The sequence below is a fragment of the Ictidomys tridecemlineatus genome, chromosome X, assembly GCF_052094955.1.
Source record: "Ictidomys tridecemlineatus isolate mIctTri1 chromosome X, mIctTri1.hap1, whole genome shotgun sequence".
Taxonomy (NCBI): Eukaryota; Metazoa; Chordata; class Mammalia; order Rodentia; family Sciuridae; genus Ictidomys; species Ictidomys tridecemlineatus.
Window position 1 is genome coordinate 85,936,700 of NC_135493.1, and position 60,948 is coordinate 85,997,647.

Sequence of the window (60,948 nt, forward strand, 5' to 3'; positions counted from 1 at the left end):
GCCCGCAGTGGGGACAGGGCACCCCCCGACAGTCCTCCCACCACCCCCTCCTCCTCCTCCATCAGAATGTCCTCCAGCCCCAGGTGGAAGGGGTCTCCCAGGTCCCCCAGGTGGTCACTGGGAAAGTGCAGGTCCAGAAGAGCATCTGAAGGTGGTGCTGGGGGCTGCTGATGGGGAGCATTCTGGGCAGGTCCCCCTGCTACATGAAATGCTGCTGTGCCTGGCCTGCCCTCCTCCTCAATGTCCAGCTGCTCTGGCTTGAGGCTGTCAGAGGCTGAAGTTGTGGTTAGGGAGAGCAGCCCTGGGGTGGGAGGCACTGGCAAACCATGGATCTGGGCCTGCAGTTCTAGCTCCTGTAAAAAGTAGGGGATGGGTACAGAAAAAGATGGGGTTCTGAGTCTCCCAGAGGCAGAGGAGGGTATTGGTTAAAAATCCAGACTGCCTGAGTTCCAATTCAACCTCTGCTACTGGATAGTTTCAAAACTTTAGGCAAGTGGCTTAAAGTCTGAGCCTCAGAGTCCCAGTCTATAAAAGGGTTATAATAATGGTCCCCATCATCTCATATGACTGTTGTAAGGATTAATGAGTTAATGGATATAAAACTTGTTACAGTGTGTAGCACAAGATAAATACCATGTATTTTAGCTAATAGTCATAAATGTTATTAATGTTAGCTAACATTAATTAGTATTCTTATTAATGTTTTGATTATTATATCATCATCATCATCATCTTATGAATCAGGAAACCTGGAGAATCCCCCAAATATGCCAAGATGGGAAACCAGGTCTGTTCTTGCTCTGCCTCTGCCTGCAGGATCCTCCACTCCCACCCGGTCACCCCTGCCACCATCTCTTCCTTCTAGACCTGAATTCGAAGCTGCAGGCTGCGGTTGGCTTGCTCCAGGGACCGCTGTCGACTTTCCAGATCTTTGGAGCGCTGTTGCTCCTTCTGCAACTTGCGGATATAATCCACAGAGGCCTTCAGGATGGTGCCCTTGTTCCAGCGCATCTCTCTATGGGGCCCAAGGCGGAAGAAAAATGGAAAGGCTGAATATGGAGTCTCTCAAGAGGTGAGGGGGGATCATACCAGGTAAATGGAACACCCTACCAGATGCCCAGAACTTGAGGCAAGGCTACTCAAGGGTATGAAAACTCCCTGTCTAGAAAGGGTTTACACACCATACCCTGGAAGACCTGTGTGACCTGACCCCATCTGGATCCTTTGCCATATATGGCCCTCTTAATTTGTTGCACTACAGCCACAATGGCTTCTCATTGCTTGTAGAACATGGAAAACCATCCACATCTCAGGGCTTCTGCCCACCTGTGCCCTCTGCCTAGAATATTCTTCATCTAAACACCTACATGGCTACCTACCTAGCCTGCTTATGCTTTTTATTTCTTGTGTGCTGGGGATGGAATACAAGGCCTTGACCATGTGAGGTAAGCACTCTACCACTGAGCTATACCCCAGGCCCCCATCTTTAGGCTCTTAATTCAAATATTTCCTTATTAGCTGAAGTCTGTCCTGAGTTGAGGCCCACCTGTTCCACCCTTCTCACCCCAAAATATCACCTTCTCCACCCCAAACTCTCACCTTTCTCAATGCACCAACACTTTCCCACCTTCCTTCTGTTTTTTGCGAGTGTGTGTATGTGTGTGTGGGGGGTGCTAGGGATTGAACCTGGGGCCTTGCACATGCTAGGGTGTAGCTCTACCACTGGGCTACACTACTACTCTTTTCATATTTTATTTTGAATCAGGGTCTCACTAAGTTGCTTAGGGCCTTGCTAAGTTGCTAAGGCTGGCCTCAAACTTGCAATCCAACTGCCTCAGCCTTCTGAGTAGCTAGAATTATAGGAGTGTGCCACTCTGCCTAGCTCCTTTCTGTTCTGTTTTTCCCCTGACACTGATCAAAATGTGAACCTCTCAGATTTTACTAATTCATCTTGTTTACTGTCTGTCTGCCCCAACTAAAACTTGAGTTCTATGAGGTCAAGGATCTCTGTCTCTCTTTTTCCCTCTGGTATCCTCAGGGCCTACCACAGTACCTGATACAAAATAGAGGCTTAATAAATAAATCTTGAATAGAATAAATAAAGGAAGTACTAAGTGAATAGAACACTAGGTGCAATATATTCTGTAGGGAGCAGACAGGACATATAAACCATACCATCACACACTTAATATTTTAGATGGGCACACAGTGAGAGTCTGCAACCCTGCTCAGGCTGAGAAAAGACCAGAAGAGAACTGGCGCTTGGGCAAGACTTCATGGAGGGCCAATCAAAGAACAAATTCTTTAGCATGGGGCACCCCCCACCTCCCACTGGCCTGGGATCCCCAGCCCAGACTCACGGGTCATTGGACTTGGGAATGAGGGTGCCCAACTCCTTGATCCTATCGTTAATGTTGAATCGCCTGCGACGCTCAACTTTGGAGGCAGGGAGAGAGAAAGAAAAGGTGAAAGAGTCATCAATGGGTAAAAGAGGGAAGAGAAAATGGGATGCTGGAAAGCTGGTATAGGGAGGGGGCTCCCCATGGAGAGAGGGCCAGAACTCAGAGCAAAGCAGGAATGTGTAGCGCATGGGCAAGCGTGCACACTCAGGCTTACTCAGGTTGTGATTGTCTTTCTTCTGGCGTTCCTTCAACAGGGCCTTTGCCTCGGTTTCTGGAAGAGAGCAGGGGTGGTAAAGGCCTCTGGACACAGAAAGAAGGAGCACATGCAGATACAGAGGTAGGGGTTGGTGGGCTGGGGACCAGGGAAGTGACTCTTTAAAGAGATGGGGTCAGACTGTGTTGCCCATGATATGAACTCCTGGGCTCAAGCAACCCTCCTGCCTCAGTTTCTTGAGTAGCTGGGACTATAGGTACAGGCCACCAAACTCAGCTTGAAGTGAATTGTTTTAAAAAGTGACTCTTCTTTATTATTTTTATGAGGACATGATGACAAGCCAGTTGTTATACCCAAGATGAGAAGAAGTGAGGTGAAAGCAGGACCATGGATCATATAAAGAAAATGCAAAAACAGCCCATTTCATTCTTGCTTGCTTGTTTTTTATTCCCCCTTTTTGGTACTGGGAACTGAACCCAGGGCTTCATGAATACCAAACAGACACCCTACTACTGAGCTACACCCCAAGACCTGGCAGGCATGGAGCTCAGCCCAAGGTACAAGGTGGGGGTATGAAGTCAAGATTCTGGTACTTACCAGAGATCTCCCGTTTGATGTTAGGCAGCTCAGCTGGACAGGAGTTGCTGACAGTGATGGCTGGCGTGGCCACACCCTGATTACTGTACACGTCAAGCAGATTCCCTGACACAGGCAGCTGAGGGCAGCGAGAACACAGACACAGTGGTTGGGAATAGGCCCCAGGCTCAGCCTCTCCTCAGAACCAAGCTCCTGACTGGCCCCACACATCCCAAAGACAGGGCCCTCTAATGCAAGGACTGGTTGTCCCAGGAACCCTTCCTTCTTCAAGGAAATTTCACATGGCAACCCAATGTGGGGGGACAGAGCAAAGTGGACCTCTTGTGCTTTGCTGAGTGACTAGAGCCTGCCTAGTATGCCTATCACCCCTACCAGGTCCCTCAAATCTTTTAGGGGATCTCCCAAAGCCCTCTCCCAAACCGCAGTGCTGGCCCTGAGAAGAAATGCTGGAAAACCACCATTCTCAGGTCTTTCTCAGCTCTGATGTGACATTCCAGTCTGATAGCTCCTCCCAGCACAACATTCCAATCCAACATTCTTGGAACACTCCAACCCAATCTCCTCAGACCTTGGTAAATTGTCATGGTAACATTCCACCCAAAATCTGGCCTTCTGGAGCATTCCAACCTAATCTTCAGTCTTTCACTTTGATCAAGTCATTCCACCTTAAATACCACACCATGTACCAAGGTCCTAACTCTAGGAAAATGACTCTAGGGACATTTTCCCACACATTCTGCTCTCAACTACTCAACAACTACCACTGCTTTTAGATCAGCCTAATGTTTTTCTTTCCTCTACACTCTCCTGGATCTACTCCAGTGCAACAAACCAGTATAAAAGTACACCCAAGTCCCACCTCTTGATGAATTGTCATGTTTTGACACTTCCTTATCTGTCTGATATAAGATCCCAATCCCTGTGTCAAAATCAATGAAAACTTCTGGACTGGGGATGTGGCTCAGTGGTAGAATGCTTGCCTAGTGTGTGAGAGGCCCTAAGTTCAATCCCCAGGACCACACAAATTAAAAAAGAAAAAGTTCTAATAAACTGGTACCAATTTTTTGTAGTACTGGGAATAGAACCCAGGTCTTCACACATGCTAGGCAAACACTCTACTGCTGGGCTATACCCCCAGATCCAAACTGGTACTATTTTTATACATTCTTTTTGGGGGAGAGTACTAGGAATTAAACTCAGAGGCACTTTACCCCTGAGCTACATCTATAGCCTGTTTTATTCTTTTATTTTGAGATAGGGTATTGTGAAGTTGCTGAGGCTGGCCTCAAACTTGCAATCCACCTGCCTTAGCCTCTCGAGTTGCTAGGATTATAGGTGTGTGGTACCATGTCTGGACTACAAATGCTTCTATCCTTTTGATAAGTGGGAACAAAGTCAAATCATAGCTATTTATGTATATTGCAAAGCAAGCTATGAGATCCTTATAATGTACTAGTGTCAGAATGTTATAACAGTACATCCCTTATTCCAGAAAGTTTTACTCATTCTCTACTAGGGCCTCGCCTCTTGGCCCAGTACACTACAAGATACCACTTGTTACAACCCACACCAAATTTTGAGCCTTTGGGCATGTTCCAGTCAATACATGGTCTGGGGATGCCCCAAACATCTGACTCCCTTGGGATATTCAAATTGCTATATGATTCTTATCTCTTGGTACTTCTATAGGAAAGCCCAAGTGCTTTGGTATGCCTTAATATCTCCATAAACTCCCTTCAAAGTCTATAAGGGCCTCCGCTTCACATAGTCCAATACAAGGCCCAAGGGCAATACTATGCCATATTCTCATCATAGGGCCTCCCTCTCTACCTTAGTACAATCAATGGCAAGGGTCTCATATATACACAGCCAACAAATTAGGGTGTATTCTTAGTGATAAAAGGATGCCCTAATTTTCAGACCAATCAATCACCCGTCTCAAGGCCTCACCGTGCTGGGGAGCTGCAGCCCTGCGGTGCCTCCGGGCAGGTAGCTGAGCATCTCATCATTGTAACTGGACTCCAGGCTGATGATCTCATCAATGACATCATCAATCTGGGGGTAAAAGTAAATATTGTACAGGGTTAGAAGGATTGGAAGGGAAAGCTGGGGGTACAGTTTAGTGGTACAGCACTTGCCTAGCATGTATAAGGAAGGCCCTAGGTTCCATCCCCAGCACCACAAGAAAAATTGGAAGAAGGGCATGAGAGAGTTGTCTACAGCCTTTTACCTCCTTCTCTGAGCTGGACCCGATGGTGAGCAGTGCCATGGGGCTGTTGGGAGCGCTGCCTGTGGGACCAGTGGTGTGAGCAGCCTCAGGGGCAGGCAGCGGCTGGGCACTGGTGGGCCCTGGTGGTGGGGTGAGGGCCTGGGAAGCCAGCTTGGGCCCAAGTGTAGTGGACAGGTACTGTTTCACCTGCTGCCGGCGTGCCTGCTGCAGGTGGTAGCGCGTTGGGTTCTCCAGGTGGGTCTGTACCTATGAGATAAGAAGGACGGGGCAGGGAGGGGACAAGGTGGAACAGTATCAGAGGGGTGATTCTGAGCCCCAGCCTAATCTTCCTGACTCCTCTGTTCCTAGGTTTAGGTATGCAAACTGGGTCCAGAATCTGAAAACCCATAAAAAACATTGATGAATCTTGCCAGGCGCAGTGGCGCACACCTGTATTCCCAGCTACTTGGGAGACAGATGAGAGAGGATCATAAGTTAGAGGCCAGCTTGGGCAACCTGGCGAGACCCTACCTCAAAATAAAGAATAAATAGGGGTGGGAGTATAGCTCAGTGATAGAGCATATCTGGGTTCAATCCCCAGTACTGGAAAAAAATATTGGTGAATCTGACCAAAGACCTAATCCCTTGCTCAAAAATCCTTCATAGTCCCTAAGATCCACCCACAGCTGACCAGAACTCTCAGTTTCTAGATCACCTTGTCACTGTTCCCAAGACTCCCCTAGAATCTCTGACACCATCTAACAACTCCCCTGGAGTCTCTAACACCACCTAACATCTGGAAACTACACATGGTTTTCCAAAACACCCTAATCACCAAAGAATTACACACACACACACACACACACACACACACACACACACACACACTCACTCACTCATGAGAAGCTCATCCTACAAAGCCAGTGCCCACCTGGGGCTTGGATGATCATCCGTGGTCCACCAAGATATCCTTGTAGCCCCTAAGAACTACTCACAAGTCCACAAAAATACCTCAGAAACCCTAAACACATAGGACATTAGCACAAACCATTTAAACACTACCAGGGACCTTCTTTACAGACCCTAGAACCTCATCCAAAAAGACACTAGGACCCCAGGCCACCCCTAGCTCTTAGGACCACTTATTTGACACCTGGAGTAACTCTCAGGGTCTCTAGACCTCACCTTACCTTGAGCACCTCCCTGGGCACCTGAGCAGGGGGTGGACGGCCCAACGTGTGGCCCCCAGCAGAGACTCCAACCACAGAGATGGCAGGAGAGGCAGGTGCAGGACTGGGGAAGGAAGCAGCTGCAGCCTGTTCGCGACGCTCACGCCTCTCCTGCTCCTGTGCCTGGGCTCGCATGAGTTGTTGCCGCAGCAAGACCCGGGATGAAGAAGATGACGACATGGCAGGGGTCCTGGAGCCCCCTGCAGAAGACGATGTAGAGAGTGTAGCTGGGGTGGTTGGTGTGGCCTGCAGTGATATTGGGAGGCTGTGGAATGGGAAATATGGGGCCATACGTAAGCTAAAAGTCTCTTCCCGTGTCTAAGGGTCATAGTGTGCTGGAATAGACAGACACAGGAGCCAGGCAGATTCTTTGCCTTCGGAGGCTACAATGTGGAGGGCAAAACAAAGGAACCAGGCCTGTTTGCAGCCCTCAGGGGTCAGAGTGGAATCAGACTCCGTGTCAGCATTCAGAGTTCAGACTAGTGGGGGAATTTTTTTAGCCCTCACTCCTAATAGTTAAGCCTAGGTTTGAGCCAGTTCATATCGTACATGGAGATGCCATTGCTAGGCTCTGCAAGAGGGGCGTATCCCATTTAAAGGTCGAGTGGAAGCAGAATTCAGATTGCAGCAATGGACAAGGTATGCAAAGGACTCCTAAATCCAATTTGGGGCTGCAGATGCTCTTGGAGCTCCTGGACATGGGCATCAGGATAAAAGGGCAGTCTCGGGCACCCCCTTCCTTCCCTGTTAGGGCCTCTGGTCCCAGGAGCTAGTCAGTCTTGAAAATCTCAGAGATTTCACAATCCTCTCTTCCTGCCCCTCTTCCAGGTCCCCTCCCCTCTCTTAGAGCTCAGGCCGATGACTCAGCACATTTAGACTACCAGGCTAGGGGAAAGAAGAGAGTAGTAGGGGTTCCTCCAGAGATTAGGGTGGGTGGGCTTGTAACGTGTGGGCGGGGCTATGGTCATGACTCCGCCCACCTAGGGCGGGAATTTACGCAGGACATTCCCTTCCACTGGGTGCTCCAGGCCTGCAAGAATATTTGTGTATCCATGGGTAGGTAGGTATAGTTAAGGAAGGCAGGGGAGTTCTGATCAGAGATAACATAGTTTGCCCACCTGTTTCCCTGTGTGACATGCTCTTTTAGGGCCCTGATTTTACTATCTAGAAAATACAGGCTGCTGAGAGAATGAGTTGGGCTAGCACTGAGGGACTCTTGCCCTGTAGGGAGGGGAGGCTGAGGAACTGGGGTGGGGGGTATCAGGTAGGCCAGTCATACCTGGAGCGTAGGGGTAAGGGTTGGCTTTTGAGCTCGTAGAAGCTGTCAGGATCAAGGATGTTTTCTAATTCAATGTCAGCAACAATCCCAGATTCCGGAAGCAAAGAGTTCAGGCTGAGGGTGGGAAGGAGGGAGGGGGGTGGTCAGTGATTATAGGGAAAACTCATTCCTTTGCTTTTTTCTGAGACAAAGAGGGAGGGAGCCCTCAAGCATACTTGGCCACCTTGCTGGGTTACCTCCACCGAGAATCCCTTCATCTGTTCCCCATCCCCTTTCCTCTCCTAACTCTTTATTTCTGAGTTATCCATGGTCCCTTAAGAGCCAGAATAATGAATGCCTGAATCCCAACCCCTTCACTCTAACAATCACATGTAGCAGCAACCAGAGTTTGAGAAAAACAGAATTTAGGAATTACAATTCACTTCAAAGCATTCCTGACTTTAAATTCAGAGTTCTCCCAGACACACCCCTATCCCCTACTGTTCTGACAGTTGAATGTTAGCCTATGTTTGGATCTACACAAACACACACACACCTAGGGGCATCCCTCAGCATAACTGTCCAATGTAACACTAACTGCATGCATCACAAAGACAACTGGAGACCATTCACTTTATCTAAGAGCTACCCCTTTGCAAGTGAGTTTTCCCCAGCCCCAGCCAGAGTTTACGAGACATTAATACACACCCAAATATAAAAGTGGAAACATGAAAGGCTCCCTCACTCCAACAATTTGGATTTACAAGAGAGAGAATTTGGGTGGATGATCTGCTTTATATGAGCATTCATTTCTTAGCTGGAGGAACCTACCCAGTTCTCTCCTGTTTTTCTGGGGATAGATCAAGACACAGACACAGACACACACACACACACACACACACACACACACACACACACACACATCTCCAGTATCAAGATCCACTGGCACACAAAACAAGAAGCCATGCACACCCCTCCCTTCAAACTGTGCCCACTTCTGTGATGATCCAGGTTACTATAAGGAATTAGAAGATGGTAAACCCAGAAAGGTTCCTGCTCAGCCCTCCATGCTGGGTACAAGAACCCTAGTGCCCAGGGAACACTTACACACATGTGGATGAATATGCATCCTTGAATTTAGTCAAAGATTTAAAATCCTGAGACTGAGGGTGACTTCACTTGATAAGAATCCTCTCCCCTCCCCAAGGATCTGTCTTCCTTCCACTCCTCACTTTCAGATGGGGCCCTAAAACCACCCAGGAAGTAGGGAAGAGGAAGCTAGGGGAGCCGCTGAGGTCAGCACAATCCCAGGCAGAAAGGAGGCAAAGCCCCCTCCCATGCTCACACACCCATTGCACAGAAGTTGAAAGAGATGGGGTGCTGGGGTGGGCAGGGAGAGATGGAGCTCCAAAAAGGGTTGATGAGAGTGGGAATGAGAAGAAGCCAGAGAAGAGAACCTACCCATGCCGGGATGGTGCAATCAGTACTCACTCCAGCTCTAGGGACAGATTCAAGATTACCCCCCCCCCCAGCCCGAGACAGACTGGGAGGGCCAGATGAAAAGAAGAGGGAGTGTGTGGGTAGTGAGTGGGCAGGGCTGGTTGAAAGGCGTGAGTGGCAGCAGGAACAAGACCCTCCTCTGGGTTCCCAAATAAGGTCTGAGGCCTGCCGGGAGCTTCCTACTCTACCGGGTGATCTCCCATTCAAGCCTCTGCAGGGTGTGGGATCTGACTGGGTGGGCAAGGGTAACAGGATTATTCTGGACAAGTCTTGGTGAATGTTACTTCTCTTGCTCACTCACATACACACACAAGATTGGTATCACACCGTATAATTGAAATACCCTCCAGTCTCTCCAGATTCAAGTTATTCCCAAACACATCAACCAATCACTGGGAGTCACTAAGGTCCCAAAACAGCACCTCTGCACCCCATGATCTTTCTTTCACAGAGAGAAAGGCTCCAGGATTTCCTTAAAATCAGTATATCCTCAATCAGTGTACCTGACAATTCCTTTCATGCCCAACTCAAGGACCCCACATTCAGACTCTAATTAGTCCCCCAAGTTCTGATACCTCAGACTAGTTTCTGGATACTACAGAATCTGCCATTCTAGACCCAGTCAAGGGCCCCCCAAATCTGACCCTGCCCCCCTTAATGCACTCTCACGACTCCTTTAAGCCTCAGTCCAAGCAGGCCACCACAAGATTCCTTAGGTGCCCCCCCAAGATCGGCGCCCCAACGTCCTCCAAGCCTAGGCCAAGGGCCTACAATCCCAGTCAGGGGTCCCAATGCTCTCAGATGAGGGCCCCCCCCCGGACACCCCAGTTAGCACTCCCGGCCCCAGGCAGCCCCGCACCTGAGCAGCTGGGCGGAATCGGCCGGCCTGCGCTCCTCCAACAGCACGAACACGGCTCGAGGGCCCTCCTTGTTGGCCTCTACGCCGTCCCGAGCTGGCTCGGCCGCATGAGACATGACGCCCGGCCCCGGGCAAGCCCTGCCAGGCCGGTCGGGCCTCGGCCCGGTCCCCCTAACAAAATAAGAGTCCCCCTCCCCCCGCTCGCCACCGCCTCCTCCTCCGCTAAGCCATGGAGCTAGCTCTGCGCGGGCGGGCGGCGACGGAGAGATGGGATGGGCCGTGAGTCATCCCCCGCCCTGAACGGACCGACACCCCCCCCACACCTAACCCCGGACGACCGCCCTCCTCCCCCTCGTCCTCTTCCCCCTCCTCCCTGAACTGGGGAAACTCCACAGGAAGTGACCACACTGGGGATGGACAGCTCATATAGCCACACCCCTTAGTGAAGCATCCAATCGTTGAGATGAGACTCCAGGGGCCCGCCCTAAGACACGCCTTTGAGGCGGACTGAACCTTGAGTTCGACCCGCCCTCATTCAGGGAGGGGGCACCTAGACCACGCCCTCAGTGACGGAGGCAAATAGGCGAGGGGTGATTTGGTTGAGTCACGCCTCCATGTTTGCATCGGTGTCTGAGCCACGCCTCCCCTTCTCAAATTATCCCTCCGCAAGATAATATTAAGCCGCTCCTCGGCTTTTCTGCGTCTGCGCACCAATGACCAGTCGGCTAGCCGAGGGTCTCCAGGCCAAGCATTTAGCTTCAGGAACCGCGCCCTCTCCCGGTTCACGTTTGCAATATCTGCGTCCTATACCGCGCTACAACCTCGATTTCACCGTGCCTTCTCAGCCAAAGCCTTAATAACTACGAGGCAGAAGCAGCTACACTTCCTGGAGGTGTTGGCCAGAAACCCTGCCCTTTCAGTACCCACAGCCCAGTCCCTCATCTGTCATGTTCTCTGTTATCTAAAGTAGTTATTGTACTATGGTCGTTGTTCTACAGAATAGATGCTTAATGAATCCTTGATGAATCCTTGACCAGTGACTTGTAGAATCATAGGGAGCCAGGTTTGAATATGGTAGGGGACTTCCCTTCTTGGAGCCTTCGCTTTCCAGACCTGTCAAATGGAATCAAAATACCTGTCTGAGCCAGGCGCGGTGGTGCACGTCTGTGGCTCTGGAAGCTGAGGCAGGAGCATCACAAGTCCAAAGCCAGCCTGGGCAGTCTAACGATACCCTCAGCACTTAGAAAGACCCAGCCTGAAAATAAGAAATAAAAAGATCTGGGGATGTACTTCAGTGGTAAAATTGCCTCTGGGTTCAGTCGTCAGTTAAAAAAGCAAAGAAAAATGAAAAAGAAAAAAACTATATTTTGAAACAGGGTCTTGCTAAGTGTCCCAGGCTGGCCTCAAACTTCATTTTTCCTGCCTCAGACTCTCAGTTGGAGAGTTCTTGCTTAGCATGTAAAATGCCCTGGGTTCAATCTTCAGGACCTCAGAAAAAATCAAAATTGGGCTGGGAGTGTGGCTCACCCCAACTCTAAGCCCAGCTCTGAAAACATAGACCTCACAAAAAAACCCAAAAGATTTTTATGGTGCCCTACATATGCAAGAATGGATAATTTTATGATAGAAGAAAAAAGAGGAGGACATCATCTTAAGAGATTAAAATATTACAGCTGGGGGCTGGGGTTGTAGCTCAGTGGTAGAGCACTTGCCTCGCATTCATGAGGCACTGGGTTTGATCCTCAGCACCACATAAAATAAATAAATAAAATAAAGATAATCTGTACACCTACAAACTAAAAAAAAATTTAAAAAATATTACAGCTGGCAGAATAGCACATGCCGTAATCATAGTGGCTCAAGAGGCTGAGGCAGGATGATCACAGTTCAGCAATTTAGGGAGACCCTAAGCAACTCAGTGAAACCCTGTCTCTAAATAGAGTACATAAAAAGGGCTGGGGGATGTGGCTCAGTGGGTAAGCGCCACTGCGTTCAATCCCCGTACCAATATATATATATATATATATATATATATATATATATATATATATATATGTGTGTGTGTGTGTGTGTGTGTGCGCGCGCACACACACAAGTAAATTACAAAGCCCTAGTCTTTAAAATGTGGCTGGGATCCCGACACTATGATGCATGCCTATAATCCTAGTGACTTGGGAGGCTGAGGCAGGAGGATCACAAGTTAGAGGCCTGCCTCTGCAATTCAGCAAGGCCCTAAGCAATTTAGTGAGATCCCTGTCTCAAAATTAAAAAAAAAAATTAAAAAGGGCTGTGTATGTCACTAGTGGTGAAGCACCCTTGGTTCAATCATGAGTACCATAAATAAATAAATAAACAAACAAACAAACAGCTAGCACTGTGGATGTTGCTCCTGAGTTCAATCCTGAGAGTACCCCTGAGTTCAATCCTCAGTACCAGAAAATGACATCGAAAATGGTGACTTGGGTCCTGATTAGTAAATGGTATTTCTTCCCCATCCACTCCCCTCCCCCTTCTCCTTTTCCTCCTCTTCCTTCTTTCCTCCTCTTCCTCCTCCTCCTCTCCTCCTCCTCCTCCTCCTCCTCCTCCTCCTCCTCCTCCTCCTCCTCCTCCTCCTTCTTCTCCTTCTCCTTCTCCTTCTTCTTCTTCTTCTTCGCAGTACCAGGGTTAGAACCCAAGGTCTTGCACATGATAGGTGAACACTGAGTTACATCCCTAACCCTTTTATTGATATAGTTTTCAGTTGTCAGTGGACCTTTATATTTATTTATTTACTTATATGTGGCACTGAGAATCCAACCCAGTGCCTTACACCTGCTAGGCAATCACTGTACTACTGAGCTACAACCCCAACTAACCCTTTTTATTATTTGGGGGGGGGTGGCTACTAGTGATTGAACCCAGAGGTGCTTTATCCCTGAGCTACATCCCCAGCCCATTTTATTAAACCCAGAGGTGCTTTATCACTGAGCTACATCCCCAGCCCTTTTTATTGTTTTTTAAATTCAATGTCTCACTAAGTTGCAATTGAAGGACTTTGGAGGAATGGGGCGGTTAGGAGACAATTTGAGTATGTTAGTAGGAGTTAGTGGAGGGTGGATCATTAATACAATTATGAGGTTAGAAGATGATTTGAGGGGCTGGGGATGTGGCTCAAGCGGTAGTGCGCTCGCCTGGCATGCGTTCGGCCCAGGTTCAATCCTCAGCACCACATACCAACAAAGATGTTGTGTTCGCTGAGAACTAAAAAATAAATATTAAAAAATTTTTTTTTTCTCTCTCTCTCTCTCTTAAAAAAAGAAGATGATTTGAGATGCTATCTTGTTTTCTTTGGGGAAAAAGGATGGTTTAGGGGTCTATCAGAAGATAGTGGGTGTTTAGGGACAGAGTTGCAAGGTAGTTAAAGAGTAGAGCTGTTAATTGCCATAGAATGGTGTGGTAGACTAAATAATGTCCCTTCCAAAGATATCCACATCCTAATCCCTGGAACCTCTGAATGTTACTTGAATGGAAAAGGACTTTGTAGATATGATTAAGATAAGGATATTTTTTTAGTGCTGGGGATGGAACTTAGGGCCTCACACATGCCTGCCAAGCTCTCTAAGCACTCTATCATTGAGCTATATCCCCAGCCTTTTTTTTTTTTTTTTGGTACCGCATATTGAACCTGGGGCCCCGTATATGTTTTATTTTGAGAGAGGGTCTTGTTAAATTGCTTAGGGCCTTGCTAAGTTGCTGAGGCTGGCTTTGAACTTGTAATTCTCCTGCTTCAGCCTCCTGAGTCACTGGGATTATAGGTGAGTGCCACCACATCAGCACAGATGTTTTATTTTATTTTGTTTTGAGACAAGGTTTTGCTATATTTCCTAGGCTGGTCTTGAACTTGTGAGCCTCCTGCCTCAACCTCCTGAGTGGCTGGGATTATAGGTGTGCACCATAGTGCACAGGTGCATTTTTTTTGCTTTTTTTTTGACAGGTTCTCACTATTTTCCCCAGGCTGGCCTCTGACTCAAGCAATCCTCCTGCATGAGCCTCCTGAGTAGCTGGAATTGCAAGCATGTACCACCATGCTCAGCTTCTAAATTAAGGATATCAAGGGCTGGGAATGTGGCTCAGGCGGTAGCGCGCTCGCCTGGCATGCGTGCTGCCCGGGTTCGATCCTCAGCACTACATACCAACAAAGATGTTGTGTCCGCCAATAACTAAAAAATAAATATTACCAACAAAGATGTTGTGTCCGCCAATAACTAAAAAAAAAAATACTAAAAATTCTCTCTCCCTCTCTCACTCTCTCTTTAAAAAAAAGGAAAAAAAGGATATCAAAATGGGTATAAATTCTAATTGCAATCACAAGTGTTCTTTTTTTAAATTTATTTTTTAGTTTTTGGTGGACACAACATCTTTATTTTATTTTTATGTGGTGCTGAGGATTGAACCTAGCGCCCCACACATGCCAGGCGAGCGCATTACCGCTTGAGCCATATCCCCAGCCCCACAAGTGTTCTATAGAAGGTAGGAAGAAACAGATTTTACTGATAGAAAATAAAGCAATGTGACCATCAAGGCAGATTATGGTTATGTGGCCACAAGCCAAGGAATGCTAGCAGCTACCAGAAACTGCAAGAGGCAAAAAACAGATTGTCCCCTAGGACCTCTAGAGAGAGTACATCTCTGGTGACACCTTAATTGTAGTCCTAGTTAAACTGATTTGGAACTTTCCCAGAACTGTAAAAGAATAAACTTCTCTTGTTTAAAGCCACCAAGTTTGTGGTAATTAGCTATAGCAGAACCATTGGAAAGTATTTGGGTACAACTAAAGCCATTGAAGGGATGTGAGGTCAATGGAGGGTGGTTTGGAGTTTAGTTGGGAGGCTGTGGCAAGGTAAATTGTGGATGTTTACAGGTAGCATTGGGGGCCATGGGAGGGCAGTTTAGGGTGTGGTTGGGAATTCTTGGAGGGTGATTTAAGTGTTATGGTTGGGAAAAACTGGAAGATAAAGTTCTATAGATATAGTTCCATGTATTTTTTTTTTTTTTTTGGTGCCAGGGATTAAACCTAGAATGCTTAACCACTCTGCCACATCCCTAGTTATTTTCATTTACTTCCTTATTTATTTATTTATTTAGTTTTGGTACCAAGGATTGAAACCAGGGGCGCTTTACTACTGAGCTACATCCCCAGCCCTTTTTAGTTTTCATTTGGGGACAGGGTCTTGCTGAGTTGCTTAGGGCCTCTCTAAGTTGCTGAGGTTGGCCCCAAACTTGTGATCCTCCTGACTCAGCCTCCTGATCCTCTGGGATTACAGATGTTCACCACTGCACCTGGGCCCAAACTACTGTTTAATGACTTTCATACCCAACCTTATCTTAAATCATGTGAAACTGCTGGGTGTGATAGTGCAGGCCTGTAATCCCAATGATTTAAGGGGCTGAGGCAGGAGGATCGCAAGATTGAAGCCAGCCTCAGCAATTTAGTGAGATCCTGTTTCAAAATAAAAAAATAAAAAGAGCTGAAGAATGTGGCTCAGTGGCAAAGTATCCCTGGATTCAATCCCTGGTACAAAACAAGTGGTTTTGGGGTACAGTTCTGGGACCAAGGAAATGTACTTAGGAGAAACAGAGTTGGGGGCTGTTGGAAGGCAAATTTTGGCAATGAGGCTTATAATTATTGGACAGTAGTTTGGGGTTAGGGTTGGGTATCATTGAAAAGATACTTTTGGGATACACTTGGCAGTTTGTGTGTGTGTGGGGGAGGTTACTGGGGATTCGGATCCATGGATGCTATCACTGAGCTACATTCCTATCCATTATTTTTGGCGGTGTAGGTATTGAATTCAGGGCCTTGTGCATGCAAGGCAAACATTACCAACTGAGCTATATCCCAACCCCTCCATTTTTCATTTTGAGATAGTCTCATTAAGGTTGCCAAGGCTGGCCTTGAACTTGTGATCCTGCTGCCTCAGTTTCACAAGTAGCTAGAATTACAAGCATGTGCCACCACACCCAGTGAGGTTTTTTTCCCCTAAGAGCAAGGGTCTCACTATGTTGTCCAAACTAGCCCCTGAGTCCCTGTGTTCAAGCTATCCTCCTATCTCAGCCTTCTGAATAGCTGGGACTACAGGCTTGTGGTACTACTCTGCTTTCTCAGGAGTTGATATAGGGCAGTTTGAGGGTATAGTAGAAGCTGTTAAAAGGGTTTTGGGGTCTAAAAATAAGGCCGTGGGAGGGTAGTTTAGTGATGATTGAGGATCAGTGGAGTGGTTTAGGGATGAGTGGGTTATTGTCTGGGAGCCTGTGTGTGTGTGTGTGTGTGTGTGTGTGTGTGTGGTGCTGGGGATTGAACCCAGGGCCTTAGTGCATGTGAGGCAAGTACTCTACCAACTGAGCTCTATCCCCAGCCCTTGGGAGGAGCCTATTTTGAAGTCTGGATTTCAGGAGCTATTGTAAATTGTAGTTAGGGAACAGTTGAAAGATGATTGGATAAGCCAGGTGTGGTGGTGCATGCTTGTAATCCCAGTGATTTAGAAGGCTGAGGAAGGAGGATCACAAGTTTGAGGCCAGCCTGGGCAAATTAGTGAGACCCTGTCTCAAGGAAACAAAACAAAACAAAAAAGTGTTGGGGATGTAGCTCAGAGGTAAAGCACCCCTGGGTTCAATTCTAAATACCTCAAATAAAAATACAAAGGAGATAAAATGTCATTGGATATTCAACTATTCAGAAATAAAATGAGCAAACTCCTGATACATGATGCATGTTATGACATAGATAAACCTCAAAAAACTTATGCTGACCATGCACAGTGGCACATACCTGTAATCCTACCTACTCTGTAGGCTGAGGTAGAAGGATTACAAGTTTAAGGTTAGTCGCAGCAAATTAGTGGAAACCCTGGCTAAAATTAAAATACAAATGGTTCTGGATGTAGCTTAGGGGTAGAACACTTGCCTAGCATGCACAAGGCCTTGGGATCAATGCCCACTAGTGCCAAAACAAAGTTATGCTAAGTGAAAGATGCCAAGTCAAAAAAAATCCTCATGTTGCATTCATATGAAATGTCCAGCACAGGATGTATAGAGACAGAAAGTAGATTAGTAGTTGCCTAGATCATGGGAATATTAATGGGGATACATTGTATTCACACAAAGAATCTTATTGAGATAATATAGATGCTATAAAACTGGGTTATGGTGATTGGTGCATATCTTGGTAAACTTTCTAAAATCGTTGAGAACTTTTAAAAGTGAATGACATTTATGGATTGTTAAGTATATCTCAATTAAATGTTTTTAAGAATGATCATTGGGCTAGGCGTGGTAGTGCACACCTGTAATCCCAGAGGGTCAGGAGGCTGAGATTGGAGGATCGGGAGTTCAAAGCCAGCCACAGCAATTTGGTGAAGCTCTAAGCAACTCAGTGAAACATTGTCTCTAAATAAAATACGAAAGAGGGCTGGGGAAGTAGCTCAGTGGTTGAGTGCCCCTGAGTTTAATCCCTGGTGCCCCCACCCCCCAAAAAAGAATGATCATTGAAAAATGCTTTGTAATTTGGTTCCCTAATGTAGTATTTGGTGTGCAAATGGAGTCATTGGAGGGTTTGAGGGACACGTTTTGGGTCACTGGAGTATGATTTGGGGGATCCCTATAGCAAGATGGTTGTTGGTTATTGGGAGGAATAGTTGAGGACTGTTGAAGAGTGGTTTGGTGATGCAGTCTGAGTCACTGGACTGTGGTTTAAAAGTGCAGAGTGTGTTAATGGTGATCTGAAGTGCAGCTAGAAAACCACACAAAGTGTATTTGGGAGTATTTGGGATATTGGTAGGGGCTATTGGAAGGTAATTTTGTGGAAAAAGGAAGGGAGGTCAATTGAATGTATTTTGTTGGGGAGTATGTATGGAGCTTGGTTTGGAGGTAGAACATGGGATGTTTGGAATTGATTTGAAGTGCAGGTGAGGCCCATGTCAAGTGTAATTGGCAATGTTTGGGGTGGTGATGGGGGCTCTTGGAAAGCACTTTGGGGATTGATAGAGTAATGTGGAGAGCACATGGACAGCAATCTGGGGTCAAATTAGGGTGTTTTGGATACATAGTAGAGGGTGATTCAGAAGTAATGTTTGGGGCTGGGAATGTAGCTCAGTGGTAGTTTGCATCCCAGAGGCCCTGGGTTCCATTCACAGCACTGCAAAAAAAAGAAAAAAGAAAAAATGCTGTTTGGAAGCTAGTAATTTCCGGGCTGATTGCAGTTCGTTTGGGGGGGAACAACTTGCAGGTACTGGAGGGTAGTTTATTGGTACAGTTTGAGTATCCACGGAAAGGTGGATTGGAGGTACTGCTTGAGATCAACAGAAGTAGCTTGCAGATACAATTTAGAGAACTGTGGAAGGTGGTTTGAAAGTTGAAATTAAGAGGTAAATAGAGTGATTGGGGAATTGGGTCCCTTGGGAGGGATCTATGAGTAATTTTTTGATTGCAATTTTGATATCCATGGAGGGTAATTTAGAGTTATACCTTGGAGTCAACATACTGTGCTTTGGATACAGCTCAAAGGTCCTTAGAGTGGTTTATTGGTGCAGTTTGGGTGTTCATGAAGGGTGGAATGGAGAGACTGCTTGGGATTAATATTACTTTGGGGATATAATTTGGTGGATGATGAAGGGTGGTTTTGGGGTGAATTTGGGGAAAGGCACAGAAGGTCGATGGGGAGTTTAGAGGTGTATTGATGGCTTACAGAAAGCAGTTTGGGGTACTGCTTGGGGATCTGTGAAAGGAGACTAGTGGTGAGGGGCGCCAGTCTGCTTACTGAAGGGGCGTGGCCTGGGCAGGGGCGGGCACGGCTGCCCTCGAGAAAGCGTGTGCGCACGCGCTCCCAGTTTGTTCGCTCCTGGCGCTCCCAGGGCAGGAAAATCGAAGACCCGAGCTGGCGCCTGCGCACTTCGTCTCCGCCGCTGCTGTGGTCTCGCGCCCCACTCCCCAGTTTTCCCCAGGCTCGCGCTCAGCGGCGGAGGTGGCGGTGCTGTCGGGAGCGGATGCACCGAGTTAAAGGTGGGGGTTGGGGGTCCATAGCCTGCAGAGGGGCAGCACACCTTTCCCATCCTCGGGGCGCCCCCCATCTTGCCCCCACGGCTAACGGTCGCGGGGCCGAATGCGGCCCACCAGAAGGGCGCGGAAGGGGTGTAGGCGCGTGTCCAGGGACTAGCAGGGCTCAGCGAGGGAGGGGCGCGCCCACTATCCCTGCTGGCCTACACCGACCCCGCCTACACCGTGGTGCAAGGACCCTAGGTGAGTAACAACCCCCTCTAGGGGAAGAAGGGAGGGGACAGGGTGGGGTGATGGCCTGGAAACGCAGACAAGAATATACCTGCGTGTACACTCACGACCTCTGACCTTATGATATCACCCCTGACCCCTGTCTGACCTCTTTTTTCAACCCCGGACCCCTGCCAACCTTGGTCTTAAAACCTTCAGTCAGATCCTTGACCTAATCATATTCTGGCTTGCTGTGATCCTTAACCCTTGCTTTGTCCCCCCTTAATTCAGTGTCACCCCCAAACCCATGCAGATCTGATCCTAGGTCCTTGTCTGACCATGTCCTATATCTCATCTTGCCCTGTCTTGATGCCCAGCTGACCCTAGTTCATGTCTGGTTGCTTGGATCTGTGTGTTCCCAAAACGCTTATCAGGTGTCTGAAACTCTTCCATTTGTGATCTGTCTTCCTAACCCCAATCTGATCCAGTTCTATCCTGATTCCTGGCCCCTTATTTCTGTACTTTCTCCCCACCCTGTACTATCCCTCTGGTCTGTTTCCCACCTCCTGATCTCCCTCTTGGCTCACCACTTTTAAATATCCCCCTATGTCTCCTACCTGTCCCTGTCCCCAACCCTTTCCTGTTTTTCCCTCTTTTTTTTTTTTTTTGGTCCCATCTCTACCTCTTTCCTATCCTCATTCTGTCCTGGTCTTTTCCTGTTCCTGATCTCCCTCATGAACCTGCCCTTTTTTCCTCTCCCTTGACAGGCTTAACCCATCCCAGTCATGTCTTCTTGGATGCTGTTCTACACTGACTTTTACCCTGCCTTGCTGTTTTGTCTTCTTGTACTTTTTCTCTTGTCCTGAACCTCACTCCATCCTCTGGCCAATGTCCTGCCTCATTCCCTGTCCTGCCTCTTTTTTTAAGCAGTACTGGGGATTGAACCCAGTGGTGCTCTACCACTGAACTACATCCTCCAGCCCTTAATTTTTTATATATATATCTTTATTTTGTTTATTTAGTTTTTGTGGTGCTGGGGATCGAACTCAGTGCCTCACACATGCTAGGCAAGTGCTCTACCACTGAGCCACAACCCTAGCCCTCCAGCCCTTAATTTTGAAACAGGATCTTACTAAGTTGCCCAGGCTGTCCTTGAACTTGTGATCCTCCTGTCTCTGTCTACTGAGTTGCTGGGCCATTGTGCCTGGCCCGGTTCTGCTTAGTGATCTCTATCTTGTATCCCCTGTACTCCTTCCTTTCCTGTTCTTTTATCCTATTCCCAATCTAAGACTACTATTCTACCCCTTACCATGCCCTTCCATCCTATTCAGGTCTTCCTCCTTTCTAACATCCACTTCCCCTCCCTTCTGAGTCCAGTACATTATACCCTGCCCCCGAACTTGAAGGTTCCATTGTTCCCAGGGTTTTTAAAGTATACTCCAAATGCTGAGAAGCAAGCAGTACTGTGAGCTCTGTGTGGTTGATAGGATTTTTGTATGTGATCTCTCCCTTCCTCATTTCTCTCCAGTGATCTCGAATAGAGCTTGCATTTCTCTTCCTGCAGGAGGGCATGGAAATCTTCCTATGTCCCCTGCCCTCCCTAAGTGTGAAAAACACCCTAAATTATTCAGTGACTCTCTGGGAGTCAAGAGGTGCAGGTCAGGTTTCCAGCCTTGCTATGTCCAGGGCTGTCACTAGTTGGGGGGAGGCAGGGAGATTGAGAACATATGTGGGGTAGGGGCCTAGAGTATTTATGAATCTTCTAGGTCACATTACCCTCCTTTCCTGTTTTTTTTGGAGGGGGTACCAGAGATTGAACTCAGGGGCACCCAACCTCTGAGGCACATCCTCAGCCCTCTTTTGTATTTTATTTAGAGACAGGGTCTTACTGAGTTGTTTAGTGCCTCGCTTTTGCTGAGGCTGGCTTTGAACTCGTGATCATCTTGTCTCAGCCTCCTGAGCTATTGGGATTACAGGCATGTGCTACTACATCTGGCCCCTTCCCTGTTCTTGATCCTGAGTGTGTAATCCCTGCTTTTCTGGCTGGAGAAAAGTCTATTGTAGGTCAGAGGCTTGGTGGGGGTGGGTTGGAGGTTGGGGTTTATACACTTCTCTCCTGCCGGTAAACAATAAAAATTTGGGTGCTAAGTCCATCCCACCTCTGTGGGACCAGTGTGTGTGTGTGTGTGTGTGTGTGTGTGTGTGTGTGCATGCTTTGGGGGTAGGGGGAATGCAGGCTGTCACTGGATGTTAGAATCAGGCCCATCTAAGTGGGTGTGGTTGTACACACCTATAGTCCCAACTATTCAGGAGGCTGAGGCAGGAGAATCACTTGAGCCAAGGAGTTTGTAGCCAGCCTGGGCAACACAGCATGATAGTCTCAAAAAAAGTATTTTTAGTTGTTCCAAAGGAAATGAAATATTTAGGTCTATACTTAAAAAAATTTACAGAATCTGTTTGCTTGAAAATTATGAAGTGGTAAGACAATAAGCTAAGAAAGGCTTTAAAAGAGTCAATAGATTGGATCCCTCAACATAGAAAAGCTATCAATTTACAGGTTTAATAATTTTTTTTTGATACCAGGGATTGAACTCAGGGGCACTCGAACACTAAGCCACATCCCCAGCCCTATTTTTGTAATTATAATTTAGAGACAGGGTCTCACTGAGTTGCTTAGCACCTTGTGGTTGCTGAAGCTGGTTTTGAACTTGCAATCCTCCTGTCTCAGCCTCCCAAGATGCTGGGATTATAGGCGTGCACCACTGCACCCGGTTTACAGGTTTAATAAATTTTTGTGAAAGTCCTTAAAAAAAAAAAAACAGAAAAAGAATCAGGCCATCCAGTAGTAATAATTACAACAATAACGTGAGATTCCTTTGCTATATGAATATTCTTGATTTTAAGGATGGATAGGGTGAATAGTGAGATGGTAATGTGTTATTCACTTATTCCTGCATTTCTTATAGAGTAGTGAATTTTAAGAAAGTGTGAGAGAGAGAGAGAGTGAGAGAGAGAGAGAGAATTTTTTAATACTTATTTTTTAGTTCTCGGCGGACACAACATCTTTGTTTGTATGTGGTGCTGAGGATCGAACCCAGGCCGCACGCATGCCAGGCGAGCGTGCTACCACTTGAGCCACACCCCCAGCCCTAGAGTAGTGAATTTGAATGTTGAATATCAGACCAATCTTATTTATTCAAAACGTTTCTCCAAATCTGTCAATAACAACTAATTGTTCTTCACTGTCCCCATCTATTTAGTGTCTGAGTTCTGAGTCAGGAAGATTTCTTGGAGTTCAGACAGTGAAACCTATCTGAAGGTGCTTTGTGTTCCCATCTTACGTAGTGAGAAGTGAAAGTTCAGATAATCAGGGATAATGACTCCAACTCAAAAGGTATTCAGGAAGGGCATGGTGGCACATGCCTGTAGTCCCAATAGCTTGGGAGGCTGAGGCAAGAGGATCACAAGTTCAAAGTCAGCCTCAACAATTTAGTGAGGTCCTCTGCAACTTAGCAAGAGCCTACCTCAAAATAAAATATAAAAAAGGGCTAGGGATATGGCTCAGTGGTTAAGTGCCCCTTAAGTGGGTTCAATCCCCAGTATAAAAAAAAAAAAAATCCAGGGGCTGAGGATATGGGTTTGTGGTAGATTATTTGCCTAGCATGCACAAGACACTGGGTTCTGTCCCCAGCACAGATTAAAAAAAAATTCAATTCCTATATTTGATAGTGAGAGTTCCAACAATTTATTTGAATGTATTTGGTTTCTGCATTTTTTCTTTGGTACCTGGGATTGAACCTAGGGGTGTTCTACCATTGAATTATACCCCCAGCTCTTTTTTATTTTGAAACAGGATCTTGCTAAATTGCCCAGAGTGGCCTTGAATTCCTCAGCCTGGAATTATAGGTGTGCCTCATGGCGTCCTTGTTTCCTGCATTTTTAATTTTTAATGTTGAGTTGAGGGAGAGGTTGGAGATTAGGGAAAACAGCTCTGTTTCAAAAATGTCTGGTTTGGCAAGTAGGGAGGGCTTGGAGGCTGAGGGGTAGTAGCTCTCTTTGAAATGCATCTGAATATATTTATATCCTGATTTTGGATAGTGAGAGTTCAGACAGCTTATCAGAGGGAAAATAGGTCTGTTTCAAATTTATCCAGTGAAGTTGAGAGACACTGGCTGCATCTCAAAAAACAAAACAACAACAACAAAAAACCCCACAACCCAGTCCAGATATATCTGTTTGATTCCTGAGTTCTTTGGGGAGGAATACTTGTGATTATGACAGCCATCATAACTGATTTTTTAATAGTCTATTAACTGATTTAATGCTCACAACAGCTCTGTGTTCACTACATACTGTTCTCATCATCCCCATTTAACAAATGAGAACATTGAGGCACAGAGACATTAAGTGAATTGTCTAAGCCGGCATACAACAGTAAATGACAGAGCAGGGTCAAATCCCACACCTACAACTTATTAGCTGTGTAGTATCCATGGGAGACTCAGGACCCACTGAAGTAGGGCTGAGAGTTTGGGCCATCTTCCAGGCTGTTAAAAATCATCAGAGTGGGGCTGGGGTTGTGGCTCATGGTAGAGTGCTTGCCTAGCATGTGTGAGGCACTGGGTTCGATTCTCAGCACCACACATAAGTAAATGAATAAAATAAAGGTCCATTGATATCTAAAAAAATTTTTTAAAAATCATCAGAGCAATGATATGTGTGGGTGACTCTGCCCTACTTGTCTGCATGGCCAAGGAGGTCCAGCTACCTGCTCTTCTCCACTTCCCTGCACCCCAACCCATCAATGGATGAGTTTATTATTGTTATTACCAGTCATTAATGATGTGATGAGTTTCCTTGCACTTTGAAATACCTTCCAGAGTTCCTTTGGCCTTTATTATCTTTATAATCACCTTTTACCCATTTTATAGATGAGGGAACCTGAGCCTTGAGATTCAATCTGCATTGCCAGCCTCAGTCTCTTGTCCCTGTTGGCTCTGATTTTATATACATCTCACTTCCTACCATCCTAACGTTCTTGGTGGCCCGCAAGAGGTGGCAGAGGCCATGGCCAAGAAAACACTCCCCACTAACACCCAGCTAGTTAGTTGCCCACCTTTCTGTTGTCCGCCTCCACCAGCTCTGGGCAGAGAAGAAGGAAAGAAGGGGGAGGTAATGAAAGGGGCCTTTGTGTGCCACACCGGAAATCTCACACCCAGGAAGAAAGGTGGGCAGGGATGGCAGGAGGCCTTAATAGCATGTGACAAAGGGAACTCTCTTGCTTGGCACACCTGCCAAAATAGGGAGAGAGCATTCCTGACACTCTGCTCTTTCATGTTGTAGCAGGGCTGCTTCAGGGGCCTGGGTTAGGTTTGGGCCTTGAGGTCACAGAGCAGACGGTCCCATACGGAGCACAGGATGTGTGGTGTGCGCTGGGACAGGCCCAGAGCCCATGTGGTGTTGTCCTTACATTGTAGGGACTTGGAACCCTCAATTTCCTTGTCTGGCATGAAGCCTGACTCCTGTCCAGAAATGGCAAAGGGAAGAAATGAAGGAGACCCAGCAAGGATGTGAAGAAGCCTGAACCTCCTTCCTACTCCTCCTCCTTCAGGAGCAACCTCTGCCTGCCTTCAGCCCCCAACCCAGACCCAAGATTCTGATTCTACTTGCTTTTTTTGGCGGGGGAGGTGAATACTAGGGATTTAATCCAGGGGTGATTTACCACTGAGCTATATCCCTGGCCATTTTTTGTTAAATATTTTTTAAAAATATATTTTTAGTAGTAGATAAACACAATACCTTTATTTTATTTATTCTTATGTGGTGCTGAGGATCAAACCCTGTGCCTCGCATGTGCTAGGTAAGCACACTACCACTGAGCCACAACCCCAGCCCCGTCCCAGCGGTTTTTTCTTTTTTTATTTTGAGACAAGGTCTCACTAAGTTTCTGAGGCTGACCTTGAATTTATAATTCTCCTGTCTGAGCCTCCTGCACTGCTGGGATTACAGGCAAAGGTCCCCTCCCCCACTCCACCTGCTCTTGTGGGTAGTGATCTATATCAGGTCTCTTCACCTCTCTGAGCTTCAGCTTCCACATAAGTACAATGGCTCTGAGAAGGTAGGCATATAACATTCTTCCATGTTTGTAGGACATAAATTATTGTGGTTGGTTTACTAGGATTACTTCTTCTGGACCTGTGGAAGGCTGTAGGGTCTTGAGATCTGGCCTCTTAGAAAGGTTCACTTCCTCTGTCCCCAACTTGGAAATTTATCCCAATGAATTACTCCAAGGACTTCTCCCACCCCACCTTGCCCTAGGAGGAAGGGCAGGGGCCTTGGGAATGTGATACATACTCCTAAGAGACACAAATTTGGTATAACACCTGAGCCTCCAGTCTGCTTTACAGTTCCCCAGTCCTCTGGTCCCCCAACCCCAAGGCGTACCGTCAGCAGGCAAGCTCTGGTCCTCTGGAAATCTGGGCAGCATGAGAGGCAGTGTGCATTCCAAGACTCTTAGCTCTTCTTTCCCAGGTCTCTACTTAAGTATCTGAGGTGAGGGGGGGTATTCCAAATTCTCTTCTTGGCCATGCAGGACACTGTGAAGGGACTAGGCCCTGAGGCTGCCCTCCAGGGATAGCCCTAGCCCTCATGGTAGACAGGCAAGGGTTAAAAGGTGTGGGCCGGCCCAGTTCCTGGCCAGGTAGGCTGGGCCATTACCTAGTGGGAGGCAGCCAAGGCATCCGCCACTGTTGCTCACTGCCACTGCCAGCCGAACCAGGGCCCGATTGAGACAACTATTTTTTTTTCTGAGGTACCCGAAGCTACCCCACAGCACTCTCTGACATTGGTGAGCACCTGGGAGTAGTGGGCCCAGGGGTGGGGGGGATGAGAGCATTAGGAAGCGGAGTATGGTGTACTAAAGTTCCCTTCAGAAGAGAGCCAGGTCTGTGGGAGAGGTACACCAACAATGTGGGGTGGGGCTGGGGGGGGTTCAGCACAGAAGGAGGGCCTGAGAATCACAAAATGTCCTACTTCCTTTCCTGGAACAAAGTAATTTAGGGCCGGAAATGGACGAAATGGACAGGGGAAGGATGGGGGAGAAGACACATGAGTTCCCCTTCTCCCCTCCTCTTACTTCCTCTCTTCCTTTCCTCCCTGCCAGAGTAGCTTCTGTCCTTCTGCAACCCAAGGCCAATGCTTCTGAGAAGCCAGACTGAGCTGTTTGAAAAACCATTGTCTAGACACCTGCCTACCCACTCCCTGTTTGTTCACCTAGAGTGGAGAAAGCTGGCACAGGGGGACTCAGGGGGCAATTCAGACTTTGAGAATGTTCCAGGGGTGTCTGTGTGTGGAAATGGGGGGTCTTGGTGACAGTGTTGGGGTGCCACCCCGGTGAGGTGTCTTGGTTGTAAACAGTCATTACAGCCAGGAATTTCTCGGCTGTGGTGTCAGAAGGGCAGACCTGAAAAACCTGCTGGGCCCGCCTCTGGGTGTGGGGGGTGCCTTCTTGCAGCTCTCTTGCTGCAGCCCATCCCTGTGACAGGATGTCAGAACAGGGTCATGGGGTCATCAGTGGAGGTCCCAGGGGCCCGTGTGGGGACACGCTGGGGAAGAGATTGCTCAAATCCCTTTTCTACCATCTCTGGATAGGGACTTGGCAGCCCTAGGTTTCCAGGCAAGAGTGCAAAGGACATGTGAGTGGAGGCAAAGATTTTGGAGCCAGGTGTGGGGCGTTGACCCTGTGTCTAGCCTGCCCAGTGACCCCATGACTCATACCCTAGCTATGTCCCTGAGGTCAGGTGGACAGGGTAGAGTCAGGGTTCCTGTGTGGACCCTGTGTTGATTTCTAGGATGCTCTGAGCTCCCAGAGAAGTTGGAGGATTGAGGTAGCCCCATGTGAAATGTGGGGCCACTCATAGTGAATGGGGTAAATGGGCCTATGTGGGGAGGAGTTGTGTTCCTTTGGTTGTGTTCCTTTTGAGATGGAAGAAGGTTCAGGGGAGCCTGGGAAAATTTCCCAAATCCAAATGGGACTTGGGTAAAGTAGGAACTCTAGGAGCCAAGGGGCAAAGAGAAGTTGAATTGGGACATCAAAGGAACCCTGCCATGCTGGGAAGGGTCATACCTTAGATGGGTAGCCATGTGAGGGCCTCTGCAAAGTACACGCTGTGTCTGGATTTTTCCCCCTTTTTGGTACTGGGGATTGAGCCCAGGGGAGCTTAACCACTGAGCCACATCCCCAGACCTTTTAATTTTTTTTTTTTTTAAATTTTGAGACAGGGTCTCACTAAGTTGCTGACGCTGGCTTTGAACTTGTTATCCTCCTGCCTCAGCCTCCCGAGCTGTTGGCATTACAGGCGTGTGCCACCTGTACCTAGCTTTCATTTTTATTTTGAGACCAGGGTCACACTATGTTGCTTAGGATCTCTCTAAGTTGCTGAGGCTGGCCTCAAACTTGTGTTCCTCCTGTCTCAGCCTCCTGAGTTGCTTGGATTATAGGCATGTTCCACCCCACCTGGCTGTGCCTAGATTTATAAAACGGCTCTAGAGATTGACCTCATACCTGATGTTGAGGACAGGGCACAGCTGCTTCAAGACAGTGATACAGACCCTATGGGGCTGATAGGAGGACAACAGAGAATCCAGGAGCACCTTATAGGCAGCTTGGCCATACCCCACAATATAGAGATGGGGAAGGGGCTTGTACCCCTGCCTCTTTGGTTGCTTGGGTCTTCCCTTGGCTACCAGATCCACAAGCTGTGGATTTCAGGGTAGGTGGAGATGGGAACTCTGTGGCCCCATGAGGCCCTCCCAGTCACCTGTCATGAAGGTTAGGCCAGGTGGTGGGAGGTGATGTCACCCTGCTGCCCAGCTGGGACCAAGCAGGGTGTGGGAGGGAGAGAGCAAAGTCTAGAGGAGAGGATGAGGGAGGGCTGGTAGCTGGCCAAGGCAGACTTCATGGTCCATCAGGGTTTCTGGGCGCAGAGAAAACAGGTGGCTTGTTATCTGTGGTTATGGACTTCACTTCTCACAAATCTCTGCAAGGTGACCTCCATATGCTAGTCTCAGACTAACCTGTGATGGAGAGAGGGGATGGAGGGACCTTGGGCTAGGTGAATATTCCTTGTTACACGAGGGCTACAGGATGGAATTAGGACAGGTATGGACCCACAAATCTGGACTTGAACCCTAGCTTGGCTCCCTCAGCCAACAGACATTCATGAGGCACTTGCTGTACAAACCACAGTGGTTAGGGTGCTAGAGATACTGATTTAATAGTATCTCCTGATTCAACACGCCTCATGGAGGTACAGGGGAGGCACAGTCTCTTGTTGGACAGCAATTGTGAAGTGATATTTAAGCCCCAGAATTATAAATGAGAAATGGGGCCGGGTTGGTAAGAAGTTTAAAACAGCACTCCAGATGGCCATAGCCTGGGCCAAGGCCCCTATGTGGCTTGCTGGACCAGGCAGTTTATGATAAAGTTGGTGGGGTTACAACAGCCTTAGTGGTGGAGAGTGTAGGGCCAGGGAGATGGGCCTGGGGTATGTCCTTGACTGTGGGCAAGTTATTCACCTCTCCACCTTCCTCTTCTCACCTCTAACATGGGGTAATAATAATCAGAGAACTCCCATCCCCAGCTAGTTGTGAAGATTCAATGTGACATAGTAGGCAACTCTTCCAGGCAGCCGGTGCTTTATAAGTGCCAACTAGTGTGATACTTGATTGAATCTTTACCATCATTTCTCTCTCTCTAGGCAAGACTCCCGGCTGTGGCCCATGGGCCTCTGAGGAGGCGTAAGTCTGCCCAGCTTCCCACTTGCTGTGTTCCCACTCAATGGGAAGGGAACCAAGGTACCAGGGCAGTGTGGGTCCAGTCATTGACACAGAATCAGAGGCCAGGCCAGGCAGGTGGGTGGGGCCCAGGGTACTTTGTATTCCCAGCTGGAGTGTGGGAAGCTGAGTTGGGCTGGGTACTGGAGTATCATGGGATGTGCTTTCTTAATGGCTCCTGTGTGTCACTGCTAGGCCTTGTCCACCATCAGCCACGGCCTCCTGACAACACCAGGATGGAAGTCAAAGGTCAGCTGATCAGCTCTCCTACCTTCAATGCCTCAGGTTGGTGGCTGGTTTCCCCCTCTTGTGGCCTCTTCCCCTGCTCTCCATCACCACCTGTCTGTTTGGGAAAGGTTGGTACCTGGCCCCACAACTGCTTCAGGATTGCCCAGTTGTCCCATTGATCTTTGTTTTTTCCGTCCAGCTGCCCTTTTTGGAGAGGCTGCCCCCCAGGTGAAGTCAGAGCGTCTGAGGGGACTGCTTGACCGGCAGCGGGCCCTGCAAGAGGCCCTGAGCCTGAAACTTCAAGAACTCCGAAAAGTGTGTCTCCAGGAGGCGGTAAGAGCTTGGCCTGAGGGGTGTCAAGTGGGAGGGGGTGAGGGGCTGGGACCCCTAGATAGACGGACTGTAGTGGAAATTGCTAAACCACTTATCTCGACTGTAGGTCACCCTCTGTCTTCTCAAAGCTCAACTGAGATTTCTTAGAATCAGTGAAATATGGTGATACAGGCCTACAGTCTCTTGTCTACCCTTTAAAACCTCCAGATCCTCAACAAACAAACAAAAATAAACAAACAGGACCTGGAGTTGTGGTTCAGCAGTAGAGTGCTTGCCTACTACTAGCATGTGCCAGGTGCTGGGTTTGATCCTCAGCACCACATAAAAATAAATAAATAAAATAAAGGTATTATGCCCAACTATTATGAAAGAAAGAGAGAGAGAGAGAGAAAGGAAAATTTTTAAAAAGGCTGTGTCCAAAATTTGGTAGCAAGGTCTACTCTGAACTGTCATGGGGTGATTTCTAGGTTTGATTTATCCTTCTTATTGTGAATGCCCTCATAGCTTGGTAGAAACCTTGAAGGGAGTGTTTTTAATATGCAATATATAGAATGTGTTGCCTTTGTAAAAACTAAAAGCTTCTGGACTATAAAGCAGGCTACCCAGCCTCCCACGCACATACCTCAGGGATTTGGGCTATTGAGGGGATGAGAGTCTACACTGCCCACCACCTTGGTGGAGATCTTGGGAGAAGGAAGAAAAACAATGTGTGGGATGCTGAGAAGGGCCAGGCTCCTTGGAGGACTTCTGTACCTTCTGGGATCATCACTGCTTTACTCCATCTAGTTTGTCTCCCTCCCCGGCCCCTCCAGGAGCTGACTGGCCAGCTGCCCCCTGAGTGCCCACTGGAACCTGGCGAACGGCCCCAGTTGGTACGCCGTCGGCCCCCTGCAGCCCGTGCCTACCCTCCACTGCATCCCAATCCAGCACATCACTCCTTGTGCCCTGTTGAGGTGAGCAGATGGGTGTGGAAAGTAAGATGGTGAGGGGAAGTAACAGCACCAGGCTTGGGATGGGGAGGAGGTTGTGGCCAGGGGAGGGAGAGGCTAAGATAAGAAGGGAAAAATCTTCAGGAGTTGGATTCTTGGAACAATGCTAGTCCCTACGTCTTTCAGGACAGGTTAGCCACTTTCAAAAGACAACAGGCCCTACCCCTCATCAAATGTACCCCTCTGCCAGAGAATGCTTAAGCTTCACCCCTAGGCAAATTGGTCTGCCCACAGGAAGAGCAAGCTGCACTTCCAGTGTAGATGGGCTCCTCCACTCTCTGGCCCCTGTGCCTGGCAATTTCTAACATTTGGTTCTCTTCTACCCATCTTGGGTCCCATAGGAGCTGGAACGGGAAGTGTCGGTGCAGCAGCAGATTGCAGCCGCTGCCCGACGCTTGGCCCTAGCCCCTGAGCTGAGTGGTGAACAGCGGCGACGCAGGCGCCAGGTACAGGCAGATGCACTGAGGAGGCTGCATGAGTTGGAGGAGCAGCTGGGGGATGTCCGGGCCCGCCTTGGCCTCCCAGTTCTCCCTCCCCAGCCACTGCCGCTGTCTGCAGGGGCACTTATCACCACCCAGGGAGTCTGCCTGGGCACACGCCTAGCTCAGCTCAGCCAAGGTGAGCCAGGCCTCAGCACCCTACCAGTGAGAATGGGAAAATGGGCCAGGGAGGGACTCTTTTAAGTAGTGGAAGTGGTAGGGGTGGCATGGATGAGCAGCCAGTGAAACCCAGAATTTAAGGGAGCCACTGAATGAGAAGAATTATAGAAACTGACTCACAGGTAAGGGCAGGCCCTAGGGGACTGAGCACTAGACCCCAGGAAAGTGAAGACCCAGCATGTGGTGGTCATGCATTCAGATAAAGGTGGATTCTTGGGAGAGGGAACAGGGTGAGATGGTATACTCCAGAAGGTGAGCTAAGCAGAAGAGCCCATTCAGTAGTGTAAGGGATTGGTACCCAGGTCTTAGAGTGATAGGCCTGGTTCTCCCCCTTCTCACCTGTAGAAGATGTAGTTCTGCACTCGGAGAGCAGCTCCCTCTCAGAGTCTGGGGCCAGCCATGATAATGGTGAGGACTCCTATTCCCCAAACCTGCCCACAGTTCCCTTTTCTGTCTCCTCAGCCCATCCTGTTGCTCAGACCCTTACTTGTTTAGCTCCTCCTTAGCCATGCCCCATCTGATTGTACCACCCCCCATTTTAGCTTCATCATATCCCTCACCCCCTCAGCCCAAGGATCTACTTGTCAGCCTCTTCCTTACCCATTTTACCCCACCTTTCCCCTTATTTCTTTTTTCTTTCTTTTTTTCTCCCCTTATTTCTTTAGCTTGCTTAATCGTGTCCTAGCTCTTGCCCTTTCCTTACTTCTCTAGTCCCTCCCTGTTGCTTCGCCCCAATCCATACTGCCTCTTCTGACCTTCTCTAATTGAATTCTACCCCATTCTCTCCTTCCATCCAGAGGAACCCCGTGGCTGCTTCTCTCTGGCAGAGCGCCCCTCGCCACCAAAGGCTTGGGACCAGCTGCGAGCAGTATCTGGGGGGAGCCCTGAGCGACGAACCCCATGGAAACCACCTCCTTCAGATCTTTATGGGGATCTGAAGAGCCGGAGGAACTCTGTGGCCAGCCCTACCAGGTGAGGATGAACCTCTTCCCCTGCCTTCCCCAGGAGCCAGGAATGGAATCCTGAGCCTGGGCTGGCAAGAGGGCCTGCTGGTGGGTACAGTCTCTAACCTGGGCCCCGACCTGGGCCTGCCCGTCTCTGTCTAGCCCCACACGCTCGCTGCCCAGGAGTGCCTCCAGTTTTGAGGGGCGAAGTGTGCCTGCCACCCCTGTCCTCACCCGGGGCACTGGCCCCCAGCTCTGCAAGTAAGGGGACTCTGAGGGAGGGTCTGAGGATCAGAGAAGGGAACTGTTAGTTTTAACTGGAAGTGTTAAGAAATTATCAAAATGTGGGGGCATGGGCAACTGGGTTTAAAAGGTGAATAGGAGTTGTCTTGGAGAACAGGGTGGGAACTGGGTGCAGAAGCACAAATGTTTGCGTATGTTTCTTTTTCCTATGTCTTCTCATCTCTGAATCCTTGTGTCCTTATTTGTGAAACAGGCACAATGACATCTGCCTTTGAGAGACACAGGCATAATAATTTCTGGGCAACATGTCCTGGGTGCCTATACTGTCTGCTAGTAATCTGTGTTTTGTGTGATATCAACTCATTTAATCATCACAAGTTCCCTCTGAGAGCTGTGGTCTTGTCATTCCTGTTTTACAGATGAGGCACAGAGGGTTAGTTAATGAGCTGGTTAGTAAACTGAAATCCTGGTGTTTGAACCCAGGCAATCTTGACTCTGGAGTCTGTGCTTTTAATCACTATACTATATACTCTTTGTTTTGTCTGCTTTGGTTTGGTTTGGTACTGGGGATAGAATCCAAGGATACTACCACTGAACTACATCCCCAGACCTTACTTTTCATTTTGAGACAGGGTCTTGCTAAGTTGCTGAGGCTGGCTTTGAACTTGTAATCCTCCTGCCTCAGCCTCCCAAGCCACTGGGATTACAAGCATGTGCCGCCACGCCTGGTTTATTCTATTGTTTCTTAAACAGTAGGACTTATTAAGTACCTACTTTCCCAGGTTGCAAACAAAAACCAAATCCCTCTGTTTTTGAGGCCTGTGTTCTGTGCATGGTGGCTATTGGGATGATTGTTTTGGGCAGTTCATAAACATGGTGGCACAGAGTTTAGGCAGGTCTTAAATTCCAGGCCTAAGGACTAGGACTTGGTCCTGAAAGTAGTGAGGGTTAGGGTTAGGGGATAAGGAAGAATGCTCTGTTTGACTGCTCCTCTGCTAATATTTTCTCCCCAGCCCTATACATATTTGCATCTCCCTTAGTGTTAACTGCCCTTTCTGTCTATACATTTCCAACCCCAGGGGCCCCCAGTTTGGGACCAAATTCCAGCTGTGCTACCTAACACCTTCATGCATCCAATTTCTGATCCTGGGCCCATTTTAGAGATGTGCAAGTGGAGGCTCAGAAAGAGATGGTGTGGGGAGGGCATTCAAACCACTTGCCTGATAATTTTTGACCGTACTCCCATTACCCTCACCTCTGCACCCCAGGCCCGAAGGCCTCCATTCTCGACAGTGGTCCGGCAGCCAAGACTCCCAGATGGGCTTCCCCCGGGCGGACCCTGCCTCAGATCGCGCCTCCCTCTTCGCAGCTCGCACTCGCCGCAGCAACAGCTCTGAGGCCCTGCTGGTGGACCGGGCTGCTGCTGGGGGAGCTGGCTCTCCGCCTGCCCCTCTGGCTCCCCCTGCCACTGGCCCACCAGTCTGCAAGAGCAGTGAGGTGCTGTATGAGCGCCCCCAACCAACCCCTGCCTTCTCCTCTCGTACAGCAGGGCCCCCAGACCCTCCCCGGGCCGCCAGGCCTAGCTCAGCTGCCCCTGCTTCCCGTGGAGCCCCCCGGCTCCCACCTGTGTGTGGGGACTTCCTCTTGGACTATTCCTTGGACCGAGGCCTGCCCCGCAGTGGCGGTGGGGCAGGCTGGGGGGAGCTGCTGCCTGCAGCTGAGGCCCCAGGACCACTCTCCCGCCGGGATGGGCTCCTCGCCATGCTCCCTGGCCCACCACCCATGTATGCAGCTGATGGCAGCAGCCCCCTCCTCCGCAGCAAGGACCCCCACACCCGTGCCACCCGTACCAAGCCCTGTGGCCTGCCCCTGGAAGCTGCTGAGGGTCCAGAGGTGCATTCAAACCCTCTGCTATGGATGCCCCCACCCACCCGGATCCCCCCGACGGGTGAGCGCAGTGGCCACAAGAACCTTGCCCTGGAGGGGCTGCGGGACTGGTACATCCGGAACTCGGGACTGGCCATGGGGCCCCAGCGCCGGCCTATGCTCCCTCACGTGGGCCCACCACACCCACCCTTCCTTCATGCCCGCTGCTATGAGGTGGGCCAGGCGCTGTACGGGGGCCCCAGCCAGGCTCCGCTCCCGCACTCGAGGAGTTTCACGGCACCCCCTGTTTCTAGCAGGTATGGGGGGTGCTTTTACTGATGGGTAGGGGTCTCTTGAGGCAATTGGTAAAGATATCCAGGCCAGGGATCAGCTAGTCATGATAGCTAATGACTGGGACCACAAGGAAACTAGCTGCAGTGTTGACACAGGTCATTTCCAGGTGTGACCTGCACTAGGCCTTGGGGTCCTGGTAGAGGGGGATCCTGGGCACTGGTAGCAGTTCCTTACCAAGTCCTAGAAGGAGTTTAATATTTTAACCAGTGCATGTTGGCTGGAAATGAGCCTTGAAGCCAGGGTGCTGGGAGGAAGGGACGTCATGTGCCCTCATCTTTCTCTTCCTCTTTTCTCCATGCCCCATGCTCGGGAGCATAAAGGTGCTTTTCTGTGCCTGCCTCCACCTCTTTAACGAGACTCTTTTCTTCTTTCTTTCTGTGTCTTGTCTGTCTTTTCCTCTCTCTTCTCTGTCTTCCCCACCCTGTCCTCCGGATTCCTGCTGTCCCCTTCTAAAGATACTACGCGGACTTCCTGTACCCCCCGGAGCTGAACGCTCGTTTAAGTGACCTGACGCTAGAGGGGGACCAGTCTTCCAGTTCTGACCCCCAGACCCCAGGGACACTGGTCTGACCCCTTCTGATATGCCCCTTGTTGGTCTGGGCATGGCTCTAGTCCTGGGAGCACAGAGCCGACCTCGCTGAGCCCTGGGATGTGGTTGCTCTCACTCCTGGGCGGGGCACCAACCTGATCTTCCAAGGCCCCTGGCTCCCCATGGGCCCAGGAAGGTGTCTAATACCCTGCTTCTCTCACACTGTGCTGGGGACTGGGGGACCTCAGCCAGCTTCAAGGAGAGTGAATGATGTAATGGGGATTCCAATCCCCTTCCTCCATTTCTGTTTACAGTTGTGATTTAGTATTCACTGTCTTTGCCCAATACTAGGCATTTTATAAAAGGGAAACTGTGAGCTCATCCTGGTTGGGTTCATTCCTGTTCCCCTGCCCAACCTGTTCAGGTCCGCCGCCCCCTCCATAATGGACCATATAGGGTCTTAGGACCCTTTTGGGGGGTAGTCAGGAGACTCTGTTGTGAACAGAACTCCCTGCCACTCCCCAAACCAGGGCAGTTTGGATTTCTGCCCACATTTGGAAGGATTAAATTCTGGGTGGGGTGCCCTATCCCTCTCTGTGCTGATCATTCCCAATCAGGAGGCCCTGTAGGAGGCTAACAAGGGGCAGAGCCATTCAGTATATTGCATCCTGGGATGCTGTGGTGGTTGAACCTGGCATCTGGTACATGCCAGTACAATCCTCAGGTGACGTCTGGCCATGGGCCACAGGCCACGTCACATCCTCCTTGGCTTTCCTTCAATTCAACACTTTTTAAACAAATCCATACAATCTGTGTTTTCTATGATACCTGTCTGTGACTTTCTGGAGCTGGGGGTTCCCCTACCCCCTTTACCTAGTGTTAAAATTTTTCTTTTTGTACCAGTGGATCTGGGCCCAAGACACTACCCACACTGGAAGGGGATTTCTATAATAAATGTGTAAACTGAACCTTGTGTTACTTCTCTAGTCTGCTTTGCCTTGGGGCCCACACCTCTCATTAATACATTTTTACAGGAAGGAAAATACCGGATAGCCTGCAACAGTGTCATCTGTTTTGGCTTGCTTTGTGATGTGGGACAACTTTGCCTGTCTGCTCTAAGATTCCTAGACCATCTCAAACAGGAAATTTTTTTTAGGTACTGGGGATTGAACCCAGAATGTTCTACCAATGAACTACATCCCCAGTCCTTTTTATTTATTTATTTATTTTACTTTGAGACAAGGTCTTGCCAAGTTACCAAGCTAGCCTCAAACTTGCTGTCCTCCTGCCTCAGACTCCTGAGTCACTGAGATTACAGGTGGGGGCCAGCACACCCAGCTCAAACAAGAATTCTTAGTAATTCAAAATGGTGATAGTATACACTCTATTCCCTTAACCTCCCCATGCTTTATTGATCATCCAGAGGTAAAAGTTTTGAGAAAGGGCCTAAGCCCTTCATCCTATACACTTGACAGGGAGACCTAATCAGGTAGAGGCTAGCAGAATTGAAGAGCAGACCACACTGTCCATTGAAAGGTACAAGAACTTCACTCAGGAGGCCAAACTGGCTTGAGAGATGCAACGGCTTTATTGTTGCAGTAATACTGATACAGATATCCTCTTCCCTGCTGGGGCTTCTCCACCCCTTGGTCCTTGACACTGGAATGTTGGGGAAAGGAGCCAAATCTGGAGAGCTGGAGGGAAGCTACTGGGACTTGTGAAGGTTGGGGATCACCTGGGACCAAGGATCCAACAGTCAGGTATTCTGACTCCACCCAGGTGAGGCCTGAGAACACTTGGTTTGGGGGTCAAGATTTGGCAATGCCTTAATCAGGTTCAAAGCAGGGGTGGGGCTAGAAAAGCCTTGGTCCGGGTATCTTGTGTTGAGAATTCCTTGCCCTGGGCATGGGATCCCAGAATGGAATACCAGTGAATCCCAAATTTGGGTTGGGGGGGTATCTCTTGAGTCCATAGTTTGAGATTGGTCAGGGATGCTCTGGTCTCGAGCCCCAATTTTGGAGGTGAATGTAGGTGGCTCTGGGTCCCAAGTTCCGGGCTGGAGAAGTGTCTGGTATCTAAATAATAGGGGTTTGGATCCAAGGAAATCCTGATTTTGCATGTGGGGCACATTCACAGAGGTCTTGTTTGGACTAGGGGGCTCTAGGCTCCTATCTTAAAGTCTGGGAAAGGGCTCTGGGTCCCAGGTATGGGCTGGGGTGGGATGGTGTTCTCCAGGCCCTTGGGTGCAGATTCCAGGCCCTTAGGATCCAGCCTCCTGCTCTTGTCCCAGGGCCTCTAGTAGCAGCCCCATTGGCGTTCGCTTGAGACCAATGCTCTCGATCTTGTTCTCGATCTTGTTTTTAAGGTTGCGCAGGCGCAGCGAGGCATGCACCAGGATCACTGTGGGCGGTATCCAGAGGAGTCGGGTCAGTGGGAAGGGCCCTTATTTTTCAGCCAGTCAGGGCCCACTGGAGGGAATTGGCTCACTGGCAGGCCAATCATCAAGTGGAATGGCAAGGACGCCTCTGGAGTAGTTATCTTTACATGGGGGCGTGGCCAGGAAGGGAGTCCAATAACAGGGACGTGGCCAGTTTAAGGCACTTAACACCAGGAGACCCAAGAAGGTGGTAATAAGAGAGGCGTACTCTTAAGTGGGGAGCAGCACCAAAGAAGGTGCATTTAACAGAGGCCTTGCTGCCCTTGTGTTGCTTCTCTAGTCTGCTTCCCAACCCCCTCTCAGCCCATGGACCAGCACAGGGCGGGCCTGCCGACTTAAGCGCGCTGGCCATTTCCCCGGCTATTTCAGGGTAGTGAAGACTCACAAAGGACCGGCCCGGCGATGCTGATCAGGAAGGTGCAAGCGCTACCCGCGACCCAGAGAACGAGGAGACCGACGGCAAGTACTGCTGCCAAGCAGGCTGCTGGGTGGCTGCGGCGACAGCGGCGTACTGCTGCGCGGGTCTCAGCCGCCCACACCAGCACGCCGAGGGCCACCACCACTGCAAGCGCACTCAGGAGCGTGTGCAGCGGACGCACGTACCTGCGGGAACAAGGGCACTAAGCTAGTCTCACCTGGGTCCTGGGCCCCAAGAGCGTAGATCCCCGTTTCTGGACCTCCAGCCCGGCAAACACTCATGCCAGCTCTGTCCCCGACAGGTCCATCCACCAGATTCCTATGGACCCTCATTCCCTGTGTGTCAATCCTACAGTCTGAATTTCCTGTTCCCTGATTTTGGTCTTCCCATCTCACTAAATGCCCCGGGCTCCTAACACTTTCCTGGGTCTTTCTTCTGACTCTACCCCCAACTCCTGAGCAGGGATCCTTCTCCAGCAACCCCACCTTCACCTCACCCCACATCCTCCATTTGAGCCGAGCCCCTGCAGATCCAGCATCCAGGCCTCAAATCCTGTCACACATTTCTTTCTCCCTAGGCCCAGGGTCTTTACAGGACCACCTTCCAGGCGTCCTCCACATCAAATGTCCTCTCCAAGCTCCCATTTCCCAGTAGATTCCTCCATCATCATTGCTAGAACTCCAGGTCTTCAGTCCCATGCTTAACTTCCAAGTTAAGAACCCCACTCTTAATTGCCTAAGTCCCTCTTCTATTTAGATTCTCCATCCCTCTGATCTCAGGCTTTTCAACCCTGGGTCCTCCCTCTGGGACCAACTTCCCCAACAGGTACCTCTTTATCTTCAGGTCCATCTCCAAGCCCACTTTCCCCTTCAGTTCCACACTTCTCCATCCTCCCTAGATCTTTCCTCCAGACCCTCCATCCATCCCCCGCAGGCCTTCCTTATAACCTGGATTCACTTCCTTCCGTGTACTTTAGGCATTCCACTTCTGCCATATTCACCCTTCTTGCCTCAGCATTTCCTTAGGTTTCCCCCTCCCAGTCCTCAAAGACCAAGAGGTCCACCCTCTATGCCCTGCTGGCATCCCCAGCCAACCCTTGCCTCCCTCCCTCACCCAGCCAGAGCGAGACCAAAGCCAAAGCAGAGAAGGTAGTTGGTTTGATAGTAGAGGAGGTTGTTGATGACGCGGTGGCACCATCGCTGAGGGTCGCAGAGATCCGGAGCAGCCAGACGTGCTGATCCCAGAACAAAGTCGTCTAGGGCGCGTAGCGGTGGCAGCCGCACCTCCGACATCCTGCGGGTTGCTGGACCAGCCCGGAGGGCGGCCGGACTACAATACCCGTTATACCCCGCGGCAGCGCGGGGCACCCCGGGAAATGGAGTCTAAAACAAACCACATAGATATACTGCGCAGACGCGCATGTGACCGGAAATGCAAATAATTTGCCGGCAAGTAAGGCAGCAAAGGCTGCCGGGAAATGTTGCCTCAGCCGCGCAACCAGATTCAGGGAACTCTTCAAATTTTGAACCGCCCCTAGGCGGGGCATCGAGATTGGGAGCATTATTGGGCGGGGATGGCGGCTCAAGCACTCGGTAGCAAGACTGGAGATGTAAGGCCGCAGGGACTTTCAGAAGAACCCGAGCAGGATTCCACTTCCTGTCAGGATCCAGAGAGGGTCACACCTCTCTGGCCAACTCAGAGCCCCACCCCTGAGGTCAAGCCGTAAATGCCTTTAAGGGCCTTTTATTCACATCCATTACATCAAAGATCATCTTTTCCTGGAAAGCTTTTTTAAATCCCCAGGTTAGATTAAGACACGCCCTCTTGAGTCTTTGGCAAATTTTTCCAGGCGAGGAGCCCCAGGGAATCTGCCGGCTTCCCAGTCGGAGGCCTGGCCCTTGGGGCAATCATCAAAAAGTGCTTGGAGGAAGTGAGCTGTTTATTTAGACATCTCTCTGCTGAGTGGAGAGTGGCACAGGCCCCATTAATGCTTGATGGTTGGTGAATTCCACAGCACTTCCCCACCCTCAAGGTTCAGTTCTATCATCTGTCACTGCAGGTTCCTAGCACGTCCCCCAGGGTCCTTAAAAATCATCATCATCACAGATGTCAAGATACACGTCGAAAGCCTCTCTGTTGCAGTTTCCATCAGGAGTGAAGACATATTTGTGGAAGGTTCCATCTACGCAGATGGCTGGGGGGGTGGGAGGGGTGGTAAAAGGTTAGGGGCTGCCACAGCCACACACTGCAGCCTTCTCAGGTGTCCCATGGTCTAGGGTCTACCTCCAAGTCCTTTGCCCAAGTGCCATACCCCTTACTGATGATGTGTTGAGCCACACACTCCAGCTCCCTCAGGCTTCTGATGGCCCTCAAATTCTTCTTGGTCCAACCTGCAGACCTTTGCCCATGCAGTACCCCAAACCAAGGGGCTTTTTCCACTCACCAATTACAGAATTGACGTTCTTGGACGTATTGCGACCAAAGGCGCAGATGCATGCTGACTCAGCAGGCACAGTAAAGCTCGCCAGGCTCCACTGAGAGTCCACGTATTGCCCAATCATAGGCCCCACCTTGCCCACACGAGCCAGCCTGCAGGCAGCACTGGGTAAGCCCAGGTGGGGTACATGGGCAGGGGGGTGGGGATGATACAGGGTGAGACAGAGGGTACTCACGCAGAGCGTCGGTTGAGGCGGGTATCCTTGAGAGCAAAGATATGGACAGTGCCCTTATCACTGGAAGCGCAGAGGAAGGAGGAGTCGTGGCTGAAGTTAATGCTGGAAGACAGACCAGCCAAGTGCACATGTAATGTGTGTCATGGGGTCACCACCCCACCATACATATCTTGTGCTCACCAGTATAGGGTTGCAGGGTCAGTGCCTCTTCGCAGCTCCACCAGTTTTTCCTTGGACTGGGTGTCAAAAAGGCGAATAAGGGTGCCCTTCTGGGAGGCAGAGGCCACTACAGTGCCTGGCTGGTTCAGGGACACACAGGCTACATCACTCTGATGTGCATTGATGGTGAAAGGAGCAGATGAGGTGCCAGGCTTTGTGCTTGCCAGATCCTGAGGTAGGAAGGAGCTGCTTAGCCTTGGAATGGCATGGAGGGGAGAAGCCAAGAGTCCACAGGGAGAGCCAGCCCACCTGTATTCTTGCCCACTGGACAACTCACCACAAGCTGCAGACTTCCACACTTGTGTCCTGGGAATACAAGCAGTTGCTTCTCCAGGCTGGGACAGAGGTCACAGAGCCCTAGGATGTGAGTATGCAGGAAGGATGGGCAGGCAAAGAGGAGAAAGGTGAGGGTACAGTCTCTCGAAATGGGCAGATTTGGGTAAGGGCCGAACTTCAAATCTCCATAATGGGTACATGTTATCTATAGAAACTGGGGGTAGAGTGAGAGTGGTGGCAGAATTTTGTTCAGCTGCTCTCCCCACCAGATTCCTATCCTCCCCCAAGCAGCTGTGGTTTCTAATATGCTTCTATGACAGCCTAGAAGCCCAGGACTCCCTAACACACCCACCCACATCTTCACTAGGTGTTTCTGCTCTCATCTGAGGCATCCAGAGATGGGACAGTGCTGAAGGTGGGGAGAGAGAACAGTGGAATAGAAGGATGAATAGACTGCACCCTTCAGCCCATTTGAGCATCTCTGTGCATGAAGCCTTTCTCCCTGTTCTTTTCCCCATGGTACTAGGGATTGAACTCAGGGATGCTCTACCACTAAGCTATATCCCCAATCTTTTCAGGGTCTCATTAAGTTGACCAGGCTGGCTGTGAACTTAGCATCCTGAGTAGCTAGGATTAGAGACATGAGCCACCATGCCTGACCTCTCTTCCTAATTTTTAAAAATACATCACAGATTATTATACTTTAATTATAACAATTCATAAATCCGGGGCTGGGGATGTGGCTCAAGCGGTAGCACGTTCGCCTGGCATGCGTGCGGACCGGGTTCGATCCTCAGCACCACATACCAACAAAGATGTTGTGTCCGCCGAGAACTAAAAAATAAATATTAAAAATTCTCTCTATCTCTCTCCTCTCTCACTCTCTCTCTCAAAAAAAAACAATTCATAAATCCATAGCGATACTTTCTAAAAGCATTTTTTAATTGTTGATAGGCCTTAATTTTATTTATTTATATGTGGTGCTGAGAATCGAACCCATGCCAGACAAGTGTGCTACTGCTGAGCCTCTTCCTATTCTTTGTGTGTGCTCCCTTCCTTTTTCTCCTATCTCTGTCCCGCTCCTGGACTCACACCCTTACACCTGCATATCTGGGTCCTCTCACCCTTGGGGTTGTCTCTGGTGTCAAATTCAAACAGCTTTCGGGGATTGTCAGGAAAGGAGTACACGTAGATACGGTTCCTCAGCACGATCACAATCCTGTGGGCATCACACAACACAGGATGGCCATGAGGGGAGGGAGGGCAGGCTGCCCAGATAGAACTCACTTTTTCACTTGCTCTGGGGACCTCCTGCCCTCCACCCCAGTCCTCCTCAGGCTCACTTGTCATGGCGCATGCGCACAGCCAGCACTGGCTTGGTGAAGGTGAACTCCAGCACCAGCTTGTCCTTGGAGTCCTTGCCCTCCCGGGCATCATCCCAGATCAGCACTGCTGGGCAGGTGGATGGGTTGGTGGGGCCAAGGTTTAGGGTGAGGGGCAGCCCTGGTGACACAGGACCCACCCCTTCTCTCCATTGGACCTTACCCCACTCCCTTGGCCTTTCACTAAATCCCCAATGTGAGCTTTGCATAGCATGATCACTGTGGGCAAGGTCCCTGAGGGACTAGGTTCTAGAACTATTATGCTTGTTTGGTGATGAGGAAATTAGAGTTTGAAGGGGTTTTGTCTGACCAGGGACCTTATAGCCCATAAACAACCAAGAAGGGGCTCATACCCAGGCTTATAACTTTCCCTCAGCAACCATATCTACCTCCAGGGTCTCAGTCCATACCCCTCAGAGATTTCTGTGAGGAATCCTAGGGCTCTGTGACTCACCTAGGACAATTCTTCCCATGCTGTGGTGGGATTGACAACAAAATACCCTAAAACAAGATGGCACTTAAGGCTCAAGCCAAGGAGGTGTTTGAAAGACAACACCAAGGTGTGAAAAAACTATTGATTGTGTGATCTTGGGCAAGTCAACCTCATTGGGCCTCAGTTTCCTCATTGATAAAAATGTGTGGCTTAAAATGTGACAGTCATAGGTTCTCTCCCTAGCACTGTAAAAATAGGAGGGGGAAGAATCAAGATACTTCCTACCAGAGTTACTGTGAGGATTAAATGAGTCAATACAGATGAAGTGCTTAGGACAGTGTCAGGCTCACAGTAAGTGTTCCATAGGTAAGAACATGGCACACAGAGGGCACTGGGTTAAGTGTGTTTGTTGTGTTCGGGATTGAACCCAGGACCTTGTGCATCTCAGGCATGTACTGTACCACTGAGCTATACCCTAAGCCCCAATAAGTGTTTTAAAAATGAAAACAAAAATCAAGCTTCTCAAACTTCCAAACTGTGGGCCTCACTATGGGAATCTGAGATGCTCTGACATCTTCATCTGCTAGTGCTTCCCAGGTTCCTGTGGGAGGCCAGGAATCCAAGGAATCTGGGTCAAGGGCAGGATGAGGGCACTTACCTGAGATCTCTGAGAACTTGGGGCTGCCACCACCGCCCACCAGGGCCAGCAGGTTGGAACGGTGTAGCATCTCTACCAGGCCCATGCTGCCCACCTGCTCGTGGTCTGCACAGGGACCAGGATGTCAGTGGAGGTAGGTGCCAATGCCCAGCCTTCTGCCCACCACCCCTCCCCCACTAAGTGGCTCACCCAAATGCCCCTTCTCCATCAGTGGTTCCACATTGTAGATGCGCACACCTGTCTCCATGGCACAGCAAAAACAGCCTGGGGATGGAAGGAATCCAGAACGCCTGGAGAGGGGAGCTTAGGCCTATGGCCCACCTCTGACCCTTCTCTCCTCCCCTCCCTCAAGGGTATAGGTACAAGCATTACTCACTTTGGTCTTGGTTGAAACGTAGGCTGGTCACCCCTCGAAGAGGCTGCTGAGTCATGGTTCAGGATTGTACCCCTAGATACAATAGTATAGAGTTGACAAGGGTCCTGGGATCTCCCCTCCACACCCTAGAACTTCTGTCCCTAAGTGATTTCTTCTCCTCCCCACTCTGCTAACTTCTCGACCAGACTACAGAGAAGATAAAATGGGAGGAGAGTCCTAAAGTCTCTGCTCTAAGCTCCAAAGTCCCCAAACAGAATGGCCAGGAACCCTGTTTTGTCTCACACATATTTTCACAATCCCAGACCCAGGCCTATGCTGACTTAGTCCTTGTACCTCCTCCTTAGACACTGACCCTTACTGACTTGACAGGAAGTAATGTGGTAGGGGACGCCCCAGTGATACCTCCTCCCTACCTCCAGCCAATCTTAAGGTGGCCTCAAACCACTGCTTACCCACTTCTGATCTTCACACATGCATACAGCACCCAACTCTGACTGTCAGTATATAGGGGAAAAGGGGTCAAATACATTTACTGAGACTGACTGCAGTGTGTGGTCCACCACCCACAGGAACTTCCCTCATGCCCTTCCTACTCTACTGCAACTCATTCATATATCTAAATCTTCTCACAATTTTCTCCCTCACAGACCTTCCCCAACTCCTTCTCACACCTTGCAGACTCTGCCTACCAAGGCCAGCTTAGACTTTCCCCTGGATCCCATTATGACCTGAAGACCCTACTTCAGTATTCCTGTATCACTTTTAATCTTCCACTCCTGGAACATCTGATTTCTTGTGCTCTGCTGTCCCTGGCTCCTACTTGAACTGGCTTAGATCCACCGTCAGGCACCCTATCCCCCTAATAGTGCTTCTCTAAACCCTCTATCCTCTCACGAAGACCCTGATCCAGGGAACAGCTAACCCTAAAAACCTGTTCCCAGGACACACCACCCAAAACCCCTTCCTAAGAAAACCTTAACCTTGTAAAAAAGCCTGTTCTGGTTCCTCCCCTCCCAAGATTCCTGCCCTAAAGAGCCCCCGTCCTCCCTTCAAATCCAATCTCCCTCAAGACCTCTACCTAGATACACTCCCCTGCCCATCTTCTAAAGTCTCCTACCTTTCCCCCCTCCATCTGACAGCCTCACTCCCCCAAGACCTATACTTTTATAGCTCCTCCTTCCAAGACCCCTTTTTTGGACTTCCATCCATTCCAAGTACCAGCACCACCCAAGAATCCTACACGGGATGCCTCAGGCCTCTTCTAAGACTCCTCTCATACCCCTTGCAACACCAGCACTCACTTTAAGACCCCTGGCCCAGATCCCTAACCTACTAAGAACCCTCCTCAAGACCCCACCCCCCGTGACCCCGATTAGCTCTGGGATGTGCTCCAGTTTCCCACCGCCTTCACCGACCTGACTTCAGTGCGTTCCTGACCCCAGGCCTCGCTGTCGGTGCCGCCCGCGGCCCGGCTTTTTGACCTCCCGGGCCTTGGTGCCCAGCTCAGGTGTTTACATCAGGCCCCGCTTCCGGGGGAGGGAGTCTGCGACCGGAAGTGACTTCCTGGCCAGACAACTCGATCGCACAACCCTTCTCGTCCGGTTTGCGGGTCTTTCGAGCATCCAGAGTGATACCAGGGTCCTCCATGGAGGGCTCAGGGAGCAGAGGAAGGTCGGCTATGGGGACAGAGGATACCCAAGGGCAAGGTTGCTCGAGGGCGTGGGAACCAGGAAGGGGTTGGGAAGAGAGGGCCTTCCCTTTGCTAAGCGGAAATGGGCCCAGCAAGCAACTCTTTAACCCATAAATAGCCAGAGGCTTTTAACCTTCCAGGCGAACAAGACTTGGTCCTCCGAGTTGGGCTAGAGTAGCTTCCGGCTGTTTGTCTTAGGAGTGGTCTCAGATTTAGGGAGGTGGCTTGAAAGGCTTGGGGCACAGGCGGATTTAGAGACCTTGAAAGTTAAGCCTTTATCTCTTTGGTCAAGGAAACTCAGGGATGGAATTATACTCTCCTCACTGCACCTCTGGTCCTGTTTTATTTACAAAATGAGAAATAGTTTTTTGACGATAAAAGGTATGAATGCTTACTGTAGAAACCAAAAGGCTTCCAAATTATGTGCATGCTGGAAGTATTTCTTTTCTTTCTTTTTTTTTTTTTTTTTGGTGTGTGTGTGGTGCTGGGAATTGAACCCAGGGCCTAGTGCATGCGAGGCAAGCACTCTACCATCTGAGCTGTATCTCAGCCCATGGAAGTATTTCTTAAACTTAAAAAATTTTGAGACAAGAATGGTTTCATACAATTTTAAGAAATATAAATTGTTACAATCAGAATACTAACACTAATGCAATATACCTTTTTTCCCCCCTGGTACTGGGGATTGAACCCAGGGTTGTTCCATCACTGATCTACATTCCCAGATATATATATGTGTGTGTGTGTGTGTGTGTGTATAAAATTTGGAGATGGTCTTGGTAAATTTCCCAGGTTGGCCTTGAATTGTGATCCTCTTGCCTCAGCCTCCGCAGGAGCTGGAGTTATAGGCATTCACCACCATGTTCACCCTACTCTTTCTCTAAAAGTATTTTATTTGTTGTTCTTTGGTGGGACTGGAGATGGAACACAGGTCAATGCATGTACTAAGCAATCATTCTATCACCGAGTTTCATTCCCAGCCCCTGAAGTATTGTTTTGATGCCTGATTAATTATAAGAACATCTGTTTAATTCATCTTTTTAACTGGCTCATGATATTCCATGTTATAAATATAGTTTTGTTCAGCTGTTCCCTCATTGATGGACATCTAGGTTGTTTCAGCTCATGTATCATTAACAGCCATGGAAATGTTTACCTGTGCACTTTGACCCCATATACCCTCCTAGGCATTTGACTCCTCAGCAAAGCCAATCTTCTGGCTTCCTTCAATGTCTACTTCCTCATGTCTTAGACCATATTTAACTTAATTCAGTTTGGCCTCTGTCACTGAGACTGCTGTTAACAAAATCACTGATGAGTAACAATCTTGCCAAAGCAGCAGTCACTTCTCTGCCCTCTCCTGGGACATTCCAGTGCATCCACAGTTTCCCCCCCCTCTTACTCTCCTCATGTTCTCCATCTCTGGCTATCCCTCCATTTGTATATGATTGATTTCCAAATATTAGAATCTTTGGGTATTGTTATTGTTTGAATGTGTTCCTCAAATTCATGTATTGGAATTTTAATCTCCAAATTCATATATTAATGGCATTTGAGGGTGGACCATTGGATGGTGTTTGGGTTCAAAAGGTCTTTGCCCTCAGGCCCTTGCCTTGGGAGTGGCTTTATTGTTGTCTTTACAATTGCAGATGGAACCCGGGGCCCTGTGCTCCCTAGGCAAGTGCTCCTCGACCTAACTACATTCTCAACCCCATTTATGCCATTAACTAGTGAAAGTTTTTTTTTTTTTTTCATTTTGTTTTGTCTTGTGGTGCTGGGGAAGGAACCCAGGGCCCCAGGTGATTTAGGCAAGTGCTCTACCATTGATCTATATCCCTAGGCCTTAGGTTACTTTTCTCTGAGTGTAAAGATTAAGGCAGAGGGAATTACATTATCATGCCAATTGAAAGTAGCCTTTTTGAGAAATTTGGCTTTTATCTCTGTGATCCTGATTTCTTGTAGATCAGATTTAAAGTTTAGTTTCAACTTGCCTTAATCCTTCCACAAAAAATTAATCTAAAGTAACCTGATATCCAATTTTTTTTTTTTTTTGGTACTTGGGATTCAACCCAGAGGCAATTTACCACTGAAGCACATCCCCAGCCCTTTTTAGCTTTTAATTTTGAGACAGGATCTCACTAAGATACTTAGAACCTCACAAAGTTACTGAGGCTGACCTTGATTTTGCAGTCTTCCTGCCTTATCCTCCCTAGTGCTGGAATTTTAGGCGTACACCACTGGGCCCAAATCCAATCAGTTATTTTTCCACTGTTCTTTCTCCCTGTCCCTGCTGTACAAGAAAAGTAACTTTGAAATGAACAATCTGATTTTTTTTTGGTTTCAGCTTTCTTCAGCCTTTCTGTACCTATAAACCAGCCTTCTTTCTTTAGCTCATTGGAACAATTATGCTTTTATGAAAAAAAAAGTATTACCCACGAGTCACAATTAAAGCCAATTACAAATTTTAAATGGATCTGGGAAAGGTGATACACTCCTATAATCACAAAACTTGGGAGGCTGAGACAGGAGGATTTTAAGTTCAAAGCTAGCCTGGGCAATTTAGTGTGACTTTATCTCAGAATAAACAATAAATTAGACCAGGCGTAGGAAGGGCTGGGGAGTGGCTCAGAGTTGGAGCACTTGCATAGAATGCGTGAGGCAGTGGGTTTGATTCTCCGCACCACATAAAATAAAGGTATGTGTCCACCTACAACTAAAAAAATAAATGTTTCAAAAAGAAATTAGACCAGGAGTGGTGGTGCATGCCTGTAATCTAAGCAACTCAGGAGGCTGAGGCAGGAGGATTTCAAGTTTAAAGCCAGCCTCATCAAATTAGCAAGGCCCAGCAATTTAGCAAGGGGCTAGGGATGTGGCTTAGTGGTTAAATGTCCCTGGGTTCAAACCTCAGTACCAAAATAAATAAAACAAAATAAAAAAGGCTGGCATTGTCACTCAGAGGTAGAGCATCTCTGGGTTCAATCCCTGGTACCACCAACACACAGATTTTCACTGGATGCACGTGCCTGTAATCCCAATAACTGGGGAGGCTAAGACAGGATGATCACAAGATCAAGGTCAGCCTCAGCAAATTAGGCCCTAAGCAATTTAGTAAGACCTGTCTCAATTAAAAATAAAAAGGGCTATTCAAGGAGGCTGAGGCAGGAGGACTCCAGATTAAAAGCCAGTCTCAGCAACTTAGTGAGGCCCTAAGCAATTTAGTAAAACCCTATCTAGAAAGAAAAAATAAAAAGAGCTGGGACATGGCCAGTTGGTTGAGCGCCCCTTGGTTCAATCCCTAGTACCAAAAAGTAAGTAAATAAATACAAGTAAAAAGGGCTTGGTATGTGGCTCAGTGGTAAAGCACCCTGAATTCAATCCCCAGTACCAAAAAAAAAAAAAATATTTTGCAATTTTGCCCTTTGGCACTATCCTATCTTTATAGATGATTGCTCTGGCTGCCTCTAATTCTTTGTACCACTAGAGACTGCTCTTTGATGGACCCCTAGGAATTGTGCTTTGGGATGTACACCCAGAAGCGAACCAGTGGAGTCAGAGGGTATTGAATCCTCCACTTGGTGAAGAACATCATGTTATTGTTCTAGAGGGACCCTTTCAGTTTACATTCCTATTCCTTGGTCTCTACTGACCCTCCCTGAGCATTTTTCTGTGCCTTTTTTTTTTGTACCAGGGATTTGGGGGATTGAACCCAGGAGCACTTAAACACTGAGCAACATCCCCAGCCCTTTTTAATATTTTATTTAGAGACAGATGCTTAAGGCCCTGCTAAGTTGCTGAGGCTGGCTTTGAACTCTCAATCCTTCTTCCTCAGCCTCCAGAGCTGTTAGGATTACAGATGTGCAACACCTTGCCCAGCATTTTCTAGCTTTCATGTTTTTTTTAAATATTCTTTTTAGTTGTAGATGGACACAATACCTTTATTTTATTTGTTTTTTATTTTTATGTGGTGCCAAGGATTGAACCCAGTGCCTCACGCATGCTACGCAAGCTCTCTCACTGAGCCACAACCCAAGCCCCATAGGTTTAACAGTCAGATAGGTGTTAATTGGTCCCTCAGTTTAACTGACATTTCTCTGATTATTGAATTCAGTCATCTTTTCATGCACTTGCTTGGCTTTTGAAGTTTCTCTTATTTCCTTTCTTTCTTTCTTTCTTTTTTTTTTTTAATTAGGGATGGATCTCAGGGCCTCCTACGTGTTAGGTAAGTGCTCTACCACTGAGCTATACCCCCAGGCCATCTTCTTTTGGTTTTATCTTCTGTCATATCCCATGATCATTTTTCTTTTGAGATTACTGTCTTTTATGCTGGGCGCAGTGGTGTACATCTGTAATCCCAGTGACTTGGGAGGCTGAGGCAGGAGGATTGCAAGTTTGAAACCAGCCTCAGCAACTTAGCAATACCCTAATCAATTTAGTGAGACCCTGTCTTTTTTTAATATTTATTTTTGGTTGTAGTTGGACACAATACCTGTTTTGTTTTTATATGGTACTGAGGATCGAAACCAGGGCTTACACGTGCTAGTTGAGCTCTCTATCCCTGAACCACAACCCCAGCCCGAGACCCTGTCTTAAAATAAAAAAATAAAAAAGGGCTGTGACTCAGTGGTTAAGCACCCATAGGTTTAATTCCTAGTACCAAGAAAGACAGAAAAAACAAAAAAGAAAAAATTGATTTTCAAGAATTCCTTGAAATTTTGAAATATGAATATCTCCATAGCTTTATATACTTTTAATATCTTCCATTTTGAAATGTGGTTTTAAAATTTGCCTACAATTTTGCTTTGTTAAGTAGATTTTTTGTGGTGTTTGTGTGTTTGCATTGCTGGGGATGGAACCCAGGTCTTCCTGCATGCTTGGTAAGCACTCTTTCAATCAGTGAGCTACATACAGTAAGAATACTAGAAATTATTATTATTTTTATTTGGACTACTGGGAATTGAACTCAGGGTGCTCTGTCACTGAACTATATCCTCAAGACTTTTCATTTTTTAAATTTTGCTAGGTTGCTGAGACTGGCCCTGAACTTGCAATCCTCCTGCCTCTGCCCCCTGAGTAGCTGGGATTGTACCACTACACCTTGGCACTTTTAACATTTTCTTGAAGACTTCTTTCCTCTCCTACATTATATTTTCCTACATTTCTTTCAATCAATTTCATCTTTGTCATTTAGGTCTTCAATCCATTCAGAATCTACTGTGGTTGGTGGTATAATGTATGAACCTAGTATTTTATTTCAGTTCATGCCACTTTCCCACACCACCTACTGAAAAGTATATGCTTTACTCATTGATCTGTGCTGTCATTTATGCACGTTTGGTTTCAGTCCATGCAGGGGTCTTACACTGACCTCCCTACTCTTTCACTGGCCCTTTTCTGTAGCAATACCATGCTGCTTTTATTATCTTGTGTGACATTGTGAAACAAATATTATAAATATTTAGCCATTTTTAGGCACATACTCCTTGGAATTTCTTTCTTTTGGTGGTGGTTTACTAGGAATCAAACACAGGGACTTCCAGAATTCTAGAAGGCTCTACCACTGAGGTATGCCTTTAACCCTCATTGGAATTTCTTAAGTGATAAGTGCCTTTATATGATAATGAGATGATGGGTACTTAGGGAATCCCAGACAGCCTTAGGGTGGGGGCTTGTTGCCAGGGGATCCAAACTTATTAGAGGGTTAGAACTTTAATCCTGCCCTTGAACTCCCTCCAGTTTAGGGAGAGGAGCCAAAGGTTAAATTGAACACCAATGGCTAGTAATTTAATAAATCCTGACTATGTAATGAAGCTTCCATTCAAACTCAAATGTGAGCTGGGGCTGTAGCTCTGTGGCAGAGCACTTGCCTAGCATGTGTGAGGCACTGGGTTCAATCCTTAGCACCATATAAGAACAAACATATATAATAAAGGCACACTGTCCATCTACAGCGACAAAAAAAATTTTTTAAATAACTCAAAAGTACTTGGTCCTGGATGCTTCTCCACAGATGGCAAGTGGACATGTGGGGCTTCAGGAGGATGACACACCCCTTCTCTCATATTTTATGTGCATCTCTATTATCTGGCTGGTTCATCTGAATCCTTTATAAAATACTTGGTAATAAAAAATTAAACATAAGTATTTCTCTGAGCTCCTGTGCTGCTCAAGCAAGTTAACTGAACCAAAGGAATGGGTCATGATTCAAATAAAAGGTGGTTTTTAAGCAGCACAGATCATAACCTGTTCTTTAGGATCTTAAGTAGCCATCAGTCTTGTGAGACTGAATCCTCAACCTGTGGAATCTAAAGGTATCTACAGTAGAGTCACAATGAAATTAACCAGAGGACACCCAGCTGGTGTCAATGGCAGAAATGATTGCTTAACAATCCCCACATAGATTGGTGTAAGAGTGTTGTGTTGGATGGTTGAGAGCAGGAAAAAAAACTGGTTTTTCCCCACATCTTGTATCTTTCTTATTTATTTATTTATTTTAATATTTATTTTTTAGGTGTAGATGGACATAGCACAATGCCTTTATTTTTATGTGGTGCTAAGGCTCAAACCCCGATCCCACCTGTGCTAGGCAAGCCATAATCCCAGCCCCTCTTATTTATTTATAATTTTGAAGACATTGTCTTTCTATTGCCCATGCTGCTCTTGGATACTTGAGCTAAAGCAATCTTCCTGCATCAGCTTCCCTAGTAACTGGGACTATGGACTACACATCTCTCCTTACCCTGTGTATCATCAGGTTTCAACCAGGGGAGCAGAACCTGTAGGTGTTAATAGCAAACAATAAATTTCTTCATATATGTTAGTGTAGAAAGTTACTACAATTACTGGCTATTTTGCTAACTTCAATTATTGGCCATCTTGCTAAGGCTTATCAGTTAGCAGTAGTGACTGGGTATCCTTCTTCTTAGTTTTAAAGGAATTGGATCTAAAATTCTTCTATGCAGTATGGTGCTTGCTGTGTACTTTTGGGCACGTAATATTTTTATTTTCATTTTTTGTTGTTGTTGTACTAGGGATTCAACCAACAGGTGCTCTACAACTGAGCTCATCATCAGCCCATTTATTTTTTTAAATTTTTTTTAAAGAGAGAAAGAATTTTTTTAATATTTTTTTTTTTTTTAGTTTTTGGCGGACACAACATCTTTGTTTGTATGTGGTGCTGAGGATCGAACCCTGGCCGCACGCATGCCAGGCGAGTGCGCTACCGCTTGAGCCACATCCCCAGCCCAATTTTTTAAAATTTTGATACAGGGTCTCACTAAGTTGCCCAGACTGGCCTCAAACTTGTGATCCTCCAGCCTGTACCTCTCAAGACAGGGCATGCATGACTTTTGATAAAATTACCCATCACATATTTTACTTTTTCTATGATAACTATATATATGTATGTGTATACATATATAATTTGTCTTCATTAGTGATTTTCATTAATTAAGAAATATATGTTCTAGCCAAGTGCAATGGTATATGGCTGTTATTCCAGAGACTAGGGAGGCTGATGCAGGAGGATTGCAAGTTTGAGGCCAGCCTCAGCAACTTATTGAGGCCCTAGCAACTTAATGAGATCCTGTCTCAAAATAAAAAAAAGAAAAATAAGGGCTGGGGTTGTAGCTCAGTGGTAAGATGCTTACCTAGCATGCATGAAGTATTGGGTTCAATCCCTAGAATCACATAAAAAAAAAAAACAACTAAATAAACAAAATAAAGGTATTGTGTCCATCTACAACTAAAAACATTTAAAAAAATAAAAAGTGGGCTGGGGTTGTAGCTCAGTGGTAGAGTGCTTGCCTAGCATGTGTGAGTCACTGGGTTTGATCCTCAGCACCACATAAAAATAAATAAATAAATAAAATATCCATTTACAACTAAAAATATTTTTAAAACAGGGGCTGGGTATGTAGCTTCATAGTAGAGCACCCCTGGGTTAAATTTCCAATACAAAACAAAAAAGCTATGGTCTATTTTATAAATTTAAAAATTTATTAACCTCTAAAGTTCTTCAGTATACCTACTAATCACAATCTCTTCTTTAACATTGAGCCACATCCTCAGTCCTTTTTGTTTTTTATTTTGAGACAAGGTCTAGCTAATTTGCTGAGGCTGGTTACAGAGTTGCAATGCTCCTGCCTTAGCCTTCCAAATCCCTGTGATTACTGGTGTGCACCAATAGCGCCCACCTAATTATTATCTATTCTTTCCTAAGAACAAGAAGAAATTCTTTAACAGTAGAGCCAGGAAGAGGACTGTAATCAGCAGCAGCTATAATCGCTCACAATGAGTCCACCTTCTGACAATCACAACCCTGTGGAATTTCCTCCCCTTCAGTGTAGGCTGAACCTAGTGACGAACTTTTAATCAATGGAATGTGGTAAAAGTTACAGGATGTCACTTCCATGATTAGATTTCAAAATACTGGCTTGTGATATGTTAGTGTTCTCTCCCTGTTGCTGCCATTCTCTGCCCACCCCCCTTTTTTTGAACCAGGGATTTAACCCAGGGGCATTTAACCACTGAGGCATATCCCTAGCATTTTTTAAAAATATATTTATTTATTAATTTTTAGGTGGACACAATATCTATATTTTATTTTTATGTGGTGCTGAGAATCGAACCCAGTGCCTAATGCATGCTAGGTGAGCTCTCTACCACTTGAGCCAATCCCCAGCCCCTCCCCAGCATTTTTATTTTTTTTAAAGAGAGAGAGAGACACAGAGAGAGAGAGAGAATTTTTAACATTTTTTATTTGTTAATTTTCGGCAGTCACAACATCTTTGTATGTGGTGCTGAGGATCCAACCCAGGCCGCACGCATGCCAAGCGAGCACGCTACCGCTTGAACCACATCCCCAGCCCCCTCCCCAGTATTTTTAAAACAAAAACTTTATTTTGAGACAGGGTCTTACTAAATTGCTGAGGGCCTCACTAAATTGCCAGGTTTGGCTTTGAACTCATGATCCTCTTGCCTCAACTGCCCAAGCCACTGGGATTATAGGCATGCACCACCACTCCCAGCCTCTCTGGCCCTCTTGTTGGCTTTTTCTGATGACACTAACTGCCATGTATGACTGACCCATGGTGAGGCCCATGTGTCAAGGAACAGAGTCCTTTGGTCCAGCAATCCTGTGAGTCATCTTGGATCTGAATCCTTTTTTTAAATTATTAGTTGTTCAAAACATTACAAAGCTCTTGACATATTATATTTCATACATTTGATTCAAGTGGATTATGAACTCCCATTTTTACCCCGTATACAGATTGCAGAATCACATCGGTTACACATCCACTTTTTTACATACTGCAATATTAGTGTATGTTGTATTTTCCTGCCCTTTCTATCCTCTGCTATCCCCCCTGGATCTGTATCTTTTACCAGTAAAGTCTTCAGATGAGATCAAAGCCCCAGCTGGCACCTTCCTGACCACCTTGTGTGAGATCCAGAGCCAGAGGACCCAATTAATCTCTGGCCAGACTCCTTAGGCATAGAAACTATAGTTTTTGTTTGTTTTAGTTTTTGTACTGGGGATTGAACCCAAGGGATGCTTAGCCACTGAGCCACATCCCCAGCCCTTTTTAATATTTTATCTAGAGATAGGGTCTTGCTGAGTTGCTTAGGGCCTCATTAATTTGCTGAGCCTGGCTTTGAACTCATGACCCTCCTGCTTCAGCCTTTTTAGCTGCTGAGATTACAGGCAAGCATCACTGCACCTAGCTATCAGGAACTGTAGACAATAAATGTGAGTTGTTTAAAGCTGCTTAGTTCTGGAGTAATTTATTATATAGTAAAGAGAACTAATGGAAAGACTTCTGTGAATACTCTATCACTTTCACCCTGGGCATGTTATTTCATCTACAAGGTTCAGTTTTCTCATTTGTAAAACCAAGCTAACAATAACATTGCATATGAGCTTTTAGGACTGTTAGTAAGATCTATAAAGGCACAACACACAGTAGGTCTTCATCTTTATGACTTCCATTCTTATAAATCTGACACTTGTTCCAATTGCAGTGCAACCAATTATAGAATACAGATTTCTTCACCACTGAAACTGCTTTATCATGAAAATTTCACTCAATTTGTTGTGTAATAGAACAGGCAGCCTTCTACATTCATTGGTTCCACAAAAATGGATTCAACCAATTATAGGCTGAAAATGTGTTTGTATTTTGTGGTGTTGGGAATTGAACCCAGGATCTCACACATGCCAGGCAGGCATACTTCCATTAAGCCACATCCCTAGTCCCTGAACAGGTTTTTGTTTTTTTTAATGCATTTGTGTTAGTGTGTTGGTGCACACTTATACCAGCAATCCAGGGGGATCCACACATTTAAAAACCAGCTTTAGCAATTTAACAAGCCCCTGAGCAATTTGGTGAGATCCTGTCTTAAAAGAAAAAAAATTTAAAAAGAGCTGGGGATATGGCTTAGTGGTTGAGCTACCCTGGGTTCTATCCCTGAAATGAATGAATGAATGAATGAATGAATAAAACCCTGCATTTGTGCTGAACATGAACAGATTTTTTTTATAATTTATTTCCTAAATAATGTAGTATAGTAACTATTTACATAATATTGTTATTTAAACTTTACAGGAGGCTATGGATAGGTTATATGACAATATTATACTGTTTTGTTGGAAAAGGTGATTAATACCTGTAATTCCAGCAATTTGGGAGTCTGAGGCAGGAAGATTGCAAGTTAAAGGCCAGCCTGGGAACCCTACTAAAAACCCTGTCTCAAAATAAGAAATAAAGAGGGCTGAGATTGTACTTCAGTGATAAAGTGATAAAGCATGCCTGGGTTTGATCCCCAGTACTGAAAAAAAAAATAAGGAAACTCCAAATACTATGCCTTTTTTTAAAGCAACTTGAGCTCTGCAGATTTTGGTATCAGTGGGGGTTCCTGCAACCAATCCTCCTTGAATGCTGAGGGATAATTATTTATAATGTACCTCAAAATGTATTACCTTTCAAATTAACATCTCCATTTTGAAGCCAGGCACAGTGGTGCACACAAGTAATCCTAGTAACTCAGGAGGCTGAGGTAAGAAGATTGAAAATGTAAGGTTAGCTCCAGCAACTTAGCAAAGCCCTAAGCAATTTAGTGAGACTCTGTCTCAAAATAAAATGGTTTGGGATATAGTGTTTTTTTTTTTTTAAGAGGGAGTTAGAGAGGGAGAGAGAGAGAATTTTAATATATTTATTTTTTAGTTATCGGCGGACACAACATCTTTGTTTTTTTTGTTGTATGTGATGCTGAGGATTGAACCCGGGCTGCACGCATGCCAGGCGAGCACGCTACTGCTTGAGCCACATCCCCAGCCCGGTTTGGGATATAGTTCAGTGACAAATTGCCCCTGGGTTATATCCCCAGTAGGAAGAAAACAAAAACAAAAACCTTCATTTTTCCAATTCAGTGCAACACACACACTCAAATTTTGTGTGGGCCACAATTAACCATGTTACACGAGATCATGAATTAGGCCTGGATACTGTAACCAATGTTTCCCATTCAACATCAGATCATGCCATAAAAAGTTTTCTTTTTCTTTTTTGAGGTGCTGGGGATCAAACTCAGATTCTCCCACATACCAGCCAAATGCTCTATCACTGAGCTACATCCTCAACCCCAATAAAATCTTGTTTCCTCAGAGAAAAAAGACAGTCAAAACAAAAATAAAAAATAAAAATCCAGGCATAGTTGCACACATCTGTAATCCCAGTGGCTCAGGAGGCTGAGGCAGGAGTTCAGTGAGTTTAAAGCCAGCCTCAGCAACTTAGCAAGGCCATAAGCAATTTAGAGACACCCTGTCTCTAAATAAAATATTTTAAAAAGGGCGGGGATGTGGCTAAGTGGTTGAAGGGACATCCTGGGTTCAGTCCCAGTATCAAAAAAATAAAAATACATATAAATAATTTAAAATAAATGAAAAATAGAAAAAAGAACAAAAAAGAAAACAAAGGATCATTGTAGTTGCTATGTAAATGGACCTCTATATTTTGGATTTTTTTTTTGGTACTGGGGGACTGAACCCAGGGACACTTTATCACTGAGCTTTATGTCCAGCTCTTTTTATTTTTTACTTTGAGACAGGGTCTCACTAAGTTATTTAGAGCCTCACTAAATTGTTGAGGCTGGCCTAGAATTGTCAATCCTCCTGTTCCAGCCTCTGGAGCCACCAGGATTATAGGTGTGTGTTACCAAGCCTGCTAATAGTTTGGATCTTGAATCTCTCAAAGCCCATGTGTTAAAGGCTTGGTCCCCAGGGTGGTGCTATTGGGAGGTGATGGAATTTATGGGAGGTGGAGTCTTGGTCTTTTGGCCATTGGTGGTGTGATCCCAACAGGGATTAGGGAACACCCCTTCCTCTTTTTCTCTTCCTGAGCTTGAGGTGAGCTGGTGTGGTCTGCCATGTGCTCTTCACCATTTACATCCTGCACCCCCACAGGAGGCCTAATAGCAATGGGTCTGCCTGATCTAGATTGGAATCTCTGCAACTAAGCTAAAATAAACCTGTTCATTTTATAAATTGATAATCTCATATATCTCGTTATACAGACGAAACCCACTCCGAAGAGCAGTTGCCCACACCTGATAGGGCAAGAGAATGTGGGAACATCTTCCTTACTAGATCCACATGGATACATGGCTCAAGTCTGGCTTTTTCCTGTACTAAATCTCCCTATAATTTTTGTGTTTGCTCATGAAACTTGCATTCACGCTGAGAATCTTTATGCATAGACTCACAGACAAACCTAGGAAATAGAAAACAAATGCCTGCCAATGATCATCAAAAATGAACACAAAACGGGCGCGCACACCCCCACAGAGGGGATGGGGGGCAGGGAGGAGAATATAAAACGAGAGGCGGGGCGCGCACCGCGGCAGAAGGAGCGAAGCTCTGGCCCAGCGAGGAGTGGGCGAGTACCGGGACGCGGGTCCGGGGCGTGGGTCCAGGGCATCGGGCTGTGTGAAGTCAGCGCGTTCACCTGACGGTGATCCTCGCCACCCCGAGCCAGGAAGGGCGATCTCCTAAGGCCCGCCAGAGGCCTCCGTTCCCCGTCCAGCGGCAGCGACGACGTCTTGCACCCTGCCAGCTCGGCGCTCCCGACCCTCTTGTGCCCCCGCCCTGCCTCCCCTTCTCAGCAGCCCAGCCGTGGGTCTGTGGCGGATGCAGCCCGAACAAGACCACTCAAGGTGAAGGATAATCTATAATACCAGCACTTTGAATGAGAATTTGTTTCTTTGCCACAAACTGAACTTTTCTTTCCTTTTTTCTTTTTCTTTCTTTTTCTTTCTTTTCTTTTCTTTCTTTCTTTCTTTTTTTTTTTTTTTTTTTTTTTGGTGAAGGAGTTGAAACAAACCTAACTTTGTGGCATAGCAGCTATGCAGCTTGAAATCCAAGTAGCACTGAATTTTATTATTTCATATTTGTACAATAAGCTTCCCAGGAGACGTGTCAACATTTTTGGTGAAGAGCTTGAAAGACTTCTTAAGAAGAAATATGAAGGGCACTGGTATCCTGAAAAGCCTTACAAAGGATCAGGGTTTAGATGTATACATGTAGGGGAGAAAGTGGATCCAGTGATTGAACAAGCATCCAAAGAGAGTGGTTTGGATATTGACGATGTTCGTAGCAATCTGCCAGAGGATCTTAGTGTTTGGATCGACCCATTTGAGGTTTCCTACCAAATTGGTGAAAAGGGACCAGTGAAGGTGCTTTATGTGGATGATAATAATGAAAATGGATGTGAGTTGGATAAGGAAATCAAAAACAGCTTTAACCCAGAGGCCCAGGTTTTTATGCCCGTAAATGACCCAGCCTCTTCAGTGTCCAGCTCTCCATCGCCTCCCTTTGGACACTCTGCTGCTGTAAGCCCTACCTTCATGCCCTGGTCCACTCAGCCTTTAACCTTTACCACTGCCACTTTTGCTGCCACCAAGTTCGGCTCTACCAAAATGAAGAATAGTGGCCGGAGCAACAAGGTTGCGCGTACTTCTGCTATCAACCTCGGCCTGAATGTGAATGACCTCTTGAAGCAGAAAGCCATCTCTTCCTCAATGCACTCTCTGTACGGGCTGGGCCTGGGTAGCCAGCAGCAGCCGCAGCAGCAGCAGCAACCATCCCAGCCGCTGCCGCCACCACAGCAGCAGCAACAGCAGAAAACCTCTGCTCTTTCTCCTAATGCCAAGGAATTTATTTTTCCTAATATTCAGGGTCAAGGTGGCAGTACTAATGGAATGTTCCCAGGTGACAGCCCCCTTAACTTCAGTACAGTAATGCCTTTGATGTACTTGAGGCCTATGGTGACCTCAACGAGAAGTCTTTTGTAGGTGGCTTAAATTTTGCTTAAATAACGTACAGTATTCTAACCAGCAATTCCAGCCTGTTATGGCTAACTAAGAAAACAAAAAAGTGTGTCGTACCAGTTAAAATGCACGGGCGCAAGAGGACTTTTTTTGCACCTCCTTGAGATTTTTTTTTTTAAGCTTATAGTAAGGATACATTCAGGCTTGGTTACAAAAATAAAACATGAATCGTTTTTCATTTGCCAACCAAGCACAAAGTTATTTTATACTGACTGTATATTTTAAAGTATACTCTCAGATATGGCCTCTTACAATATGTAAGATATAGCAAGGACATGGCTGATTTTTTTTATAAAAAATTACCACTAATAAGTGGGTTTATTGGTCTTTTCTAATTGTGCAATTTAATTTAGTACAAAATTTGTAAAATATCAGAGGATATATATATATATATATATATATATATATATTGTTTCTACGACATGGTATTGCATTTATATCTTTTTACTTCAGTGATCTGGGACAACAGCAGCTTCATGTTGTATTTTTTTTTACTGAAATTGTAAAATATCCATCTT

The 60,948-nt window shown here is 47.3% G+C and overlaps 4 protein-coding genes, 1 long non-coding RNA gene and 1 pseudogene across 20 annotated transcripts in view; 3 read left to right on the forward strand and 3 right to left on the reverse strand.

The window, feature by feature from the left end:
* Positions 1-10,557, reverse strand: part of Tfe3 (transcription factor binding to IGHM enhancer 3) — a 12,047-nt gene extending 1,490 nt beyond the window's left edge. The window contains exons 1-10 of one of the 5 annotated variants that reach the window (XM_005338668.5): positions 10,269-10,557; positions 7,931-8,044; positions 6,613-6,916; positions 5,444-5,689; positions 5,164-5,268; positions 3,214-3,331; positions 2,617-2,673; positions 2,361-2,436; positions 868-1,015; positions 1-353 (exon numbers count right to left, since the gene is read on the reverse strand). The exon at positions 1-353 is cut by the window's left edge and continues 1,490 nt beyond it. In XM_005338668.5, the coding sequence (XP_005338725.1) occupies positions 1-353; positions 868-1,015; positions 2,361-2,436; positions 2,617-2,673; positions 3,214-3,331; positions 5,164-5,268; positions 5,444-5,689; positions 6,613-6,916; positions 7,931-8,044; positions 10,269-10,384 (1,637 nt within the window). In that variant the 5' untranslated portion in view covers positions 10,385-10,557. Of the gene's footprint in view, positions 354-867; positions 1,016-2,360; positions 2,437-2,616; positions 2,674-3,213; positions 3,332-5,163; positions 5,269-5,443; positions 5,690-6,612; positions 6,917-7,930; positions 8,045-9,370; positions 9,458-10,268 lie in introns of those variants that run through there. The other 4 variants (XM_013364438.3, XM_078034852.1, XM_078034851.1 and 1 more) reach the window with 4 other exon arrangements.
* Positions 10,558-19,122: 8,565 nt separating this feature from the next.
* Ccdc120 (coiled-coil domain containing 120) lies at positions 19,123-36,455 on the forward strand. 8 transcript variants are annotated; one of them, XM_021735527.3, is made up of 11 exons: positions 19,123-19,541; positions 29,267-29,420; positions 29,538-29,627; positions 29,770-29,903; positions 30,716-30,856; positions 31,234-31,510; positions 31,897-31,959; positions 32,349-32,523; positions 32,658-32,756; positions 34,007-34,921; positions 35,414-36,455. In XM_021735527.3, the coding sequence occupies exons 3-11, from the start codon at positions 29,579-29,581 to the stop codon at positions 35,526-35,528; spliced, it is 1,968 nt and encodes a 655-aa protein (XP_021591202.1). In that variant the 5' UTR covers positions 19,123-19,541; positions 29,267-29,420; positions 29,538-29,578; the 3' UTR covers positions 35,529-36,455. The 8 variants fall into 8 exon arrangements, with proteins under 8 accessions (XP_021591202.1, XP_021591203.1, XP_077890979.1 ...); XM_021735528.3 differs by having other exon boundaries at positions 29,267-29,306; XM_021735526.3 differs by having other exon boundaries at positions 19,124-19,541; positions 29,267-29,363.
* Positions 36,456-37,052: 597 nt separating this feature from the next.
* On the reverse strand, positions 37,053-39,730 carry Praf2 (PRA1 domain family member 2). The gene is made up of 3 exons (XM_005338674.5): positions 39,456-39,730; positions 38,310-38,527; positions 37,053-37,887 (listed from the first exon to the last, which is right to left on the reverse strand). Exons 1-3 carry the CDS (start codon positions 39,632-39,634, stop codon positions 37,748-37,750), a joined length of 537 nt encoding a protein of 178 aa, XP_005338731.1. The 5' UTR covers positions 39,635-39,730; the 3' UTR covers positions 37,053-37,747.
* On the forward strand, positions 37,920-38,759 carry LOC144371755 (uncharacterized). Its single transcript, XR_013431851.1, has 2 exons — positions 37,920-38,160; positions 38,294-38,759. It is a non-coding gene; the product is annotated as an uncharacterized LOC144371755 (long non-coding RNA).
* Positions 39,731-40,069: 339 nt separating the features above from the next.
* Wdr45 (WD repeat domain 45) lies at positions 40,070-45,911 on the reverse strand. Of its 4 annotated transcripts, none has more exons than XM_005338677.5 (11): positions 45,774-45,911; positions 44,359-44,430; positions 44,172-44,246; positions 43,983-44,087; positions 42,853-42,958; positions 42,634-42,728; positions 41,511-41,590; positions 41,195-41,403; positions 41,015-41,116; positions 40,786-40,931; positions 40,070-40,536 (listed from the first exon to the last, which is right to left on the reverse strand). In XM_005338677.5, exons 2-11 carry the CDS (start codon positions 44,411-44,413, stop codon positions 40,427-40,429), a joined length of 1,083 nt encoding a protein of 360 aa, XP_005338734.1. In that variant the 5' UTR covers positions 44,414-44,430; positions 45,774-45,911; the 3' UTR covers positions 40,070-40,426. The 4 variants fall into 4 exon arrangements, with proteins under 4 accessions (XP_005338734.1, XP_005338732.1, XP_077890982.1 ...); XM_005338675.5 differs by having other exon boundaries at positions 42,853-42,961; XM_078034856.1 differs by having other exon boundaries at positions 42,853-42,961; positions 44,172-44,272; positions 45,774-45,876.
* LOC101973964 (protein Tob1-like) lies at positions 45,904-60,549 on the forward strand (annotated as a pseudogene). The gene is made up of 3 exons (XR_013431850.1): positions 45,904-46,029; positions 58,619-59,257; positions 59,411-60,549. The product of XR_013431850.1 is annotated as a protein Tob1-like (transcript).
* Positions 60,550-60,948: the final 399 nt, after the last annotated feature.

Bases quoted from the DNA above. Each gene is read 5' to 3' on its own strand.
- Ccdc120 (XM_021735527.3), top strand. From the start codon at position 29,579: ATGGAAGTCAAAGGTCAGCTGATCAGCTCTCCTACCTTCAATGCCTCA. The intron at 30,857-31,233 runs GTGAGCAGATGG...TGGGTCCCATAG, and splicing joins ACTCCTTGTGCCCTGTTGAG to GAGCTGGAACGGGAAGTGTC. The intron at 31,960-32,348 runs GTGAGGACTCCT...CCTTCCATCCAG, and splicing joins TGGGGCCAGCCATGATAATG to AGGAACCCCGTGGCTGCTTC.
- Praf2 (XM_005338674.5), bottom strand. From the start codon at position 39,634: ATGTCGGAGGTGCGGCTGCCACCGCTACGCGCCCTAGACGACTTTGTT. The intron at 38,528-39,455 runs GTGAGGGAGGGA...TTGTTCCCGCAG, and splicing joins TTTGGTCTCGCTCTGGCTGG to GTACGTGCGTCCGCTGCACA. The intron at 37,888-38,309 runs GTGAGTCTTCAC...TACCGCCCACAG, and splicing joins CATCGCCGGGCCGGTCCTTT to TGATCCTGGTGCATGCCTCG.
- Wdr45 (XM_005338675.5), bottom strand. From the start codon at position 44,413: ATGACTCAGCAGCCTCTTCGAGGGGTGACCAGCCTACGTTTCAACCAA. The intron at 44,247-44,358 runs GTGAGTAATGCT...TTCCATCCCCAG, and splicing joins ACGTTTCAACCAAGACCAAA to GCTGTTTTTGCTGTGCCATG. The intron at 42,962-43,982 runs GTAAGTGCCCTC...CCACCTGCCCAG, and splicing joins CAAGTTCTCAGAGATCTCAG to CAGTGCTGATCTGGGATGAT.